We start from the raw sequence: 50,821 nt of genomic DNA, 5'->3' as shown, positions 1-50,821 counted from the left end.
GATTTGTAAATAGCAATGTTTCAGGCGTGCTGTACGTAATTTCTAAAAGATTTGTGTGGTATAAATGTAGAAAGTTAAACTTTAGGTGTTTAGATATTCTAAATACGAAGGAATTGTGTGGTGGTATGTATGTAAAATGCTCCCTTATAAAATTTATTTGATTTTTTTTTTTTTTTTTTTTTTCCTTAAGGCATAATTCTCAGGCATAATTGGGCTGCAGGCTTGACATCGTCGGTGCCTCTTTCGGTTTCTGGTAAATTTGTACTGCGTTAAATAAGAAGCCATTAGGGATTTTGGACAAAATGCTATTGGCATTCGCGATTCTACGTAAAGTATGAGGAGTCTTTTTGTGCTATGTTTGAACTTCGGATTTCAATTGATATGTTAAGGTGGTCGGTCTGTGTATTTTACTGAGATGGATTTACAACTGTTCCATTAATTATTGGTAGATCATGTCTCTCGACATAAAATTTTAAATATTTATTTGCTAATTTTAATGATATTTGTGTAAATTTAACGGGAAAAAGTTATTGCAAAATTTAGTAGGATTTAATAAATCGTATTCTTTTGTTGGATTTATTAAATTTGGATTACAACCGAGTTTAAGGTGAAGTTCTAGAAAAAAATATTGCATCAGGGCTCCGCATGTAGAGTTATGTGCGAAGTTCAATGAAATCACGCTATTTGGAGGTGTCAGAAAAAAAAAATCGGTCTGATAACACATGAAAATATTCTATCTGTGTCATTTAAGTGTTATTGTATGTTATTTAGGTGTTATTGTGTTCTAAGAATATTCTCCGTGTTATAATAATATAATAACACATACATAACACTTGAATAACACACAATAACACTCAAGCAATACGGGAAGAATATTTTCTTGTGTTACTGGATATTTTATTTATTTATTTTGTCACTGTCACGTGGTGTGATTTCATTGGACTCCGTATGTAACTCTACGTGCGGAGTACTGATGTAATATTTTCTCGAAGTTCTAACCTTAGAAATTTCATAAAAGAATGGTAAAATTATTTATTGTCATTGCTATTTTTTAAAATTAGTTATAACTAATTTGAGTAACAGCCCTTAATAACTATGTTACTAAAATTTAGGAAATATTTTTACCACTAAAAATTATATGTTTTCAACAATGTGTTTTTAAATAATAATAATATGGAACTTCAACAATATTTGGTGACTTAGGCTAAGTAGTTAAAGCTACCAAAGAACTCAATTGTATCAACTACATAACTTAAAAGCTCACAAAATAGGAGTTGTTACATAAAATATTTAACATACTTCTTTTCCTTTCTATAATTACATTAACATATAATATAAAATTTCTCATCTTTTTTTTTACTGCACAAATAAATAATTCTAATTTCTAGTTGTATTATTATTATTATTATTTTTTAATGTGGCTTAAAGTATAATTGATATAGATTTTCAGCAATTCCATATGCTACTTAATTTGTGGTAAGCTTAGTAGTAACAAACCTGTTACCTGTTTTTAAATTAAGCTCTTTTAACTTATTTTCAATCAGTAAGGAATTTAAGGAAAAAAAAAAGTATTTTCTTATATGGAACGAGCATATTTAAAAAAAAAAAATTCTCATTATTTATTATTACACAAATGATAAAAATTTCTACATTCTATCAACACAATTAGAGCTGTAAATGAATCAAAACACTTATGAATAACTCAAATTTGGTTCACTTAATACTCAATCTTGTTTGTTCAAATTAATAAATAAATATATTAGAACATTTTTTTTTAAATTTGGAGCTTAGATGTATTAAATTTGGATATAGCTTAACTCGCTTGTTTAATGTTCACAAACATATTCATTTGTTATCCTTTGATGTTCACGAGGAATGATCGAAGGTTATTAGATGAGCCCTGACCATCTCTAGGTGTGTTAAATATTCTAGTGTCAAACCCTACACATGTTTATTTGTTTTATATGAAAAATTATGTACCAATCAAATGATTAACTTTATATGGAAAATTAAGTATTCACTTGAATTTTAGCATTTTAATTAATATAAACAAGTCGAGTATATATCAAATATAGATATTAAAAATTTTATGCAAGCTAAATACAAACTTATTTTGAAGCTCGTTTTAAGCTCAGGAAGAATATTAACAACTTATGATTCGACTAAGTCAAGTCTAAACAATGACATGCTATAAGAGCCGATCTTTAGTAAACTAAACTTGTGGTTCGTGTCAAAAATGGCTAGTGAACAATTTATTTATGTTTGCTTCGAAAAAAAGTTCCCGTTCATTGTGAGTTCGTGCTCGACTCAAATTGGCTCATTTAAGTTAATTAAAAAAATAATATAGAGCATTGGATTTGAACATGCACCATTCAAATGCAATAATAATTAAAGAATTACAAGATCTCACACTAGATATAATGATTTAAATTTAAGTATAAATATATATAATCTATTACATTTTAAATAAATAAATAAATAAATATTATTCACTCAAACACTAACAAAGAACATATTAGTCACGAATTACCTAGAACCGGCAGAACACGATAAGAGAAACTCTCAATCACTTCGAGGTGGGAGATGATGGAAATCAGGGGATCCCCACCGCCGCCGGGGGGGGGGAGTGACCGCAGCCTCCTCGTCTCTTCTTCTTTTCTTTCCCCATCCGAACGCCCGCCATTATTGTAACTTCGAGCTTATCATTCTCCCTGTCCCGATTCGCCCCCGTTGATCCATTCCGCTCCTCGAAACCTCGCCGCGAACGCGTCCATCACTCCGTCTCCGGCATCCCGGAGGAGGAAGGCTCGGAAACCCTAGTTCAAGACCTTCAGGTACCAGAAGCTTGGCTTGTTCCTTCCAAAGCCCTCGAGGTGAGTATCATTTGTACTTCAGCTACATTTGGTTTTAGAGAAAAGTGCGGCTTCTTGATTGGTTGTTTCAGAAGAGAGCAGGAACATGGCAATTGGCATTCTTGATGAGAAAAGAGTATTTACATAAATATACTATCCAATTTATATGTATTTATATATCTTACACTTAAATTTTATTTTTTTTTATTTTTTTACATTTATACCACTTAAATCTTTGGTATCAATAAAAAAGATCACAGTTTTAACTTGGAAAAGTTGAAAGGGACCTTTTCATGCATAGATATGGTGGTGTATAAGTAAAAAAAATAAAGTTTTGGTTTTAGATTTGTAAATACGTAGTGATGCGTGCTAGAAAATTCGCGGCGGGAGAGGGAAGATATACAGTTCTTCCTTCAACACACACACGGATGAAAGAGAAACAAGCGGTGATGACTCCAAAAGTTTTTACGTAGAAAACTCGTAAGGGAAAAATCACAAAACCTGACCCAGTTGCGGAAATCCATTATTGATTGATGATTACAAAAATCTCATCCCACAGACTGAAAATGGTAACTATATTTTTTAGATTACAACGTCGACTGATGACGTCTAGTTGGTGATGATCGATGATAGTTAGTGGTAGTTGATGACGGTTTGCAGAGGTCAACGACAATCGGTGGTGGTCGTCGGATGTCAGCGGTGGTCGAAGATTATCGGCGATAATGCTGAGCTGCAACTTCTCCTTCAGGCCTCAGGCTCTCTCTCTAGACTTTAGTTTCCCCTCATGTGAGGGGGGGTGGGCTATTTTGTGTTCTGATTGCAATTAATGCAGGAATATCAACAATGTTGATCGGACGGTACATAGAGTTTCCATCGATTATGCATCATTTAATAGGCATTTGAGTGCTTTAACGATGTCGGAAATGAGGGATCTTGGGCTTGTTGGATTTGTCTTATTGAGACGCTTGATTCAAGTATATGCTTGTTAGTGTCGACATTTGTTTGACCTTCCAAATGTGTCTAAAATCTTTTAAAAGTGGTTTAATGACTTGATTTGAGCTTGATTTGACTCGAATTGAACTAGTTTTTATATCATTAAATCGGTCTCATTGAGTCGGTCAGTTTGATTATAAGTTTGCTGGAATCATAACTCTGGATGAATTTTTATCAAGATTTGAACTTTTCTTGCTCAAAATATCATCTTGGGATCCGTGCAATGTCTTGAGATTCGTTGTGGATGATGAAAATTTGTTGGTGACGTATCAGTTGCCTCCCTAGTTTCGGGCGAGACCATTTTTATCGTCCAAAATTATTAAGATCTGAAGCATTTATGTCCTGCATACGTATCAATATATATTATTTTATTAGTATCGATATAAGAATATTTTTTTCTTATATGTTAAGAAGTTAAAAACAACTGAGTTGGTAAGTTTTTTTGCTTCATGAGAGGGTGACATGGTTCGAGTACTGCCCTAGACAGGTCGCTTGTGAGCCTGAAACTAAAAAGATGGGCCCGAAATGCAGAGTTGGGGAACTCGAGAATTTTTTTTGTTGTTGCATTTTTTTTGGAAGATGAAAATTTTTTCATTTTTTTATGACATTTAATGTTTGCACTTCTTTTTAAATCTACTTAATAACAAATATTTACTTTTTCACTTCTTTTTAAACTTTATTTAATAACAAATATTTAATTTTTCACTTCTTTTTTAAGTCTATAATAATGACCTCTTAATGGTTAAATCCCTTTTGGAGCCTATAAATAGGAGTTGAAGGAAAGAGTAGAGGTGCAATGGTGCGTCGTAGCGACGCGTTGTGGTGGCGGCGACGTGTTACAGCAATGCGTTGCTTTGTGACGGTGCATTGCAGCGATGTGTTGTAGCGCGGTGACGCGTTGTGGCAGTGCATCACATCGACGTGCTGGGCGGAGCATCGCAGTGGTGTGACGCGTTGGATGTCCAATGTCATTTAAGAAGATTAATGTTGGTATAAATTGCCAACGACCTTTTACTTGGTTGAGCTTATGCATCAGAGTATTACTCAGTGATGTTTAACATATATGAGAGGAGTCAAAGAAAGTCCTCCGAGTACTTATTAACCCTAACCCATCTAAGGTTGTTTGCTGGAGCATGACTCACTTATGAAACGTGTGGAAGGGATCAGGTGTAGTCCACTAAAAATTGTTAACCTATTCAGATCAAATCCCTTTGTGATCGATCGTGCTCTGACTAAGATACAACCAGAGTTGTGTATTTTTCTGGTCGAGAAAATAAAGTGACTCGTGAATGACTCGTCATACTTTCTAAAGATATTTTTTTTTGTAGATGAAAACAATAAAATAAGTTTGAGATATATTGACATTGTATGCAATATGACATAGATGATGTGACTCAAGTGTTACTGGTAGTATTTTTGAAGATTCTCGGCATTTCAAGTTCGGGGCAGGATTTTTCCATCTGAGACTTTGAGCTTGAAGGTTCCAGGCTTGATCATGATAGCCATGATATATGGGTCTTCCCATAGAGGGGATAATTTGTTGCATTGGAGACCATGATCAGCGGCTTCAATACTACGCAAAATCAGGTCACCAATTGAGATAGGTCGAGGCTTTACTCTTCGGTTGAAGTGACGAGCAATTCTTTGGTGGTAGGAAGCTGCTCTGAGGTGGGCCACATCGCGTATTTTCGAGAGAAGATCCAACTGTTGTCGGAGCTTTTCTTCATTGTTATCTGAGGCAAAGTCTTGACTTGGGGGTTTTAAGTCGAAAGTCTTGACTCGGAAATTTGGAACCTTTATTGTTATCCAAGTCGAAAGTCTTGACTCGGAAATTTGGAACTCCGATATCAACGGAGATGAAAGTCTCGGTGCCGAAACACAAGTTATATGGAGTTTCCCTGGTAGGAGTTCGTGAGGTGAACGATAGGCCCAGAGGACGTTATGCAGCCTTCTACCCACTACCCCCAGCCTTCTCAAGACGAGTCTTCAACCCCTTGAGCATCGTTCTATTTGTCACATTTGTCTGTCAATTCGTTTGGGGATGCGCCACAGCAGTGTGCACCAATTGAATGTGAAGATCCTTGTAGAATGATGTAATGACCCTTCCAGTGAATTGAGTATCATTATCAGTGATAATCTTCACGGGAAGCCTAAAGCGACAAATGATGTTTTTCCAGACAAACTGTTTGACATTGGCCACAGTGATCTTGGCAAGAGGCTCTGCTTCTACTCATTTGGTGAAGTAGTCGACAAATAAGATGATGAATTTTCGTTGTCCAGTAGCTATCGGAAACCCCATGATATTTACCCCAATTGGGTGAAAGACCAAGAACTCAGAAAAGATGTGAGTTCTACTGGCGGTGCATGCACAAGATTGGAGTGTAGTTGACAATTTTTGCATTTTTGCACAAACTCTATTGCATCTTGCTTGATCGTGGGCTAGTAGAAGCCTTGTCTCATTATTTTAAGAGCAAGTGCTCTGTCACCAAGATGCTCCCCACATATTCCAGAATGAACTTCTCGTAGAGCGTAATCAGCTTCAGATGGAGGAAGACACTTGAGATATGGACCTACAAATGTCTTCTGATACAGTTCATCCCCTATATGGGTGGAGTTGGCAGTCATGCGTCAGATGCGAATTGACGTAGTAGAGTCATCTGACAGTGTTCCGTCTCGGAGGAAGGAGATGATGGGATCCATCCAAGATGGCTCCCTTGGGTCATCTATAGACAGTATCACCCATTGGTCATGGATGCTAAGAAAATGTATCTCCTCAATACACCTTTTATAGAGATCTCCAGTTGTTGAAGTTGCAAGACATCAGCCCAGGTGTTATGCTCCTGAAGTATGTGAATGAGCTGTATGTTTCAATTTGGGCGAGAAGTGTTTTTACCAAACTGAGATATTGCATCAGTTGTGAGTTATGAGCGTCAAATTCTCCTTCTACCTAGGATGCGATGATTTGAGAATCAGTGTAGATAATCATGTTTCATACTTCACAGTTGATGACAAGCTTTGATCCGACGACAAGTGCTTCATATTCGACAACATTATTGGTGACTGGGAATTTCAAACGAAGTTCGTACTCCAAAATATTTTTCTTTGGGGAGATGAGTAATATTCCTGCACCAGCTCCTGAGTTTCCGGATGTTCCGTCTACGTATAGTGTCCACTGAGGTGACCGTGGAAGAGAAGGTGGTTCATCAGAGGTAGACACTGTACATTCTACCACAAAGTCGGCCAACACCTATGAATTGATGTGTGGGCGTGGTAAATAATGGATGTCAAATTCTTCTAATTCTACTGATCATTTAACTAATCTTCCTGATGCTTCTAGTTTTGGTAGGATAGTCTTCAAAGGGAGTTGCGTGTAGACACCGATAGTGTGAGCCTGGAAGTACGGACGAAGTATCCTTGCTAAGAATATCAGGGCTAGCGCAGTTTTGTCTGCCAATGAATAGCGACTTTCTACATCAAAGAGAATCTTGCTAACGTAATATATTGGTTTGTCGACTGAGTTTTCTATTCTGACAAGAACAGAGCTTATTGCATGAGGTGAAATGACCAAATAGATATATAACATCTCTCATTTTATGGGCTTTGAGAGGAGGGGCGGTGAAGCCAAATATGCCTTGAGTTGCTCGAAAGCAATATGAAAATTATTCGTCCACTGAAAACCGGTGTTCCGAGCACATCTGAGTATCTTGAAGAATGACAGATACTTATCCCCAAAATAAGCTAAGAAGCGGGATAAGTGGCTATACGGTCATTCAACCGTTGTACCTCTTTGATGTTTTTTGGAGGCATCATATCCCTCAGCGCTTTAATTTTTTCTGGTTTTGCTTCAATTCCACAATGGATAACCATGAATCCCAAAAATTTCCCTGATGTCACTCCAAAAGCACATTTAGTCAGGTTAAGTCGTAAATTGTATTGACGAAGAAGTTGGAAACACTCCTCCAGATGAGAAGTGTGGTGGGATGCTTCCAGACTTTTTACTAACATGTCATCAATGTAAACCTCCATTGTATGCCCGAGAAAATTTCTAAAAACTTTGTTCATGAGACGTTGATAAGTTGCACCGGCATTTTTTAATCTGAACGACATAACCTGATAACAGTATAAGCTCTTATTTGTTTGAAAAGAGGTGGCTTCCTCGTCTGCTGGGTTCTTCCTTATTTGATTGTACCCTGAGTATGCATCCATAAAACTGAGCATCTAATGTCTGGAAGTGTTCATTATCTGTGTTTTGAAGTATAGTTGAGTCGTCCTGTATCAAGTCTTTACTTTTATAGTGATTACTTTTCATCTTAATAAATGACCCTAATTTTATGGATAGTTAATAAATTTTGAGAACGAAATTTTTTGTAAGTTGAGAAGATTGTGATGACTCATTTCAGTTACATGGGGAGAGAAAACAAAGAAAGCAGATAGGAATCGAAGAGTTGAGCAATTGGTAGAGGAAATGAAGAATCAAGAAAGAGTGAAGGAGGGGTCAGAAAATTGAATGAGGGGGAGGGGGAGGGGTGGAGAAGCGAGAACTGTCGGGAAGCCAATGAGGTGAAATTTCACCTTATAAATTGCCGAACGACTTACCTTTGTGGCCGAGTGGCTTGTCTTTCGTAAAGGAATGCGGGAGGGAGGAGTTCTGTGTGGGTAAATGAGACGAGCCCGACGTGCAAAGGAGAAGGGCAACAGCCGCAACGTTGGATTGTGTGAAGGAGAAAGTAGAGCATCTCAAGTTGAGGCGGGCTTACCTGCACACTGGGGAGGTGAATCGCGGTAAGGTTTATAAATTGATACATTTAGCTAATTAAAATAATAATAACATAATCAATAAAATAAAATTTTATTATAAATATCATGTTTATTTTAGGCGTTCTATTTTAGGAAATCGACATTGAGACAAAATCTTATCGATTTAAGTGTCATCGAGGTGAGTACTTTTACTTCTAAATTATGATAATAATTTTGTATTTTTTTTGAAATCATTCACATTAATTAAGACATCTTGTTAGTGCAATTAGAATTGTGATTATTTTAGCTTATTATTCAATATGATCATCCATAAATGAATGATTTGCATAATTACATTTATTTACTACTTATGTATGTTATAAAAGAAAAATATTTAATCATATTTAGAATGTAAAAAAAATGATTTATGGTATGCTTACATGTACATGTTTGGTTATGATGGAGCACCTTTTAATGGTACTAGTGGGAGAACACTAATGTACCCATGCACGTAAATGAAAAATGATATTGACATTGAAGTACCTTAAGTAGTACAATTTTAGACGTTGTCTCATATGAAGGTTGTGTAGGTATGAAATTATATTGATATGACAATGATATAGACTCATTTTGAATAACATGTCAAATGCTTATATTGATTTATAAAGAAGCTTAACTGAAATGCATATTGTTCTTTCTTTTCCTTGTATTGTTGTAGTCTAAAAGTATGAGTATTCATTGACTCGTTTAGCTCAGTTTAGCTCAACTGTTTTAACTAACTTTTTCAGGTTTAATTAAGTTATGAAAAAATGAGCAACAAACTAGAACATGTCTATAGAAGTCGCGAACAATCATCAACGCTGCTTTAATTTAATTTTTTGTGGTCTTTCATCTGTTAAATTGTAGGTGAATATATAAAATTTAATTCACACCGTTCAATCGTATGTACCTTCCTTGGTTAATTAGAAGCTCTGGCCGGGTTGTGGAAAGTGACATTTATACTTAAATTTGAGAGGAGTATTAGAATATTTTAATGGCTAGTAATAGCCATTTTTTACTTCTAATTATTTTGAGTTATTTTTTTTAATTTCCTTCCTTTTTCTATTATATTTTGTTTTTTTTCTCTTTTCTAGTTGATCCTGTAATGGGTATATATACCCTTCTTTGTATCAATGAGAATTACCCTTGTTCTATTGTAACAATGTTGAATGTTCGTCATTAGAAACTTGTGTAGTGCAGGAAAAAGAAAAGCTGGAATAGAAATAGTTTATTTTATTTCATCACGAACTCACTAAAAATGTTTGCTTTATAGGATGGTAGGCACCGTTTTCAGCAGAGGACAGAGATCATTTAGGTCAAAATGTTGATTGGGGGTTTTGATGCAGATGGTATAGGTAGTGTTGTACCTGATGGTGATGCTTATTAATATTCTAGAGTGTTGTTATTTTTTAGATGAGATGGAATGCCTATAACTTGTGAATTTAATAGTTGAAGCGATCCGTCTGATATTGTGTGTTTGCCTGTATAAAGAGTTTTTGCATTGTATTGATATTATTAATATTGTATCTTTGTTATTACTTTGTAGAAGAGATCAATTGGAGTTTTCATTTTTCCCATTGCATTCGTGCTCATTAGGTATGGATGGCCAGTGCTTTATGAGTTAGAATATTCAGAAATAGTATTACTTTAGAGAGTGCTCTTTGATTGCTTCTAGCTTTAATTGAATTTATAAAATTGGCAGCTGTAGTAAGAGTGCATTGAAATGCATTCTTGAAAATTTCATGAGGAATTACTGCATTAGAATATGCTACATATCTCATATTTTTTTGTCTGCTTTGTAGTTAATTCTCTCTGTGTATACTTCTTAACGATAATGATACTGCTCTACAAGTCAAATTTGACAGATAAATATTTTAGAATTATGGTATCATATTGGTACCTACATACAATTAAATGAAAATATGACCCTCAAATAGGATGCAAGGAGAAAAGGATTCATGTAGTCGATCCACTTAGTGCGATAAAGGCTTGTTATTGTTGTGGTATCATATTGGTGAGTATTGTGTGTTAGAAGGCATTTTTATTGTTGTGAAGAATGCTGAAGTTTCAAGCAATTTTAGCACAATTAAGAATAATATGATTTTTTTTTTGAAAAACTCCAAATTGGGAAAGCACACCAGGATAAATTCTTGTTCCCAAGATTTGATGGTAGTTAAAATTGTCATGGAAGTATCCCTCCAGGCAGCTATATGGATTTCAGTACAACATGCATATTAGAAGTTCATGAAGGCATCATCGGATTGGCCACAATTACAATAGAAGCGTACAAAGGCATGGTGGATTACGTCTCCAGATTGTCTCTAGACTGCAAGATAGCAACATCTCTCAATAGTGTCAACATGTACTAATTTTTGTCTCTTGCTAAAATATTGATCATCATATGGTTTGTAGATTATTGTGACAAGGTAAGCTTTTGCCTCAGTTGTTGTGATGAGATCTACGAACGAAGAGCGTAACGGGCAAAATGATTGTCATTGTCAAAATAGAGTCGGAGATATGTGTTAGACCGGCGCTTAAGGGCGATTTAATTTTTCATTAGTTATTATTGTAAGGGATAAATAGGGCTTATTATGCTTAGGGTTATGTTATGCTATGAGATTGTTGTCTTGTGTGTTAAGATTAGGACTTGGGCGAGATCGTCTATGTCTCGAATTGTGGGTGTTATGGTTAAAGTTTGGGAGAGATCGCCTAACTCTTAAATTGTAGGTGTTTATCTTTATGTATTTGAGCTGTATTTCTTGGTATTATTGAAATAAAATATTTACTTTCCTTGATTTTGGTGGAGAACTAGTATTGGTTGCTATCAAATTGATATCAAAACATTCGATTCTGGGAAGATTGCGGGCGAACAAAGAGTTCAGGAATTACGACATACAAAATCGTGACAAGGCGTCGCGAGAAACAGTCGCAATTGAGAAGCAAAGACGTGATCATGGTGATTCTATGCAAACCAGGGATTGATACATGGAGGATTGAAAGCGCGATAGAGACCTCTATATCGTCGTGATTCAAAACGTGGCGTCAAAACCTCACGATACATTCAAACGCGAGCTATCTAGCTAGGAAGCAAGCGACGAACCCGCGGAAGCTTTCTGGGATTTTGGGACAAATGACGGGATCAAGCGTTCTCTAGTCGCAAAAATTCACGATACCATTGCAATTGACTACTCGAAGCCACATAAGGTTCACGACGAGCACTGGAAGCCAACGTTGAGTCATGACGAGTGCCCTAGTTGTGTGCAATTGTGATTTGAGGACTGGGAAGCCAACGACGGGATTACTCCTTATTCGAGCTAACTAGGAAGCCACAGTCTATAGGAGTTTCATTTTTTTAATAAAAATTGACTTGGGAATAATGACAACCAAGAAAATTGATGCTTTGAAGGAGAAATTGGAGGAAGAGGCGAGCCAAATTTGATTTGGAATAGAGGAGCGTTTGTCATCATGGAGGAGAGATTTTTACTCATTCTCCTGAAGTAAATGATGAAGAAGATTGTAGAGTTTCATGCAAATCGGCCGCAGACCGTCGTCGAATCAAGAGATGGTGTCTGGAGGGGGTGTGAGCGGCATCAATATTAAGGTTTTTTGCTACATTAAGACAACGTAGTTGCCTTAGGCAAATATGGATCCGTGGGATCGAGCGAAGGAATCAAGAGTGGACTTGAGCGAAGTCACTTGGAAGGAATTGTTTGACGATAGCTGGAACAAACAAAAGCATGTGGAATTGAGCAAAGGAGCAGGGAGTAAATTTGAGAGACAACATTTAGAGGTAGTTACACATGGAGGTTGGAACGAGCAGGAGCAAGAAGAACGGGACGACGTGCAATTTGGAGCTGGAGAAGATCAATTTGAAGGATTTTGACCATGAACATGGAATCATGGTGGGAAGGACCTCAATTAAGGGTTGAAACCAACCGAGCATGTGTCTTTTGCTGCAGTAGCCATTCTAACAAAAGGAGATTCATGGGCTTGTGGAGGGACGGGCGAGCTTATTATGGCAGTGAGCCATACTTATGGAAGAAGAGAAACCAATATGAGTCGAGGATAGGAATCTAACCCACTTAATGGGTGGAATTAGCTTGGGTCGTAAAAATTGGTGAGGAGACTCATATATAAGAAAGTTGAATATGCCGATATTTTAAAGAAAGGATGTTTATTTTTGGGTTTATCAAATAGAAAAGACACATGATTCGAAATTGGAGGAGATTTTAACACCGATCCAACAGCTCCTACAATAATTTAAAAAGTTTTCAGTTTTCATGCGGATTGCCTTATGTAGGAGCTGCAATAATATTGTAGGAGTTGTTGAATCGGTTTTTCCACCTCAGTTGTCACGAAGAACTATAAGGAACACATGCATGAAATAACCCTGAGATTGAGTTGCCCATAGTTTTGTCCCTAAGTACAAAAGGACGATATCGAGAGATTGATCCGAGAGATGTTAGGGGCCAGAATCATACAACTTAGTGTGAGCCCCTTCTCTAGTCCAAGCTTGCTAGTGAAGAAGATAGATGGGAGTTTGCATTTACGTGTAGATTATCGTGTAGTGAATGAGAAAATAGTATCTGACAAATTTCTCATCTCGATGATTGATGAGCTATGGGTTGCGTTGTTTGGGGTTGTGATATTTTCCAATATTGACTTGAAGTTAGGATAACAACAAATTTGGATGCAGACGAAGGTTGTGCGCAAGATTGCATTTCCAACTCATGAGAGTCGTTGTGAATTTCTAATTAAATGAAAATGATTGTTAGATTATGACATTACATGGGATCCATATGACTTGATCCACTAGTAATTTCTTTTTTTTTTCACCATGAGGGCATTGTGTCTTTTTAGGAAGTGAGTAATGTTAAACGGGTTCCTAAGGACAATTTAGTTTTTTATTAGTTAATATTTTGAGGTATAAATATGGCTTATTATGCTTTGGGTTTGGTTATGCTATGAGATTATTACCTTGACTCTTAAGATTTGGGTGTGGAAGAGATCGCTTACCTCTCAAGTTTTAGGTATTAGGGTTAAGCTTAGGGAGAGGTTGCCTACCTCTCGAATTATTGGTGCTTATATGTATGTATTTAAGTCACGTTGCTTGGCGTTATTAAATATTTGATTGCCCTAATATCGATGGAAAACTCATTTGATGTGTGCTTCCAACCATAGGATAGCCATCAGCGGGACAATGAGAGCCTTGTGACTCTCAAATGGTCGTGGCAAGTGGCATGCACTTCACCTACTCATATATCAAGGTGGTCTGTTTACATAGATCACAAGCGTTGTTCAATGGAGCGTTGCATATTAAGTGGCTACAATGGGTGGGATGTTTGTCATTAGTTATTGTGAAGGAGGTTTGTTGTCAAAGAACACATGTATAAAGGAGTGCCGTTTGGCCCCTAGATCGTTAATATTGAGCTTCATATCCATTGCCAACTGTTAAGACGAGGTTGGTTTTGCTGATTGAGTGTATGAGAAATTTGTTTAGAGCTTTTTGAATCATAAAAAAATTTGCCAATTGAAATAAAAAGAGATTTTTCTATTTTTAGTGGTTTTTTTAGTCTTTGTTAGGAATATTTGCTATAATTATCCGTAATAGGCAGTGATTTTTTTAATTCTATGATTGGATTTTGATAAATAATGATTTCATACGATGGTTCAAATTAGTGATTTAAACATCCCATGTTGTAGGAGGCACCCATGTGTGTTAGTGGTGATAAATCATATTTTTAACAAACAAATTGATGGTAATCATGCTACAAAGGTGCAATATATATGATACGAATAAGTGATAATATCTCATCATTTTTATACTAATTAATTCCTCTCCCTGATAGGAGCATTTTGAGATTAACTTGTTAAATGATGAGATGTAGCACATTGATCAATTTTCTTTTTTCAGTTCTACTTTTTCGGTTAGCATTGATCTCTCTGCACCTACCAAACTTCTCTCAACCCAACTAAATTAGATAATTGTCTTCCTTTCCAATCTTTGGAACAATAAATTTCTAAATATCTATAATCTATACTTCTATCTTATATTGCCCATTGTCCCAAATTCATTGCCAATTAAAACCATGGTATGAATCTTCCAAATTTACAGGAATCAGAGTGGCTTAGAATAACTCTCCATAAATGGCTGGATGATGAGTACTGCCCTGAGCCAACCAATTTTAAAATCAGCAAGCTTGCTGCTCAATCATACTATGAATCTCTGATATCTAAGGAGACCGATCTCGGTGAGATTCTACTCAAAATTGTGAGAAGATTGGAGACTATATCCTTCCAGCAAAGCTTCCATGGATCTTTCTCATCAGCAAATGCAGCAGTTCACTTGATTACCCAGCGAATAGATTCTACAGCTGAGCAGTAACATTCAGTAGATAACACAAAAAATGAGAAGGTAATAAGCATTTATTTTTGCTCCAGCAAATAATTATTAGGAATTGATTTCTGGAAACTACTTATTTTTTGGTTTTTGAAATTTTAATGTGCACTTGTGGTATCTCTTTTCATATATATATGATGATATCAACTATGTTTATTGGGTTCATTTGATTGTTGATAGATACAGAAGCATGCTTTAGGAATAAGATAATATAATTTTTACTCATTTTATGAGCGAAAATAAAATCATGGTACTTAGGAGATTTTGAGACTTTTTATTTTGAAATCCATATAAAGTTCTACTTATGTTTAACCATATGATGGAGCTTATAAATTTTGACATTGTTTTAATGCAACCTTATAAAGCTTTTTAAGCTAAGCGCACAGAGTATAGATAAATATCACAGTTTTAGTAATTTGTTAAAAAAACAAGACTTTGTAAGGTTTGTGCATATGCATTGGAACTTCTAAATATCTTACAAACAACAACAACTAACTCTATTTTATTTCAAAAGTTAATATTATAAGATCTTCCCCTCACTTAATCTTGTACATTAATTCGCTTGACCAAGTCTATATACATTTTCTTAAAGCAAAGGCTCAAATTAGTCTTCAGACCATCAACTAGTGATAAATTTAGTCACAGAGTTTTAAAGTACTCCTTTGTAGTCACGGACTATTAAAAATTGATCTAAATTAGTCCTTAGATTGAATTTCATTGTTAAACACTACTCATTAACTTTGAAGATATTTTAGAAATGAGAATTTTAAATGAAAATTTATTTTATTATTACTTTATTTTTCTTATCTTATAAGCTTATTATTAAATAAAATATTTTGTTATTATTCTATTTAGTTTAGTATTAAATTATTTCTATTTTGTTATGTTCAATTGATATATATGTTTTTTTATTTACTTGACATGCTTGCCAACTGTAAACTTTGAAATAAAGAAGAGATTAGCAGAAGAAGAAGATGGAGGGTGAGAGGTAGAACCAGCAATTTACTTCATATATTTTGGATACAATTAAAGGACCATACAACAGACGCATTACATATACAACTCTCATATAGATGAGTAGAAGATAGGAAGCACAGAGGCAATATTCCCTGCTATGGTTTGTTAGGATATTATATGTGTGACGTTGTAATCAGGAGAGGAAGTGGTGGTCCAACCATACAATAAACATAAAGCAATATTACACATATAATGGCATAATTGATTCTAATATTACCCCCCTTCAAGCTGAGGGGGTCTCGACAGTGAGCTGAAGCTTGGAGCAGTGGACTTTGAACCATTGCTTATGAAGTGATTTAGTGAAGATATCCGTTGGTTGATCCTGGGTATGGATATAATGAAGTTGTAGAGCCTCCAGACTGAATTTGTTCTCAGATAAAGTGGTTGTTAATCTCTATATGCTTTGTGCAAGCATGAAAAACTGGGTTGTCGGTGATGGTCATAACTGAAATATTGTCACAGAAGAGAGATGTCGATTCTTCTTGTGGAATATCAAGTTCAGCAAATAAACGACCAAGCCAAATAAGGTCAGCAGTTGCAGCCGCCAATGCCCGATATTTGGCTTTGATGGAAGAACGAGCAATCGTAGTTTGTTTCATGACAGTCCATGAAATTGATGTGGCACCCAATAAGGTGCAGAAACCCTTGACTGGTTTTCAGTCTATTGAGTCTTTGACCCAATCAACATCAAAATAAGTTTGAAGGATAAGGGGTGCTTGCGAGATTTTTAGAGCCATACTAATTGAGCCTTTTAAATAGCGTAACATGTGTTTGAGGAGTTGGTGGTGATAGTCCAGCGGAGCCTGCATGTGTTGGCAAAGATAGTTGACGGCAAATGCAATATCCAGTCGCATAATTGTCACGTATTGAAGTGCACCTGTGATTTTCCTGTATTCAGTCGGATTAACATATGGTTCGTTATGAGCCGGATTTTCATATCGCTTTGCAGGAAGTGGGGTTGCCACTGGTTTGCAGTCTCTCATTGTCGTGTTCTGTAGAATGCGGTGTAGTTATAGGTGCTGAGAGAGATACATTGAGTTTTGTGTGCGATGGACGTGGATGCCCAAAAATATTGAAACTTCACCCGAAGACTTAATTTGGAACGTAGCTTGGAGCTGTTGGATGAGGCTTTCGATAGCTTTGGTGTTGTCTCCTGTGATAACCATATCATCTACATAGATTAATACAAATATTTTATGTGTGGTTGTCAAGGAGAGTGGCAGCGATGGGTCTACTTTGCTGATATGAAATCCTCGTTGGATAAAAAATGCAGAGGTAGTTGTAATCCGTTGTCTGTTGTTTAGGCGATTGTTTAAAGACGCATAGTGCTTTCTTATGTAAATTGTGTCTTCAAGGTTTCAATGCAAAATGACATTGACCACATCGAATTGGAGTAATGGCCACTGTTTTTTAAAAGCAATGGTAAAAAGTGTGCAGAGAGTAGTCATTTTTGCAACTGGGCTAAATGTCTCAACATAATTGACACCAAATTCTTGTTTATAGTCTTGTATCGAGCCACCGGTCCATCCGGATGGAATTTGGTATTGTTAGTCCAGTGACACCCAAGAGTCACTTGATTTGGAGGGAGAGGAACTAAGTCCCAGGTACCCTGTGTAGGGCTGTAAACGAGCCGAGCTTAAGCGAGCTGAGGCTCGGCTCATGTTCGGCTCATTCGAATCTGGCTCGTGTTCAAAATCGGCTCGTGTTCGAAATGACTCGTGAACAATGTGTTCGTGTTCGGCTCGAATTACATTTTCATGTTCGTGTTCGGTTCGAAATTAGCTTGTTAGAATATAAAATTATTTTAATAAATACTTTTTTTTTAAAAAAATAATAATTTTGTCGAACAATTTTTTAAGAACAAATTTCATAAAAAAAATTCATAAATTTATTGATGAGCTCAAAAAACTTTACAAAATTGATTACAAAATTTTATACAAGAATATTAACATTATTTGACAAAAACTTAAAAAATAAGAATCAATTTATTACAAATTTTAAAATGTACTAACTAAAAAAGTGTAAAAAAAATACAAATAAAATCTTAAAATACAAATCTAAATCTAAAAATAATTGTATTGAACATTTAATTCTTCTTATATTTTACATACAACTCAAAGAAATCTTCCAATGCAGGGACTTCAACAGGTTTTCTACTTCACTGGCAGATTCATCTCTTACTATCACCTTGCCTCCTGGCCTCACAATCCTATCGATCTCAGACATAACTGGAACTCTGCATCTGAAATCCCAGGTCAAATATTTTTATTTTTCTGTACATTTAAATAAATCTATGGAAAATTTACATTTTGCACGCAATTCTAATGTATTTTACATTTCCTTCAGCTTTGAGAACAGGTGGTCTACAAGGAGAAATAATGTTTTCAAAACATCTCCAAAGCTTTGTGAACATGTGCTATTAAAGGAGGACAAATAATCAGAAAATATTAGCCATTTATAATGCTCCATGATGAATTTATAAGTATTAACAAAAATTCTCATAATATATCTTTCTTTCTAGTTATCTAAATCATGTATAATTCAAAGAGAACTTGAATGAGTTTGGAATGTTATGGTTGACACCCAACTGGATCTAAACGCCCGCGATGACACTGATTTGCCCGAAACTGCAATGAATTTCATCTGAATGGTTTCAGCTGGAGCTAATTTAGAAAATATTAGCCATTTATATTATTCCATGATAAATTTTCTAAGTTTTAACAAATACTCTCATAATAGTTATTTCTTTTCAGTAATCTAAGTCACTTATAAATAAAAAAGATTTGAATTCAGTTATAAACCTGCTGAATTGATAAAGTACATAAATGCAACAGTATCTCCAAAGAGATAATGAACAATTCAAGAGCAAGCTCAAACCTCCCATTAATTGAGAAACCTTCAATCATTGAAGTCCATAACAAAACATTAGATTTCTCCATACGACTGAATACTTTAAAAGCTCCATCGGGATTTCCACATCTGGAATAAATTTTGGAATACATTGTGACAAGAGCAGAACAAACCATAAGATTAGAATCAAACCCATTCTGAATGGCATAAACATGGATTGATTGGTACTTTCTGAAAGAAGAGAAGAAGCTGCAACCAGACAACAACGAAACAAGTGTAATCTCATTAGGTCTGATAAATTCCTCAAATTACATCCCAGAAAATAAGATCGCCGATTCAACGAAGCGTTTTGCAGAGGAACTAGCATGAATCATTGAGGACCAAGACACAACATCCCGATCAGGCATTCCGTCAAATACTTTATGTGCACCAGAAGCATCTCCAAAAGACCCATAAGCATGAATAAGCGCATTCCCGACAGATACAAAGGAACCAAAACCAAACTTCAGTATCAGTGAATGCAAATTAGTACTCAAACAATACAGAATCAACAAACAGGCATTTCAAAAGCCTCCATACAACAATTTAAAAGCCTCAAAAAGATGGGCACCAAACTCCCTTAAAAACAGTAAATAATACATCCGCAAATAGATTAAAGCTGATAGTGTTAGATGTGCAAATACCCAAGTGTCAAAAGATTTAAAATGGTTGCCTTCCAAAATTAATAGTAAGAATAATCATCTAAGTCATCATTTCATATTTTTATCCTAAAATGATTGTAAACTTGTGTTGCCTTCCAAAATTAAGAGTAATAATAATCATCTAAGACATCATTTCATATTCTTATCCTAAAATTGTTGCAAACTTGTGTTGCCTTCCAAAATTAAGAGTAAGAATAATCATCTAAGACATCATGTCATATTCTTATCCTAAAATGGTTGCAAACTTGGGTTGCCTTCCAAAATTAAGAGTAAGAATAATCATCAAAGTCATCATTTCATTTCATTAAGAGTAAAATTCTTCCATTGTATCTTCTTCATGCCATACAAATCTTGGTGTGATAAATAAAATATACTTCTTAATTAAAAAGACATTCTCACTTGCAGAAAATGTTGTCTCATCACAAAACACAAACATAATATTGAGCATAAAATGTGATAATTTGATACATTAAGACCAAGTGACATAAAATGTAACAATATGGGGCAGCAAACAGTGAGACAGATGATTCCAGACCACATCATTTCCTCCCTCCCCTCAATTTACTCGGGTAAAGCCACTTCAAGCTGTTCATCTTCCATTAATTCTTGCTGGTAGGAAAGATATCAATATCAGTTTTAAGATAAAAAAATAACATGTACTATAGAAGCTAGTTATTTAGAGTATTACAATAGGTGTTTTCAAACGACTCGTGGAAGATCTAATCCAACTAGACGAGCATATTAATGCACTCACTGTCTTTGTAGAGAGTGAACTTCTGTAATCATTTAGAACTCTTCCACCAGTACTAAATGCAGATCTGAGACAACTGTTATTATTGGAATTGATAATATATCCTAGCCATGTTCGAAACACTTGGAAAACAGATGTTCATCTTACATAACACTTGGAAAACAGATGTTATTGTTTTGAAAAGCTAAAGGAAAGAAGCATAGTATTCTTCACAAAAAAATTATTATCTAGAAGCAATAGTCGAACCACATATGAATCACCAGTGAGTGACTATAACATGCTTCTGCTTCTCATTATGATATGTCTTCATTATGACATGTCTACCATTAAGCAGTCCCAAAAATTCTGATGTAAAAGCAATAGTCAAACCACATAATGATTCACCACACAATGCAAGCCGAACTAAATTTCACAACAAGGCTGATCTACATAACTTGAACTCAAGTATTCATATTATATGTTATACTTTGGTATTACTTTAAAAAATTGCATATATAAACAAGTTGCTAAAGCCGAACTAAATTTCACAACAAAGTTCATCTCCAACAGCATCTTCAACTCAAGTATTCATATTATATGAATCATATAGGATATTGCTTTATAAACATAACTTGAACTCAAGTATTCATAAACTTGATAAGCATGAAGTTAGCATTCATTTTCTTGCTTATAAACATACACAGATTTTGCTCTATAAGCATACACGAAACTCAAGTTTTCATCTTACATAACACTTGGAAAAAAAATATTATTGTTTTGAAAAGCTAAAGGAAAGAAGCATAGTATTCTTCACAAAAAAAATTCTTATCTAGAAGCAATTGTCAAACTACATATGAATCACCAGTGAATATGTAATGCTTCACTTAGATCAGATCTCATATTCTCATCCATAGAATAAAAAAAACAAATATATAAATGCAATATGCGAGACTGCACTGCAATTCTGCCAAAAATCTAAACAAACCTAGGTTTCCCTAAAAAAATCCAAACAAATCTAAAATAAATTTAAGTAAATATAAGATAAGAGGCGAACCAGAAGATAATGTGAAATATTAGAGAAAAGATACTCAGAGATAACACCTAGGTAGCCAAACGAGCGACCAAGCAAGAATACCGAGCAATCGAGCCAACACTGTTATCCGAAGAGATATAAAAGTAGATATTAGAAGAAGAACGGAGACGGCAAACCCACAGCAAACCCTAAGTTGTTGCGGCTATCGACCGAAAGGATTTTCGAAAGAAGAACGAAAAGAGTTAGAGGGAGAGTGGGGGAGGCAGCCGAAAGTGAGAAAGTTCGAGAGAACCGAGAGAAATGGGGAGGCGGGGTTAGGGTTTTTTTTAGATACTATATATGTTATAATATTTTAATTATAAAATTAATATTATATTATTATATAAATATATAATACTTATATAAGTATTAGTAATATGTTATTATTAATATTTTGTTGTATATAATAATTTAAAGAATTAAATTTTATAAAATATGACAATTTTTTTAAAAAATACTAATTAATTAAAATTTATAATATTTATTATGTATATATTTATTTATTTTCGAGTTAAGCCGAACACGAGCTGTTCGCGAACAGCGAGCCAGATTGACAACCCTAACCCTGTGCCTAAAGAGCGTGGATTTTCTCTGACATGGCTTTGCGCCAATGAGGGAGCTTGACAGCTCGGCCAAAGGAGGTTGGATTGGAATTGTGTTGTAGTTGGTGAGAGAGGTTAAGCTTTTGAATGGGTTTTATAGTTCCCGTTGTTGTTCGAGTAATCATGGGGTGGGAAATATGTGTTAATGGAAGGATATTAGGGGTGATCTCAAGGAGATGGTGTGGTGACGGTATGTTGGAGGAGGAAGGAGCGGAAAGTTGAGCTGATGTTGTGTAGTATGGGACGGGAAGGTAAGGACAGAGGTTAGTGGACTTGCTGATGTTGTTGGGTTGATGTTTGATGGAACAAGTAGAAGAGGATTGGTCCACGATTGAGGTGGTGCAGGTGGGTTGTTGGGTATAGTTTGAAACGGAAAATTGTTTTCATGAAATATAACATGCTTGGATATCATAATTTTGTTGGATACATGGTTGTAGCATTTGTATCATTTATGTGTTGGAGATTAACCAAGGAAAACACATGGTGTAGAGCGAGGTGTAAGTTTGTGAAGTGTCATATGCTTTAGCCAAGGGTAACAACAACATCCAAAGACTTTTATATGCAAGTAGGTTGGAGGGTGTTTGTATAGTTTTTCATAGGGGGAGATGAAGTTGTTAGCCTTGGAGGGCATACAATTAATGAAATCGAGGGTTGTTTCGAGGGCATCAAGCCAAAAATTGAAAGGGATAGATGCATCATGGAGGAGCATTCTCATGGTTTCGATAAAGAGGCGATGCTTACGTTCACGACACCGTTTTATTCTGGTGTGTATGGGCAATAGAATTGGTAGAGAACTCCTTCTTGAGATAAGAAGGCTTGGAGAGTGGCATTATTGTATTCTTCTCCTCCTTTAGAACGTAGAAGGCGAATAGTTATTTGGAATTGAGTTTTGATCATTTTTATGAAGTGTATATATTTTCGAATTGTTTCAGATTTATGTCTCATTGGAAATAGTCAACAGAATTTTGAATAATCATCAATGAAAACAACATAGTATCGGTACCCTTGATTAGATACAATTGGGGAAGGTCCTAATAGTGAATAAGTTGCAAGGGTAAATAGAAATGCAAAGACATTGAAGGAAAAGGGAGTTTGTGACTCTTGTTACAATGACAACTTTCACATGACAAAGAAGTTGTTGAAATTGCGAGAAATGGATACTTTTTGGAGATGCGATGAAGAATGTTCACGTGAGGACCCAAACGCCTATGCCAGATGTGAGTATCGTTAATGGTTGTAGCAAAGGCTTTGTGGGATAGTTCCAAGTTAAAAGCGGTAGCCGTAGTGGGGATTGGGCACAACCCTTTCGAATTGTTCCATGAAGTATTATCCGATTTGTTAGGGGAAAAAAATATGAAAGCCAGTTGAATTAAAGAAAATGGAGATATTTTTAAAAACAGTTAAATCTTTGTACGGAGAGAAGATTATGAGTAAGGGAGGGGGAATGCCAAATATTAGAGAGCTTAAGCTTAAGCTCGGGTGTCCGAAGGATACCATCACCGTGATGTTGAACCGGCATGGATTAACTGTTCCTGACGAGTATTTTTTCTGCTCAAGTGGCCGACGTAGTTGTTTGTTGATGAATGAAATCTGATGCTAAATGTGTCGTCGCTCCGGTATCAAGAACCCATGGTGTGGTAGAAGCTTGGAGAGCACTGTTGGATGGTACATACTCAATGTTTGGACTGTGCCAACGGGTAGCGACGGACTGACCACTTTATGACATATTTGACATATAATGAAGGATTTTGGTTGAGATCATCCACCCTTCATTCACTGGTTGCAGTTTTGAGTTCTACCTCAACCACGAGTGGCATTCCAGTTGCGATCACGTTTAGCCGCAAGAGCAAGTTGTGGATTGGCTGCAGGTTCCGCCTTAAGTGTGTCATTTAGTTGATTGATCTTTTCACTACACATTAGAGAATATAATGTATGGTTAAATTTGAGTTTGCATGGCTATTTTAAATGTTTGGTATTGCACCGGTAGAGCATTAATACAAAATCACATCCTCATTGTCTAAATGGCCTCCTGTGGCGGTGATGTTGTCAACTTCCATTTTAATTTTGGCTAGATACTGTTGCATGGAGTGATTGTTCATCGTCATGTTGTGTGGCTCATTTTTAAGTTGGATCAGTCGAGATCTATTAATTGGTTGAAGGCTCTATGATATTGTCTGCCATACATCTTCTGTAGTGGGAAGATGAAGTATGTATGGAAGTATAGCTGGTGAAATAATTGAGTAAAGAGCAGCTGTGAGGTTCTGATCTACAAGTATCCACATAGTGTTGACAGGGTTAAGCAATTGGGTGGTTGTTTCAGAGCCAATGAATCGAGTCGGACAGGGATTGTTGTCGTCGAGATACCCAGGAACCCATTAGCACAAAAAAATTTGATAACTTGAGCTTTCCACAGTGGATAGTTATAAGAGGAGAGCTGTGTGTGAGTAATATTTTTAATATTACTCATCAGGAACTTGAGGTTAGGTGGAATACCAGGTACTTCACATCCTTGCCCATTTTCTGTCGAAGAGTTACCCTCCGTCTCTGAAGCCTGTGACTTTGCCATGGCTGAGGTCGTCTCGCTTGATATGAATGGGAGAAGAAGCTCGCTAGAGCAAGAACTGCTCTAATACCATATATACTTTGATATAAAGAAGATATAAGCAGAAGAACAAGAAGAAGAAGAAGAAGAAGATACAGGGTGAGAGGTAGAATCAGCAATTTACTTCATATATTTTGGATACAATTAAAGGACCATACAAAAGTGGTGGTACAACCGTACGATATGCATAAAGCAATGTTACCCATATAATGGCATAACTGATTCTGATATTACCAAGAACATGAACTGTCATACATGCACATGAACTATTTTATTGATGTCATGCCATTCATAAATAAACACAGCTTTCAATGATATAAGTTCCAAGTGTACATGTTGATTTTTTTTTCTATATAATGAGTTATGTGTAGGTTTAAGAGTGCTTTATGGTGCTATTATTGCAGTATCTGGTTTCAACAAAAGGTGCGACGAGACGGAGGAGCATATGTTGTTATTTTGAAAGTTAATACTTTGATGTGTAAATGACCTCTTTGTAATCATGAGATGTTGTGCATGATTGATTTTAGTGAATCTTTTGGATGTAAACTTGTACACTAAATGTAAAAGAAAGCTTTTTTTTTTTTGTTTTTTTGGGAAATTTACATATGGACCCCATAATTCTTATGGATTTACATATCTAAACATCTAAAGTTTGATATTTACATTCATAACATCTTGGTGCTATAAACATATGCATAAAAAGATGCATTTTGACTTTTAAAAAGTTAGTAAAACTGATATCTTTGATGTGATGTTAATGATTCGAGTGCTGTGAATGTAAATATCAAAGTTTCAAGTGTAAGATATGTAAATATTAAGAAACGTGTGGTATGTGTGTAACTTCTTAGTCTCAAGCTTAATTCTTATAGTATTCATTCTCTTTCGTAAATTTGTTTTATGTCTGATTTATAAATTGTCTTCACCGCATTAAAGAGAGCTCGTGATTTTATCTTAAACATATTGTGGTCTATTTTCTTGAGCATCATAAGTAGCAAAGCAAGAAGTTTATTGTTTGATTTGTTTTTTTTAGAGAAATGGTTTTCTCATTGTAAAAGCATCCTTTTTAGAGCCATCTAGTATTAATTTTGTGAATTGTTTTCACATATTTGTTGGAGACATGATTTCCCATTTATTAACTTTTCAAAATAATATTGGGAGTCATATATTTTGAGATATATAAGTTTTTCTTATATAATTTATAATTAAACATTCAAAATTATATTAATTATCATTTTGTCATGTGTGTGTGTAATTTGTGTGTGTCATTTTGTCACATTTGTTGATGAAAATTTGTTTGGCTTTATGTAAGCTACTGTTATCATAGCTAATATATAATTTAACATATACCAAATTTTGTACTTTTATATACTTTTGCAACATATTTAGTGATATTTTTTCAAGTTAAAAATTAATGATATTTACATATTTATGTATCAAATATATGTGAAAATTTGAGAAAAAAGGGATAATTGTAGGTAATTGTATGGCTAGCTGGTTGTATGTTATGTGCAATTAAGTAAAATTAAGAAAGTTTTTACATCTATATAATTATTCATATTTGTGTTTTCATCAGTGCATTTGATAGGCGCGAATATATTTGAACATGAACAAATAGGAAATATAAATAAATGAATGCATGGAAGGAAAAGACACAATTATAAAATATTTCAAATAAAAAAATAAATTATTGTTTCATGTCATGTTGCTTGCAGTGTTGTTCAGCACACGCCTAGAATGTTAGTAATTCTCAGTTTCTCGTGATAGTATCGTGTTAGATAGACATAATATGTGATGTTTTGTCATGTTATTTTAGTCCACTTAAAATAAAAATCTACACATTTTCTTTTCCGTGTGTTGAACATTATTGTGAATTTTGAGCAACCTAGTGAGCTATGATTTTTTTCATTATTTTATTCTCGCGTTGTTCAGAGAAGAGGAATGATGAGGTTGAGTATGGACAATTGGTTACTATTGAGTAATGATTTGAGATATGTTACTGCTTTAGATGTATCTTTTGTTGTAACGGTGAGATACATATTTTGTTAATTAAGAGATGTTTCAATGAATTTTGTGCACTTCCTTCCATTTGTTGTACTTGTTTTATAGTTGTGAAATAATCCGAATAAAATTTGAGTAATTTTTTGTTATGATATTTTGATGATATGAGTGATGTGGCAATGATTTTTTGTGAACAATAATGAATAAATAAATAAATAAATTTCTTTCTAAATAGATATCGGGTAATTATGTACTTGTTGTGACATCAACACGGGATGTTCTGTATTGATATGACAAGATTCATGCCATTATATTTGTTAAATTATATTTTTGTATAATTATTATTGTGTTAAATCTCTTGAATTACATTATGTTCTGTTATGGATATTATGAGATATACTGTGAAATATACTATGTTTTATTTATCTTATGATTTAATATGTTATAATTGTTATGAATATACTCAATATGTTATGACTTTATAATATGTTATATTGAATTTTTTAAAAAACACTTTGGTGTATACATGTGTATATTAGAAATGTGTTAGCATGAATCTTAGGAAAATCCAACGTACTAATAGAAAAAAATGAACCATGGAAAGAAGATCAAGGGTCGCGTCAACGAAAGACCAAAGGACTCGATTGACCAACTTCAGCTCCCTTTGAACAATATTTGGAGTTGATCGAATGATGGCCACACCTATCAAAGATCAAGACCCATCGAATCAAGAGAAAACCCCAACCCTACTCTCATCCCAACATTGTTAGCCGTCTCACAAGAGTATATGAGATTCTTCAAGTGTTAAAAGATGTCATCACTACACACTCCAAGAACACTCCATATGGATCTCCTATCGAGTGGTAGATAACTTGTCGATATATGGTGATTCACCCTCTGCTTTATAGCCTGATATCATCTTAGTGGCACGAGTTTCTCATCTGATGGTCGGTGATCGACAACAAGACCAAAGTAGTCGATCGATTGACTCAAGCCAACTAAGCGGAGTTTAGATGACTGAAAGATAACCAGAGCCGACCGGCTAGCCCAACTTAACAAAATTGGTTGAACAGGCCTTGTTGATCCAAGGATTACCAAACTCGGTAGGACGAGTGATAGGGTAACTGAGCCATAAATCCATTTATTTTTTATACCTAACATATCCTGTAACACCCTCATAAAAATAGAGACAATCATGTAATTGTACATCTTATATCTATCTCATTATTTATAAATAGAGGGGTCATTTCTGCTGTAAGTGTTTAATCAACCATTTATCAAAGAAGTAGTTTTTTATTGTGCACTCCTCTCTTTCTCTCTCTATCTCTTATTCTATGCTATGTTCTTTGGGTGTGATTCACATTATAGATTTGGATTCAACGTCATAAAAGGTGTGGTGAGTGTGGATCATGCCAGCAAAAGAAAAAGACTACAAGGAGGAGAAGAAACCTACCAAAGATACACCATAGACATGGTGTGCACCAATGAGTTTCTACAACAATAGATTTAGGAGTCGAAGGACCAGATTATGGGCCAGATGGTGGAGGCCATCAGAAAAGGGTTCGCAGAGGGAAGGGAGTAGAACCCCCAATAGGAAATGTCGTTGCACAATAACAGAAGGGCAACTCAAGGCCTGGATAGAATAAGAGACTCCCAGCACCATGACATTGTTAGGTCTACATAGATGGACAGACAACAATTCAGGTATATGAGGCCCCTTGCCGGCTAGAGAATGTGTTTACTTAGTAGGATTTAGTTGTCAAACCCCTAGAGAAATTTGAGATAATGCCACTCAACTTCTATAAATTTTGGACCCATTCAATTGATTACATCGCCTTCTTTGAGTTGATTGTTTGCCTGCTGATGATAGTGATGGTTTGAAGCGTCACCTCTTTTTCACCACAATGAGGAAGGTGGCCCTCAGGTGGTTAAATGGACTGTCGACTGGAGTAATAACCTCCTTTGTTGATTTCAAGAGGATGCTCATGGTGCAGTTCACTAGCGCCCAAAAATCGCAGAAGAGTTTGTAGTCTCTGTTACAGATCAGGCATGGGTAAAATAAAATTCTTTCCTTCTTTGTCACGTGATTCCATAAGGAATTGCTAGAGGTGTGGGATCTAGAACCCACCATAGCATACATTGCCTTAGCCCAAGGACTGAAGGAGGGAACATTTTGCTATGCTTTGGGACTTCAGCGACCGAGAACCCTAGCCGAATTGTTGGAGCTGACCAATAATCTCATTTCGACTGAAGAGTGCAGCTCTACCCCCATGTCAACTAGGGCAAAAGCTACCACTAGTCATATGAAGAGGAGGCCCCAAGAGAAGACAAATGGAGGCCAAGGGAAGATTCATTTCCTTCTACTCGACCACGATAAAAGACAACCGAGCACTCCAGGGATGTAAGTGGAGTCGACGGGAATAATAACAAAAGAGTTCAAGTGAGGTACACTGACCAGCCATCAACTTATTACCATGAGCGATTGTTGAATGACCACGAAGCACCAAAGGCCACTCTATTAAGAGTCTTGATGACAAAGTTAATAAAGGTCATAGAAAATAAATAATACTTCAAGCATGAGCCTCCAATGAGAGCTGGAGCTTTTCTTTGAGAACACTAAGAAGTATTGTGCTTATCACATAGACAATGATCATGATACAGAGGAGTGTAGACACCTTCGAAGCTTGGTCGATGAGTTAATAAGCATTGTAAGGCTTAAGGAGTCGTGGCGCTAGAATCTATGACCTAGAGGCACCTGTGGAAGTAATCTCAGATGAGCCAATGCGGACTAATGTCATCCTTATCGATGGGATAGTGTGAGCAATTTTTGAAGGAGTTGGAGAATCCTGCTAACGAGTCAATCAGAAGAGGCTTTGATAAGAAGAACTTTTTGCGCAACTCTCGACCAACAATTACATTCACTGATACGGACTTGCTCCCAAGAGAGAACCTATACAATGATTTCATCATAATGATGATGATGATTGTCAATTACCAAATAGGATGCATTCTAACTGACAGTCGCAGCTCTATGAACATATTGTTCAAGTTTGTGTTCGATAAAATGAAACTTCAATCCGACCGGTTGGTGGCACTAACTGGCTTACTTTACGATTTCTATGGTGAGAGAAAGGAGGCCATAGGAGTGATTGCACTACCAGTCGCTTAGGGAAAAAGAAATAAGCCATTCTCCACATTGAAGATTGTTGGTTAGTAGATTTTTCCCCAACTTAAAACGAGATCTTTGATTGTCTTTTGTTGAACGATTACAAAGCTATGATCTCTACGAACCACATTGCAATAAATTTTTTTGACGGTGGAGAATTCATTTCCTTTCAGAAAAAACTTGGAGCAGTCCCATATGATATACCTCAGAGCCTTCAAAAGCATCGAGCAAGAGCCGCTCAAACTCCAAAACAAATATGAAGTGGGTCTCGAGACCTACATGGCCACCCATAAAAGTACCTGCAATCGATGTCGGGGGATGGTAATTTTTTTCTATTAAGTCAAAATTTTGATGCTTGGATGAAAGACATGCCTTGGAGACCATTGAGATGTCTTTGCTTGATCTACATCAAAGATGTTAAGAATTTCACTCGATGTCACCTGCCATCGGTTGAACGTGAATCTAGTGCCCCAGCCAACGAAGCACACATTGCAATAAAATTTTTTGACGGTGGAGAATTCATTTCCTTTCAGAAAAACCACATTGCAATAAATTTTTTTGACGGTGGAGAATTCATTTCCTTTCAGAAAAAACTTGGAGCAGTCCCATATGATATACCTCAGAGCCTTCAAAAGCATCGAGCAAGAGCCGCTCAAACTCCAAAACAAATATGAAGTGGGTCTCGAGACCTACATGGCCACCCATAAAAGTACCTGCAATCGATGTCGGGGGATGGTAATTTTTTTCTATTAAGTCAAAATTTTGATGCTTGGATGAAAGACATGCCTTGGAGACCATTGAGATGTCTTTGCTTGATCTACATCAAAGATGTTAAGAATTTCACTCGATGTCACCTGCCATCGGTTGAACGTGAATCTAGTGCCCCAGCCAACGAAGCAAAATAAGTTCTCAATCATGACTATGACGGGACCAATTCAGTAGAAGGTCCAGAAGCTAAAGGAGGCAGGCTAGATGCTGGAGGTGCAACAACCAATGTGGGTCTCTAATGTGGTCATGGTATAGAAGGCGAATGAAAAGTAGATGATGTGTGTGGACTTCTCCAACTTGAATGTTGCCTGCCCGAAAGACAGTTACCCCCTATCAAGATCGGCACATTTGTGGATTTGGCGGTCAATCATATTGTAATGAGCTTCCTAGATGCTTTTTTCGGTTATCACTACATAAAGAAGCATCAGGTTGATGAAAAAAAATAAAACATTTGTCACTAGTGAGGGTATGTGCTATTATAACCTAGTGCCCATTGAGTTTAAAATTTTTGGGGCTACCTATTAGTGATTTATGTATGTGATTTTCTCCAAGGAGAAATGAAACAAAATATTAAAGTGTGTTTGATTGATGTGTTGATTAAAATCCAGTAGAAAAACAACACATAAGACTTAAAAGGTACCTTTTTAAAACCCTTAAAAAATATGACATGCACGGTTAAGTTTCTCGGCTATCTCTTGACCCGATAGGGAATAAAAGCTAACTTAGAGAAAGCACATGCATTGTTTAACATGTCATCTCCCCGAAACACAAAAGAAGTCCAAGAGTAAACCAGTTAAATAGCGGGCCTAAGCCGGTTGATTTCAATTTTGGATGACAAATGTGCAACATTTATCAAGATGCTTTGGAAGATGAAGAACTTTGAATGTTTGATTTAATGTGAGAATGCATTCATGAAGTTGAGAGTCTTTGATGTTGCCGCCACTACTTCAAAGTTTAAAGCAAAATTAAGAATTCTCTCTATGCTTGGGAGTTGTACCTGAGGCCATTAGCTTGGTAATAGTTTGAAAAGAGTTGGGGAAGCAATTTTTAATCAACTACACTAGTCGGGTTCTCAGGGGAAAAACTAGCATTTACTTGATTGTTTCTGCTCGCATACTTCGACAACACATCTAAACTCATCCTATTTAGGTCATCATTGGCCATCAACTAAATTTCATCCTCAATTACAAGGAGCATTCCATTCGGCTCATTGAATGGTAGGTCGAGTTAAGTGAGATTGACATCTCTTGTATCCCTCAAACGATAATTGGAGCATAAGTAGTAACAACTTTTTAGTGGATTTCTTTGAGTCATGTGAGCTGAGCAAAGGACCCATGGCTGACTATTAGAACTCGGTCTTATACATTATTGGAGCCTCCAACCATAAGGGGGGCAGGAATCAGACTTGCTATGAGCAATCCGACCAATGAACATCTTTACCATTTAGTCGACATTGAATTTGTTGTTACCAACAATCAGGCAAAATAAAAAGCCTCATCTGTCGGTCTGTGTCTAACATATTAGATGGGTGACTGACATCTTCTTATGAAGACATACTTCCAATTAGTAGTTAATTAGGTGAACATTGCATTAGAAGCCAGAGATGAGATGATGACCAAGTATTTCAACAAAGCCAAAACAGAGATCTAGAAGTTTGTCAACTTCAAAATTGAACACATCACTAAGAAAGACAACCAAGTGGTCGATCTTCTATTTAAGTACATCTGCATGGGAGAGGGAATTAAAGAACCTGAAGCAATGAAGGTGAAGACTAAAGAGATGAGAAACTAAATGGATCCTTACATCCACTTCTTAAAAGTATGATAAGTTCATTGAGGAAATCAACGACCACAGAAGATTCAATTGGAATGAAGCTCAATATCTTTTGATCAAATGGAAACTCTACAGAAACCCGACCAGTTTGCTCTATTAGAGTTGTATTAGAGAAAGTGAAATAGAAGACATTCTCCTCATCCCAACATTGTTAGCCGTCTCACAAGAGTATATGAGATTCTTCAAGTGTTAAAAGATGTCATCACTACACACTCCAAGAACACTCCATATGGATCTCCTATCGAGTGGTAGATAACTTGTCGATATATGGTGATTCACCCTCTGCTTTATAGCCTGATATCATCTTAGTGGCACGAGTTTCTCATCTGATGGTCGGTGATCGACAACAAGACCAAAGTAGTCGATCGATTGACTCAAGCCAACTAAGCGGAGTTTAGATGACCGAAAGATAACCAGAGCCAACCGGCTACCCCAACTTAACAAAATTGGTTGAACAGGCCTTGTTGATCCAAGGATTACCAAACTCGGTAGGACGAGTGATAGGGTAACTGAGCCATAAATCCATTTATTTTTTATACCTAACATATCCTGTAACACCCTCATAAAAATAGAGACAATCATGTAATTGTACATCTTATATCTGTCTCATTGTTTATAAATAGAGGGGTCATTTATGCTGTAAGTGTTTAATCAACCATTTATCAAAGAAGTAGTTTTTTATTGTGCACTCCTCTCTTTCTCTCTCTATCTCTTATTCTATGCTATGTTCTTTGGGTGTGATTCACATTATAGATTTGGATTCAACGTCATAAAAGGTGTGGTGAGTGTGGATCATGCCAGCAAAAGAAAAAGAGTAAAAGGAGGAGAAGAAACCTACCAAAGATACACCATAGACATGGTGTGCACCAATGAGTTTCTACAACAATAGATTTAGGAGTCGAAGGACCAGATTATGAGCCAGATGGTGGAGGCCATCAGAAAAGGGTTCACAGAGGGAAGGGAGTAGAACCCCCAATAGGAAATGTCATTGCACAATAACAGAAGGGCAACTCAAGGCCTGGATAGAATAAGAGACTCCCAGCACCATGACATTGTTAGGTCTACATAGATGGACAGACAACAATTCAGGTATATGAGGCCCCTTGCCGGCTAGAGAATGTGTTTACTTAGTAGGATTTAGTTGTCAAACCCCTAGAGAAATTTGAGATAATGCCACTCAAATTCTATAAAATTTGGACCCATTCAATTGATTACATCGCCTTCTTTGAGTTGATTGTTTGCCTGCTGATGATAGCGATGGTTTGAAGCGTCACCTCTTTTACACCACACTGAGGAAGGTGGCCCTCGGGTGGTTAAATGGACTGTCGACTGGAGTAATAACCTCCTTTGTTGATTTCAAGAGGATGCTCATGGTGCAGTTCACTAGCGACCAAAAATCGCAGAAGAGTTTGTAGTCTCTGTTACAGATCAGGCATGGGTAAAATAAAATTCTTTCCTTCTTGGTCACGTGATTCCATAAGGAATTGCTAGAGGTGTGGGATCTAGAACCCACCATAGCATACATTGCCTTAGCCCAAGGACTGAAGGAGGGAACATTTTGCTATGCTTTGGGACTTCAGCGACCGAGAACCCTAGCCGAATTGTTGGAGCTGACCAATAATCTCATTTCGACTGAAGAGTGCAGCTCTACCCCCATGTCAACTAGGGCAAAAGCTACCACTAGTCATATGAAGAGGAGGCCCCAAGAGAAGACAAATGGAGGCCAAGGGAAGATTCATTTCCTTCTACTCGACCACGATAAAAGACAACCGAGCACTCCAGGGATGTAAGTGCAGTCGACGGGAATAATAACAAAAGAGTTCAAGTGAGGTACACTGACCAGCCATCAACTTATTACCATGAGCGATTGTTGAATGACCACGAAGCACCAAAGGCCACTCTATTAAGAGTCTTGATGACAAAGTTAATAAAGGTCATAGAAAATAAATAATACTTCAAGCATGAGCCTCCAATGAGAGCTGGAGCTTTTCTTTGAGAACACTAAGAAGTATTGTGCTTATCACATAGACAATGATCATGATACAGAGGAGTGTAGACACCTTCGAAGCTTGGTCGATGAGTTAATAAGCATTGTAAGGCTTAAGGAGTCGTGGCGCTAGAATCTATGACCTAGAGGCACCTGTGGAAGTAATCTCAGATGAGCCAATGCGGACTAATGTCATCCTTATCGATGGGATAGTGTGAGCAATTTTTGAAGGAGTTGGAGAATCCTGCTAACGAGTCAATCAGAAGAGGCTTTGATAAGAAGAACTTTTTGCGCAACTCTCGACCAACAATTACATTCACTGATACGGACTTGCTCCCAAGAGAGAACCTATACAATGATTTCATCATAATGATGATGATGATTGTCAATTACCAAATAGGATGCATTCTAACTGACAGTCGCAGCTCTATGAACATATTGTTCAAGTTTGTGTTCGATAAAATGAAACTTCAATCCGACCGGTTGGTGGCACTAACTGGCTTACTTTACGATTTCTATGGTGAGAGAAAGGAGGCCATAGGAGTGATTGCACTACCAGTCGCTTAGGGAAAAAGAAATAAGCCATTCTCCACATTGAAGATTGTTGGTTAGTAGATTTTTCCCCAACTTAAAACGAGATCTTTGATTGTCTTTTGTTGAACGATTACAAAGCTATGATCTCTACGGACCACAACAACAACAACAACAACAACAAAGCCTTAATCCCACTACGTGGGGTCGGCTACATGAATCCTTTTTCTCCATTGCGTCCTATTTAGTGTCATATTTTCATTTAGTTCTAGTAAATTAAGATCATTTTTAATACAATAAGCCCAAGTCTTCCTAGGTCTACCTCTGCCTTTCTTAACACAAGTCGAATTTAAAATTTCCTTTCAGAAAAAACTTGGAGCAGTCCCATATGATATACCTCAGAGCCTTCAAAAGCATCGAGCAAGAGCCGCTCAAACTCCAAAACAAATATGAAGTGGGTCTCGAGACCTACATGGCCACCCATAAAAGTACCTGCAATCGATGTCGGGGGATGGTAATTTTTTTCTATTAAGTCAAAATTTTGATGCTTGGATGAAAGACATGCCTTGGAGACCATTGAGATGTCTTTGCTTGATCTACATCAAAGATGTTAAGAATTTCACTCGATGTCACCTGCCATCGGTTGAACGTGAATCTAGTGCCCCAGCCAACGAAGCAAAATAAGTTCTCAATCATGACTATGACGGGACCAATTCAGTAGAAGGTCCAGAAGCTAAAGGAGGCAGGCTAGATGCTGGAGGTGCAACAACCAATGTGGGTCTCTAATGTGGTCATGGTATAGAAGGCGAATGAAAAGTAGATGATGTGTGTGGACTTCTCCAACTTGAATGTTGCCTGCCCGAAAGACAGTTACCCCCTATCAAGATCGGCACATTTGTGGATTTGGCGGTCAATCATATTGTAATGAGCTTCCTAGATGCTTTTTCCGGTTATCACTACATAAAGAAGCATCAGGTTGATGAAAAAAATAAAACATTTGTCACTAGTGAGGGTATGTGCTATTATAACCTAGTGCCCATTGAGTTTAAAATTTTTGGGGCTACTTATTAGTGATTTATGTATGTGATTTTCTCCAAGGAGAAATGAAACAAAATATTAAAGTGTGTTTGATTGATATGTTGATTAAAATCCAGTAGAAAAACAACACATAAGACTTAAAAGGTACCTTTTAAAACCCTTCAAAAATATAACATGCACAGTTAAGTTTCTCGGCTATCTCTTGACCCGATAGGGAATAAAAGCTAACTTAGAGAAAGCACATGCATTGTTTAACATGTCATCTCCCCGAAACACAAAAGAAGTCCAAGAGTAAACCAGTTAAATAGCGGGCCTAAGCCGGTTGATTTCAATTTTGGATGACAAATGTGCAACATTTATCAAGATGCTTTGGAAGATGAAGAACTTTGAATGTTTGATTGAATGTGAGAATGCATTCATGAAGTTGAGAGTCTTTGATGTTGCCGCCACTACTTCAAAGTTTAAAGCAAAATTAAGAATTCTCTCTATGCTTGGGAGTTGTACCTGAGGCCATTAGCTTGGTAATAGTTTGAAAAGAGTTGGGGAAGCAATTTTTAATCAACTACACTAGTCGGGTTCTCAGGAAAAAAACTAGCATTCACTCGATTGTTTCTGCTCGCATACTTTGACAACACATCTAAACTCATCCTATTTAGGTCATCATTGGCCATCAACTAAATTTCATCCTCAATTACAAGGAGCATTCCATTCGGCTCATTGAATGGTAGGTCGAGTTAAGTGAGATTGACATCTCTTGTATCCCTCAAACGATAATTGGAGCATAAGTAGTAACAACTTTTTAGTGGATTTCTTTGAGTCATGTGAGCTGAGCAAAGGACCCATGGCTGACTATTAGAACTCGGTCTTATACATTATTGGAGCCTCCAACCATAAGGGGGGCAGGAATCAGACTTGCTATGAGCAATCCGACCAATGAACATCTTTACCATTTAGTCGACATTGAATTTGTTGTTACCAACAATCAGGCAGAATAAAAAGCCTCATCTATCGGTCTGTATCTAACATATTAGATGGGTGACCGACATCTTCTTATGAAGACATACTTCCAATTAGTAGTTAATTAGGTGAACATTGAATTATAAGCCAGAGATGAGATGATGACCAAGTATTTCAACAAAGCCAAAACAGAGATCTAGAAGTTTGTCAACTTCAAAATTGAACACATCACTAAGAAAGACAACCAAGTGGTCGATCTTCTATTTAAGTACATCTGCATGGGAGAGGGAATTAAAGAACCTGAAGAAATGAAGGTGAAGACTAAAGAGATGAGAAACTAAATGGATCCTTACATCCACTTCTTAAAAGTATGATAAGTTCATTGAGGAAATCACCGACCACAAAAGATTCAATTGGAATGAAGCTCAATATCTTTTGATCAAATGGAAACTCTACAGAAACCCGACCAGTTTGCTCTATTAGAGTTGTATTAGAGAAAGTGAAATAGAAGACATTCTCGGGGGGGGTACACTTTGGGGAGCGTGAGAGTCACTCTTGAGGAAGATCCTGACGCATAAGATTCAACGACAAGGTTACTTATGGTCGATGCCCCTGAAAGGTGTGAAAGAATTTTAAAGGAGGTACGAGCAATGCCAGATGTACACACCACTAAAACACTAGTCGGCTCAAACTACAATCGATCGTTAGCCCTTGGCTTTCTGCCGTCTTGAAGCTCAACATCCTTGGTTCATTCCCAACATCAAAGGGTCAACACAAATTCCTTTTGGTCATTGTGGAGTACTTCTCGAAGTGGATCAAAACAAGGTTCTCGCTCGAATAACTACGAAGGTCATCCAAAACTTCATTTGGATGGACCTAATTCGTCGGTATGGGCTGTTGACAACGTGACATAGTTCACATACCAAGGAGTAAAAAACTTCTGCCATAATCAGGGGTATCTTATGTTGTCTCTGTGCCCCGATCAGGCACAATACCTCTTGCAACTACTTTCTTTACATTCTAATATGTCGCTGTGCACCACACTATATGTATTTGTACTTGAACCTTTCACTCTTACACGCTTGTCTGCATGACATTTTGTATGTGCATGTTGTTTTGCACATGAGATTGTGTTCTTACACATTCATTTCAGTACTCTTATGTCTTCTTTGGGGACGTCTTGCATATCAAGCCTACACGGTGTGTAATTCTCTCTGACGAGGACTACACTACCTCCTCTGCGACAACACTTTAGAATGTTGTAGGTAATTCTCATTGTCACTAGGCACAAGTAATGCTTCCTAGCCCTTGAACCTGCCAAATGCACGATTTGACTTCACTAAGGTATATGACCCACCCTCACTTAGCTCGGGTCATGCTTCTTAGCCTCTGAACCCGCTTGGCACATCCCTCACTTAGCTCGAGTCATGCTTCTTAGCCTCTGAACCCGCTTGGCACATGAGTCATATCAAGTCATATTTCTCATCCCTTGTGACATCACCCCACACTATCATGAGCACATCTTTACATGGAGGGCGTGTTTGTTTATTTTTATGATGTGCTACACTTTGTATGTGACTGTCATTTGCCTGCATGCTTGGTCATTATTGGAGCAATGTGTAATTCTCTCCTGCGGCATCCTATACCCTATGTGGCCAAACACATCACCTGTGTGGTGTCTTGCACACACATCTTCATATTATTGGCATATTCGTCACTAGTATATGCCACCGTATGTTTGTGCCTAGTATTCACTATCTCGCGATCACTCTTACTCTGACGGAGCGATCACAATGCACTGGATCACTTTGCATCTGCATGTGCATTCCCAACTGTTTCGACAACAAAGCTGGCTTGTTAGCTGACTAACTCGTTGTTGGACGCGTTGCGTTAGCGAGTATTGCCCACGAGGATGTCTCAACAGGCAATACCAACTATCGCATCATGACTAGCACACATGCTGTGCCAAGGTTTCGAAAGGTCTAATAGGTACCATTTATATTTTTTCCATCTTAGGGCCTACTTTTAAAATATAAAAAAATTAAATATTTTTATTATGTATGCATCATATTTCAAATATTTTTTTTTTTTGAAACTATTTACATCCTTAGTTTAGACCATAAGGTCAACATTTTAAAGCTCAATGTTATACATGTAAAACAATTATAGGGCAAAATTTTTAGGAAGATATGCATCCAAGCCACACAATTCCTATGTATTTAGACTATATGCCCCACAATTATGAGGGCTAATTTTTATAGTAAAAGTTTCCCATAATTTTGGTAGCGCTTATGAAGACTGGCGCGCCGTGGAAATTTTCGTTCCCTGCTGCACAATTTCGGGTTCTTTTCGCATCTCTTTCTTTTCTCTTCAGAACGAACCTCCGGCTACACTCCTTTTCTCCCGGCGGCGAACCCCGACTACATTCCGTGGAAACGGAGAGGAAAAGGAGAGTAACAGGGTTTCCGTGCGGTTGTTTTACGTCGGGAGTGGAGAGGTACGAAGAGAGCGTTCTATTCAGTCAAACTAGGGTTTTACGTTGGAGTGCTTCTGGGTCTACGACGGGTGTTGGGGAAGTTTGGGTGCTTGGTTGAAGTTTCCGCTCATTCAGTGATTTGGTCCGCCGCAGGTGCACGTATGTTGTTTTCTTTTGTATTGCATGGGATTGTTGATTTTGTGGATTTGGAGGGTAATGGGAGTAGGGTTTCGGTTGTTACTTTCGATAGATTTGGTTTCTTTATGCGTTTGATGGGGATTTGGGAGTCCGATTGTTTTTGCCGGATTCGGTAGTTTTTATCGTTTTTGAAGTTTTCTGCTGTTTTATTGCTTTTCGTCAGGGTTGGGTCTTTGTGGACTGAAATTTCCTGCCATGGGGTTTTGGATCTCTCAGCGTTGGTTTGGGTTGCGTTGAAATTTCCTGATTGTATTGTTTTTATGACATTTCTCATTTTGTTTTTCAACTTGCTTACTGTTGTCTCTTCAAGCATTTGATGAGTATACCAATGGAAAGACGTCTCATCGTTTGGAGTCATTTTTAGTCTTCTTTACTGGAAAAGTCTCATTTCATCAAGGAAAGAATGAGGTGCTAAGAAGATCGTTTTGTTTTCTTCTATTTCTGCAGTTCAAAGATAGCACTGCTCACTTTTTGGAGGTTCTGTCTCACTGGGCAAGCATCTTCAGCACATTTGTACCCTGGTTTTGACATCGTTTTCTGAAGTGTGAAGAAATTGCTCAGGTAATGTGAGCTTTACTAATTTGTGATGCCTTCATCTACTTGGCCTCGTGCCTTATGCTTCTGTTTTTCTGTTGTTTTGTTTTTTCCATCTAACTGAGAGGGAGAGCCTTGTGTCCGATGCATGTTGGGTTTTCTCTGGCAAAATATATAATTCTGGAGAAGTAAGTTTTTTGTTACTTGCCTTCTGCATTTGCATGTCACTAGAGGTAGTACTTCTTGTGATGTCTATTGATTTGTATTGTGCATCATTATAATGGATTTCCCTAAAAAAATTATAAACTGTTGTTTTTATTTATGGTGGACTTTGGTTTTATTCCCATCTCTTCTATTTAGGGTGTAGATTCATGTCATGTTTGGAAGCTTTTTTGTTTTGAGATAACACAGAACTTGCAGAGAGAATAAATTTGGATGCATTTGACCGTTTCATATTTGCAAGGACAAATGGGTTTATGAAAGTAGTCAAATACGTATTTTCACTTGATTTATTAAAATACTATTTGTAAAGCAATCTTTTGCTTGTATAGCCAACCAGTACTTATCAATATTAATATTATAATAACTTTTGAAAACTGTTTTGAATAATAACTGTAAATTATAATGACTATCAAATAATTAGTTATGCTTTACAAAAGTTAATGTATTTAAATAGCATGTTTATATATTATTCTATTACTTCACTAAATAGTTAATATAATTGTTTTGTAATTTGCTTAAGTTTTAATGATACTAATGATCAAATATGATATATTATTATTGATATAAAATTTTAAAATTATTACTTTCACAATATAATTCAGTTGTTTAATATTTATATATTTTTAAAATTATATAAAATTTTAATAATAATAGCTTTTGTTAATAGCAATGAAAGAAGATGTTTTATGGTAATAATTTTTTTGTAAATAAACAAAATTATCGTATTAAAGAATTTTTTTATATTTAATTAATATATATCAAATAAAAAGTTTATTATAATTTATTGAACAGAATTTTCAACTATTCAGTTATGGTTGAACATTGCAGTTCTATGATCTAAGCTAGAATAATACGGTTCTGCTATTTAATAGCTAATTATTTTCTTACAGTTAGAATATTTGCTTATATATAATTTTATTTTTATTTTAATTCTAAATGCTTTTGATATGATTTAATTATATTATTAATTCAGCTGAGTTTATGATTAGCTAATACTATTTGAAACATAAATAGCTCGAGTATCGTTTATTCAAAGTGTTTATTATAACACAAGATTTTTATGGTTTGTGAACCCACATTTAATGAATTGTTATGTTCCTTTTTTATAATATTCCAAGATCCTATTTAGCATAGCAAGCATATATATATTTTTTTGAGAATGTAAAAAGATGAATTTGCAAGTGCAATTCTTAAGCATATGCAATCTTACTTTTCCCTTAATTCTTAAACTTTTATGGACATTCAATTCTTACTTAGAACTAATAATTCAATTGTTTGATAAAATAGTAACATGCACATGATGCAATACATGTTCTCAATTGGCTGAGAAAATTGAAATGATTGAATGGATTAAAGATTATTGTGTGCTAGTTAAGATGAATGCATGAATGGCCAACAACTAGTTGATGGAGTTAATGAATTTTAGGATCTTATCATTTGGAAATCATTAAAGGATGAAATGACTAGAAGATTAGAGATATATTAAATTGCAAGCCTGTGCTTTAAACTCTTAGCTTTTTTGGCCTAGCAAGCTTTTTTGTTTGATTTTTTCTTGTCATATTGACTATTTTGCGTTTTTTTATTACCTTTATAAAAAATTATATGATAAAGTTTCTAGTTCTTTATTGATACAATAGAATCAAATGCCTTCTTATGTGGGAAAAAATGATGTGCTATTTTGGTGATTGGTACTAAATAAATTATTGGAGGACCCCTTGAAAGTAAACTTAATTACAGCATATAATCTCTGAAAGCCAACAAAGAGAAGCAGTAGAGTCTACAAGAGGTAGTTGAAAGGTGCCCTGAAAGTCTCAAGAGGGAGAGGAAAATTGGCGCACAATTTAAAGAAGTAATCATGTGCTAGGTGTGAAAATTATTCGAGACTAGTTTCTTGGCTTGCTCTATGAGGCTAAATCAAAAGGCTTTTGCATGATTTAGAATGATTACTTTTTGAATGATTAATTCACATTTGTTATTAGTTCGTGGAAACAGGGTGCATTTTAAGCCGTGTAGAATGCCTTAAATAAGTGGAAAAGAAAAATGAATTGTCTAGCATTTCTTACTGAAATGCAAATCATTTGTTTAAGTATATTGTGATGTGCTTTGCCCAATCCTATAGTAACATGTGTCTTATTAACTGGCAAGGTATTTTAGATATATTATTGCATGTTACCGATTTAGCTTTATGCTATATTCTGAAGATCTGAGTTTGGCTATTTGTTTATACTAATTGAACTAATGGTGGTGATCAGCTCTAATCCACTTTTGGATATACATTTTAGATAGATTGAGGAGCTATCTCTTGGAGTAAGAAGAGAATATCACATGTTTCCAAAGTTACTTTGGATAAGCATGTTGGCTTTGCTGCAATAGGAGGCTAGTTGGCTTTTAAAATTACATAGGGGCCATTTGATCTGTTAAAAGAAGGAATGTAGAGTAAAATAAATGCCGTGTTATTGAAATATTTTATATTTCAAATATTTTAGAGTTTTTTTTTTTTAGTGTAATATAAACACGTGTGATATTTTTCTGGTGTTTGGTTTGAAGTAAAGATAAATTCAATGTAATGCTCGATGATAAAAGTAGTGGATACCAGCCGACAGCCTACGGTCGAGGCTAAGGTAGGAAGTTGGAGGCTGTGGCCAGCTGTTGGTGGCTATGATGGGTGACAATGGTGGTAGATTGTGCAGTGTATTTGAAAATTGATGGAATCTGTTGAGTTTTGGAGTCACTGATTGAATAAAAGGATAATTTTTAGATACATTAAATTTTACACAACAATTCTTTTTCGTCAACCAGGCACTAAACTTTTGAAAATCAATGCATTTTTTTAACATTACCTTGGTAATACAAAAAACCAAATGGCCCCTTAGTCTTAGCATATTTTTCCATAACGGGCTCCATGCTTGATTTTGGGGCTCAAGCATTTGATATATAGCGTGTTACCTATGCTATCACTTATTGATTCTTTGTTGTAATATTGGGCATGACACTAGATTCACTAACCATGTTTTGAAAAAAGTGTCTGTACAACTTTAAGAACTTTTTACACGATGCTTAGCATTGATGCATTATTCTGGTTTTAGTATGGCTAAGTGTTATAGCTCTTATTTTTTTTACTAAGTATAAAGTCAAAATATTGATACCAATGTACGTTTGGGAGATTTAAATTTTGAGGTTGTCTAAATGCAATTTTATAATAAGGAGCTAGCATGTGTTATGTCCACATAGTTTATGTTTAGTACTACATTTTGTGGTTGTGAAATTTTTATTTGATTCAGTTTACATGAATAAATATAGTTGCTTAACCCCACGTAATCAGAAAATGCTTTGAAGTTCAAACTTTGCTTTGTAAATTGAGGTAAAATTTATTGTAGATGAATTCTGCAGGATGAACATTTTGATTCGTCTTTTTTGGGCTGCATAGCGAGTGACAAAGGTTTTCATAATTAGCTCGAACGAAGAAGCCCCCAGTTGTTATGATTTTTGGAAGTGATCTGGGGTTCGTTATCACCTAAAATTTTCTTCTTCGGCGTAGAACGAGTGCATGAAGCTAGTTTTTGTGATTACCAAGCTCTATTTTTGTGAAAAATGAGGTGCAGTCTTTTTTTATTTTTTTTTATTTTTTTCAGAATCAGGCCATTGATGAGTAGATTTTTGTTGGTAAACCTTTACTTTATAGATATCCAATTCATTTTTAAATTTCAGTTAAATTATTTAGAATAATACTTTACTCATATACTTTCTAAGGCATCCACGCTTAAAATCTCATATATTTTTTCTTTTGCCATAAGCTTTTGTGGTTATGCAGTCCACTTTTGATAGCGCGGCATAAGCTTACGGTACAGAAAAAAGGAGGTTTTATTTTGTGGATTTTTTGGGGGACTGAAGCCTCACTCAATAAATTGTTCCTATCATTTGTCTCTTGGGATGTACAAAGAAATTTTTTATTCTACCATCTCTCTAAAATTTGATGTCCTTGGCTGGAGTTTAGCCACCTATTTTAAGCCTATCCCAAGATCTGACATTTGTCAAGACACATTTCTCAGGTCTAATTATGGATGTATCAATGCATATCTTCGGACGTATAGACATTTGGTGTTTGTATGCCTGCATATGTTTTTATGGGTGAATTCATGCATATATGAAAGTTATTTCATATAGCATTTATCATTTTAGAACATTGATAGCATAATATACATTTTCTATTGATAGTGTTGTTTACATTGTAATATGTATTGCTTCTTTTATATATATTGATATACATATACATATGTGTGTGTGTGTGTGTGTGATTGTGTTGATGATATATATTCTATGATGAAGGTGTGCATAGCTCTCTTGTCCACTTCTGAGTAGCTTATACAAACAAGTAATTCTGTAAAAATGTGGACACAAATTACTGCATGCTTCTTACCTTGCCTTCGTTTTCCTTTCTTGTTTCGATCCAATAGCACATTTCTCGGTTTCCATTTCCATCTATATTAACCAAATCGGCCTTTTAAGGCGTTCATGTTCTCACTTTACTTGCTTATTAGCTGTTTTTATATATCTTCTTAGAGTATTCTAGCAAAAACAAATGCCGGTTTTCTGTAGAAATTCTGGGTAGATTTTCAGCCCTCTGTTGTTCTCTCATGTTTTTGGTATGCCAAGTGACAAAAAAATATATTTACTGTGCTTTGACGGTTGCCTTTTTTCTCGTTATCTACTAAATTCCATTGGGGAGAAAATGTAATGCTGTAGTTTTTCCATTATTATGGTATATAATAATTGGATGTCTAAATTTTTGTTTATTATTATTATATTTAATTAAGTCAATATGATGGTTTTAGCTTGCCCTAAAAGGTTCACCTGAAACCTAGGATGAAAAGCTTATGTTCTTTTAACGGGCAACGGGTTCTAAGCAACTCCGGCACCCTTTTTATGCACATTTTAACCGCATTATCACCAAGAAGAAGAAAACTTGATTCTTCCTTGAAATTCTGAATTCATCTGGCTAAACTCTCTGCTGATGTGCATTGACAAAATTTGACAGAACCTATGTCAGAACACTGTCACCAAGTTCGTGGCTGTATCCCAAATTTTGAATGCTCTTATTTATTGTACTCTTGTGCCCGCTTTCCTAACGCATCTTTTGTTTACTGCTTCTGCAACTTAATAGTTGTGTATTATATAGAATTATTAGATGAAATCTCAATCTCATAAGCAAAAATCTGTCTTTGCTTTTTGACGTGCTGGTGAAGTTTTATCTATTTTTGACTTTTTCCATGCCCAAATTCTATTCATCATTATGATGCATTGTGAGACGTCTACTTCAGTCCATAATTATGAGTTGTTTTGTTTATCAATCTAGTTTTGTTTAGCTTCCCGTTTGTTTCTTTTATTATAGTTAGTCTTTAGTGTAACATGATTATGTCATTATTATTACAATTGTCATTCCTGTGTTTTGATTTAATTTTTCACATTGGAACAAGCTTCTCTTTATGTCAATATAGTGATGTTTAGAATATATATGAAATTGTGGCTACTATTATGAATATTTAACCTTGTGTAAATTGGAGATGATTGATGGAATCCTCAGTGGAGATGATTTCCTTCTTTTTCCTAACTGTTAAACCATGAGGTTTTCTCTCTATAATTTTTTCTTCTTCCTTTTCTTGTCTTTATCTTCTGGTTCGTCATCGGCATTGCATTCTTCCTTTTTCAACAATCAAAGTATTTTGTTTCACCATTACTTTTATAGTCGCTGCTACATGCTGTCTATTTATGCAGGATTTTGATTGTTACACCTGGAACATAATTTTTTCTTCCACGATCCATCTAATTTTCTATATCTTTCCTTTTACTGCTCCCCGCTTCTGTGCTCATTTTCTGCTTCTTTTTTTTTTGTCACCTTTCTGCTGCCCTCATGCCATTTTTGTTCTTGATTATGTATATAGCATACTAATGTAGCTGCATTTTTTGCCATGTCGCTTTCTATCCGTTTAGCAATTTGGCTAGTGACAGTCACCAGCTTACCAGAAACCACCGGAAGTCTTCCACTCCGGCCCACTCTCCTAAGCTCAACCAAAAAAAAAAAAAAAAAAAAAAAAAAAAATGAAAACTTACACTTTTTCACAACTTCCTTCACAAAATTCTCTACTTCTTCTTTATTTGAATTTGTGGTTTTTACTACACCCCTCCACCACTCAATTAGATTGGTTGCAACAGACCACAAAATAAAAAAGATTTTAATTTTTTTTTTTTTTTGGCGATTAGATTGGTTGCAACAGACCACAAAATAAAAAAAAATTTTAATTTTTTTTTTTTGGCAAATTTAAGTTAGAAAAATTCGAACATTCATATTTTGAATATGAAGTTATGTATATATGAATATGTATTTTCAATTTAAATATGAAGCTAAAATTCAAATTTGAATAAACGGAGAAGTTATTTACACATAACTTTTACCCGCTTTGCCCATCTCTTTTAAATAACCATCATATCATATATGATTTATGCAGCAATCAACTTATCCAATCCTCCCCCTTTCAAGCATGCATTTCCTCTTTTCCTTTTCACTTAAATTCTATCCAATGCAAATTTTTACACTAAATCCTAATTTGACATACTCAAACGCAAGCCCACCCAATTTTGTTTAGCACAACCTGCCCAATTCTTTACCCAAGCTAACCCAACCATAAGCTTAAATGATAAAATATGGGGAAACAATTTACTTTCTTTTCTCAGTAATGCAGAATTAGTGATTATTGACTCTTGCTATGGATGAAGTTCTCTAGGGTTACAAAGATATCATTCTAGTGTTGATGATATTGTTTATGCGGATCAATGATGATGCCCTTTAAGTAATGTTGTTGAATTTATTAATTTTTCTTTATTCTTTCTTTTGATGCATTTCCTATTCTTCATAACATAGGGGATTGATGAAGTGTGAATTTTAATCCTTAGTTTTGAGTCATTGCCTTAATTAATTTTGCCTTGTTCATTTGCCATTTCATGTTGTTTCTCATATCCATACCATAATCTTAAGTTACATATGATTTTTATTGTTATTTACTTTGTCACATGCGATTATTAATGGTGGATTTGTTAAGATTTGTTGAACTAGAAAGAAGAAACCTTACAATTATGAGGATACGTGATGGAGTGAGGTGGTATAAAATCTTCTTATAGAAAAGAAGCGTGTGTTTTAAAAAACTAGGTACTTTGAGGCTTTTGGTGATCATATGAAAACTAGAAAGCTTGTAAAGAGTTTATTTTACAAAGCAAAAAATTATAGCTTTTGATACTTTTATAGAATTTGAGATATGTAGATGATTAAGGCAAGAGATAAAATTTTTATAGATTCTGTTGAAATTCGATACATTAAAAGCAAATTTTGTTGGATCCAATTTATAGATGAAGACATTGTGGAAGGTTGAAGGTGATACTTTTAGAATTTATTTTTGAAGAATATGATGAACAGAATAACGAGGTATTTTATAGATTAATTAAAAAAAATTAAAATCTGAAAACTATGATAAATGCCAAATAATTGTTGATGTATTTTGGGGTTAGTATTTGGGGATAAATAATATGTTCGGGGTTGTATCAATTATAGATGACTTAAATTTATTAGTCGTTTAATGAAGTTATGGATGAGAGTAATTGCTTTAGATAAACCTTTTAAACGGAACTCTGATAACCATGATATTGTAAAATGATTGGAGATGTATTTTGGACTTAATATTTGGGGATAAAGAATAAACTGGAGGTTGTATCAATTATAGATGACTTAAATTTATTATTCATTTAATGAAGTTACGGATGAGAGTAATAAATTATAGAATTGAAAAAGAAAAAAAAAACTGAATTAGTTTTGAAAAAGTAATTTGATCTCATATTAGAGAGAGATGCTATAAAAGAATTGTTTGCTGCTGTAAATAATGAAAAAAAGTAGATAGAGTAGATGAAGAATCTTTATGTGGTTTATTGATCTTAAGCCATAGTTTAAGGCCTTTTAAGAATTGACTTGGTATGACTTTAAGTAGAGTGTGAATAAATGCGTGAAGTTATTGGAGATATGTATGGAGTAGCATTGGTTATTATTAATAGGTGTGCTTTTTTCTTAGTTTTTTTTTTAATTATGGTATTAGTTCATCAAGAATCAACATTGAGCTCATATTTTTTTGTTGGTTATGTAATGCTTATGAAAGATATTTGAAGTGACGTATTTTGGTGTATGCTTTAATTAGTAAGATATTTGCTAAAATAAGTAAGTTTGAACAATAAAGAAAAATACTAATTTGAACTTGCAAAACACAAGATGAAGTACAGTGTGTTTTTTTGCTTGGAAGCGTAAAGGGCATGCTTTTATCAATAGAAGCGCACATTCAACAATTTGTGGATATCTTCAACTTCTGAAGCCGAGGAAATACAAGTTATAAAAAAATTTAACTTATGTAGCACATAATAATATAAAATAATTTACAACATTTCAATCAATGACAAAGCTAGTGCATGATAATGAGCAAGATAAAATTAAACCTGTAAGATGCAAAGGCGAAGGCTTGAAGTTGATGAAAGCTACCAGAGCATTCGAGTAAAAGAAATGTTTGATGGTGCGTAGATGGAGGATGCACGAGCGATGGTGGAGGAAGAAGCACATTTACTTGATTGTTGATGTAAGAAGTAGGGAATACTGGAGAGGCAAATAATCACACAGAGAGATGAAGAACTAAGCCTCAAAGAGAAGTTGATGAAATGAAATAACCATAGGAGCAACAACAGTAGAATATAAAGAAAAAAAATTAGTTTACATGACAAGCATGTGGGAGAATGGGTTTATAAAGGGTGGAGGAAGAAACATATTTATCAATTGGAATAGCAAAGGAGGAATTTATGAAAAGCGGAATGATTTTTTTCTTGTAAAACAAGTCGTTGGTTTAATCAACAAGAATAATATGAGATGGCAAATGCTGTCTGCTAAACTGATGATGAAAGATTTTTAATTTTTTTTAAAATAAATTTAATAACCATCTGTTGTTATTTATTTTATAAAAAGTATTTTTTTAAACAAGTAAATTTAGTAGCTATGTCAGTGCAATGCAGATAATTGAATTCTTTTTTTGGGCCTGATAGCTTGTATACTTTTTCTGCAATGTCACCCACAATGTTCATTGGCGGATCTCTAACTTTGGAGAGCTCTTTGCTCTACCAAGGAAGATGAACAAGATAAATTGTAGCTTCATAAATTTATGGCAATGGTGATCATCGGTTATGCTCTACAAGAGATTGTTTATGTTTTCTCTTTCAAGGAGAATGAAGCTAATTGAAAAATTTACTAGGTAATAGTGGACATTTACGATATTAACAACATACATTTATTAAATTTCTGATTAAAAAGTTAAAATATTTTGTCCCCAGTAGCAAACTGCATTTGTCGAATCAGATTATTGTCGCCAGTTAAACCAGCAATAATGATGTTTTTTAATTTTCTTTTCGGTTCACTTTTCACCAAAAAAAAAAAAACCTGCTTTTTAAATTTTCACTGGAGGGAAGATCTTGCAAGTAAAACTCTACTGCTATAAATGAGGAAAACCAGAGTATACATGTGCTTATGTTATCAACATATATATATATATGTTTTTGAAGCTTTCTTGAAGCCTTGATTTGGCATATATAAAACTTAGTAACCATGAGTTAATAGGTTAAGCATACATACCGCCATTGCTATGCTGGGTATGCATGTGTACTCGTTTTTGTAGCGCTTCAATCCCTTTCTTTGCTTTTACTGCACTTAAGAGCACACAATGATTCTTTTGTTTTACAATGATCTTGTTGCTCATGTGCTGTTTGGCTTTTAACAATGATGGGGGAAAACATTAAGAAGTTATTGGGTGTAGAATTGGTAGAAGGACGAGCTGAGTACATGATATTTAGTTTTAATTGGAGTGATTTTAATAATTATCATCCAATGAAAGTGATACCTAGGTGTGATATGTTATTTGATTTATCTTTTAGAAGAATATGGATATTGATGAGGAAATAATTTTCTAGAGTTAAGATTGGTGTTAGGATGGAGAACAAAATTATATACAAATTTAATTTGGTCAATTATAGACCTATTAGAAATAAAAATTAGAAGTAGAAAGGAGATGAAGCTGACCGAGTGTAGCATGGATAGAATTTGTTTAAAATGGGTTGTGAAGAATATGCTTAGTGCCTCAGAAGATTAGTCGGCAACTAAGTTAGAAATGAGCATTCGTAAACTTTATTTAATTATTTATGTTGATGATAATGATGCCATTGTTTTTATGTTCCATTTACTAATTTTTGGAATAAAATGATCATTTGACATTTGAATATGTTTGTTATTTATCTTAATTTTAGCAGGTTTGTCTATGAAATTTTGGCTGTTTTTATAATTAATGGTGGTAGGGGTGTAAACGAACCGAACACGAACGAACAGTGCTCATGTTCGTGTTCGGTTCGTTTGAATTCCTGTTTGTTTGAAATAGGCTCGTGTTCGAAATTGTT

The 50,821-nt window shown here is 35.4% G+C and overlaps 2 protein-coding genes across 5 annotated transcripts in view; both read left to right on the top strand.

Moving 5' to 3' along the window:
• Positions 1–2,629: 2,629 nt before the first annotated feature.
• Positions 2,630–25,200, top strand: LOC110032623 (the record flags this gene model as incomplete). Of its 2 annotated transcripts, XR_002294865.1 has the most annotated exon segments (4): positions 2,630–2,873; positions 14,737–15,036; positions 18,175–18,292; positions 25,000–25,200. XR_002294865.1 is itself a non-coding variant. In XM_020736300.1 (3 exon segments), coding segments are annotated over 2 exon segments (514 nt in total), but the record flags the coding sequence as incomplete, so codon positions are not given.
• A 13,951-nt stretch (positions 25,201–39,151) lies between these two features.
• Positions 39,152–50,821, top strand: part of LOC110032625 — a 35,925-nt gene continuing 24,255 nt past the window's right edge. For 2 of the 3 annotated variants that reach the window (XR_002294866.1, XM_020736301.1), the window contains exons 1-2: positions 39,152–39,508; positions 39,995–40,108. The gene's annotated coding sequence lies outside the window, so the exon portion shown is untranslated. The remainder of the gene's footprint in view (positions 39,509–39,994; positions 40,109–50,821) is intronic. The other variant, XR_002294867.1, reaches the window with a different exon arrangement.

The sequence above is a fragment of the Phalaenopsis equestris genome, unplaced genomic scaffold (genome assembly GCF_001263595.1).
Source record: "Phalaenopsis equestris unplaced genomic scaffold, ASM126359v1 Scaffold000988, whole genome shotgun sequence".
NCBI classification, from domain to species: Eukaryota; Viridiplantae; Streptophyta; class Magnoliopsida; order Asparagales; family Orchidaceae; genus Phalaenopsis; species Phalaenopsis equestris.
The sequence above is the reverse complement of the archived record's forward strand: the minus strand, read 5'-3'. Positions and strand labels throughout refer to the sequence as shown.